Source organism: Salvelinus namaycush, chromosome 6 (assembly GCF_016432855.1).
Source record: "Salvelinus namaycush isolate Seneca chromosome 6, SaNama_1.0, whole genome shotgun sequence".
Taxonomy (NCBI): Eukaryota; Metazoa; Chordata; class Actinopteri; order Salmoniformes; family Salmonidae; genus Salvelinus; species Salvelinus namaycush.
The window spans coordinates 670,332-725,917 of record NC_052312.1 but is presented as its reverse complement, the minus strand read 5'-3'; the positions used below and the strand labels follow the sequence as shown (position 1 = coordinate 725,917).

The 55,586-nt window shown below is 43.9% G+C and overlaps 2 protein-coding genes across 4 annotated transcripts; one reads left to right on the top strand and one right to left on the bottom strand.

Moving 5' to 3' along the window:
• Nucleotides 1-6,271: 6,271 nt before the first annotated feature.
• Nucleotides 6,272-20,718, top strand: LOC120049540 (L-rhamnose-binding lectin CSL1-like). 3 transcript variants are annotated; one of them, XM_038995792.1, is made up of 13 exons: nucleotides 6,278-6,466; nucleotides 6,734-6,757; nucleotides 6,881-6,943; nucleotides 7,713-7,824; nucleotides 9,236-9,351; nucleotides 11,400-11,447; nucleotides 11,536-11,671; nucleotides 12,467-12,576; nucleotides 19,225-19,269; nucleotides 19,378-19,507; nucleotides 19,648-19,754; nucleotides 20,305-20,363; nucleotides 20,470-20,707. In XM_038995792.1, exons 1-12 carry the CDS (start codon nucleotides 6,436-6,438, stop codon nucleotides 20,316-20,318), a joined length of 936 nt encoding a protein of 311 aa, XP_038851720.1. In that variant the 5' UTR covers nucleotides 6,278-6,435; the 3' UTR covers nucleotides 20,319-20,363; nucleotides 20,470-20,707. The 3 variants fall into 3 exon arrangements, with proteins under 3 accessions (XP_038851721.1, XP_038851720.1, XP_038851722.1); XM_038995793.1 differs by lacking the exon at nucleotides 19,378-19,507 and having other exon boundaries at nucleotides 6,272-6,466; nucleotides 20,470-20,718; XM_038995794.1 differs by lacking the exons at nucleotides 6,278-6,466; nucleotides 6,734-6,757; nucleotides 6,881-6,943 and adding an exon at nucleotides 7,536-7,551 and having other exon boundaries at nucleotides 7,698-7,824.
• Nucleotides 20,719-42,297: 21,579 nt separating this feature from the next.
• LOC120049443 (butyrophilin subfamily 1 member A1-like) lies at nucleotides 42,298-47,883 on the bottom strand. Its single transcript, XM_038995709.1, has 9 exons — nucleotides 47,652-47,883; nucleotides 47,363-47,420; nucleotides 44,977-45,342; nucleotides 44,486-44,779; nucleotides 44,258-44,350; nucleotides 43,991-44,020; nucleotides 43,619-43,654; nucleotides 43,308-43,352; nucleotides 42,298-43,203 (listed from the first exon to the last, which is right to left on the bottom strand). Exons 1-9 carry the CDS (start codon nucleotides 47,697-47,699, stop codon nucleotides 42,536-42,538), a joined length of 1,638 nt encoding a protein of 545 aa, XP_038851637.1. The 5' UTR covers nucleotides 47,700-47,883; the 3' UTR covers nucleotides 42,298-42,535.
• Between the last annotated feature and the right edge of the window lie 7,703 nt (nucleotides 47,884-55,586).

Sequence of the window (55,586 nt, the reverse complement as noted above, 5' to 3'; positions counted from 1 at the left end):
TACTAGCAAGTTTAGACAGCTGGCTAGACTAACTTAACAATAATAAAAAATGTTAGCTGACATGGGCTAATTGAGTGACTGTCAGTGACTGACATCACAAGAGAAAAAACAGCTGATTCACATCCAAGTTTCGATATTGCACCTGGTATATTCTACTATTCTAACTCTCAACAGTAAGTTGAGACCCCAACTGAAATTGATCCGTGGGCCTAAAAAAGGGGACGCCAGTTGCCCATCCCTGGTCTGGAGGGTTAGCAGCATCCCACAGAGCCACACACACTGTAGTTACTGACTTTGACCACTTGAGGGAGACCAGATACTGAGTCGTGTCTAAAAACTCCAGAAATAAGCCCCGCCCCCAAAATACAGCACATAGCATAAGCCTACAACAACACATATCTGAGACACCAGGTGGGGGAGGGGGGACAGGTGGACAGGTAGTGGAGGGGGGACAGGGGGGGCAAGTAAGAGTCTTGGTGGTCGAAGGGAGGGGGACAGGTAAGAGTCTTTGTGGTGGAAGGGAAGGGGGACAGGTAAGAGTCTTTGTGGTGGAAGGGGGGGGGGGGGCAGGTGGATAGGTGGTGGAGGGGGGACAGTTGGTGGTGGGGGGACAGGTGGACATGTATGGAGGGGGGACAGGTGGACAGGTGGTGGAGGGGGGACAGGTAAGAGTCTTGGTAGTGGAAGGGAAGGGGACAGGTAAGAGTCTTGGTGTCCTTAGTTGTGTGTATGTAGGCCTATATGTGTATTCAAATGTATCAAAATACACTAAGTCCTCTCTTTATGCTGTTCAGATCTGATCAGAGTTACAGACCAACCACTACAGTTCAAAACGTCACCATCAGAGTTTATATTGTGACAGTATATATGAGTTGTTTTGTTAAAGAAGAATTTCAATCAAAATCCCAAAATATTGTCTGGAACATTGCTCCTCCCCTGAGGGACTGTTGACTCCTCCCCTGAGGGACTGTTGACTCCTCCCCTGAGGGACTGTTGACTCCTCCCCTGAGGGACTATTGACTCCTCCCCTGAGGGACTGTTGACTCCTCCCCGGAGGGACTGTTGACTCCTCCCCTGAGGGACTATTGACTCCTCCCCTGAGGGACTATTGACTCCTCCCCTGAGGGACTATTGACTCCTCCCCTGAGGGACTATTGACTCCTCCCCTGTGGGACTATTGACTCCTCCCCTGAGGGACTATTGACTCCTCCCATGAGGGACTAGTGACTCCTCCCCTGAGGGACTGTTGACTCTTCCCCTGAGGGACTGTTGACTCTTCCCCTGAGGGACTATTGACTCTTCCCCTGAGGGACTGTTGACTCTTCCCCTGAGGGACTGTTGACTCCTCCCCTGAGGGACTATTGACTCCTCCCCTGAGGGACTGTTGACTCCTCCCCTGAGCGACTGTTAACTCCTCCCCTGAGGGACTATTGACTCCTCCCCTGAGGGACTATTGACTCCTCCCCTGTGGGACTATTGACTCCTCCCCTGAGGGACTATTGACTCCTCCCCTGAGGGACTGTTGACTCCTCCCCTGAGGGACTATTGACTCCTCCCCTGAGGGACTGTTGACTCCTCCCCTGAGGGACTGTTGACTCCTCCCCTGAGGGACTGTTGACTCCTCCCCTGAGGGACTGTTGACTCCTCCCCTGAGGGACTATTGACTCCTCCCCTGTGGGACTATTGACTCCTCCCCTGAGGGACTATTGACTCCTCCCCTGAGGTTGTATTAATTAATTATTAAGTGTATTTCACAAACAATGCTTCAACCCACACAACAGAAAAATAACATACTGTAACTCATACTGTAAGTTTGGCACAGGGTTACTTACCTCCCCTCCCAACCTGGTCTTAGAGCTTGTCTTATTATTCTCTATGTAAATTGGGGACACTCCATGTAGTATGATATGTTACGTTTTGTACACAAGACATGGTTACTTGTCGAAAGGAGAAAGGAGGAAAGGAGGGTAGTCGGTAGGGGTTGACGGGAAGGTGTATAACGTCTAGCAACATTTTTCTAATTTTCAACTTTTCAACAACTTCCTACTTTTTTGTTATTTTGCAGCTACTTAGCATGTTAGCTAATCCTTCCCCTATTCATAACCTTAACTCTTTTAGCTAAACCTTCACCTAACCTTAACCCCTCGCCCCTAGCCTAGCTAACGCTAGCGAGCTAGCTAACATTAGCCACCGAGCCATCTAGCTAGAAATCGTAACATATTGTACATTTTGCAAATCGTAACATATAATACTAATTGTAATTCGTAACGTATCATACAAAATGGGTGATGGATGTCAACAAATGAATACATACAGTACCATACAAAATGTAACATAACATACTAAATGGAGGTTTCCGGATTTACATACAGTATAATTTTGCAGGGTGAATACGTGGTCTGACGTACGGAGATTTGGTTAAAAGCCAATTTGACATTAGCTCAATACATTGTTTTCACTGAGGAAATGTACAAGTCTGCTGTTAATGATAATGCAGAGGATTTTCCCAAGGTTGCTGTTGACGTTTATGCCATGGTAGTTATTGGGGTCAAATTTGTCTCCACTTTTGTGGATTAGAGTGATCAGTCCTTGGTCAATCTCTCTCTCTCTCTCTCTCTCTCCTCTCTTTCTGCCCTTCATATACAGTCACAAAATAAACCTTATCGCCACTTTGTTTCCTCATAGTTTCGTCTAAAAGCGAGTGGAAATAAGGTCTAGATGTTGTTGTTTTTTACAGTGGAGATTATATTAATGAAATGCCTGGCTGGGCTGATGGGACAGTGGAGATTATATTAATGAATGGCTGGGCTGATGGGACAGGAGAGATTATATTAATGAATGGCTGGGCTGATGGGACAGTGGAGATTATATTAATGAATGGCTGGGCTGATGGGACAGTGGAGATTATATTTATGAATGGCTGGGCTGATGGGACAGTGGAGATTATATTAATGAATGGCTGGGCTGATGGGACAGTAGAGATTATATTAATGAATGGCTGGGCTGATGGGACAGTGGAGATTATATTAATGAATGGCTGGGCTGATGGGACAGGAGAGATTATATTTATGAATGGCTGGGCTGATGGGACAGTGGAGATTATATTTATGAATGGCTGGGCTGATGGGACAGTGGAGATTATATTTATGCCTGGCTGGGCTGATGGGACAGTAGAGATTATATTTATGAATGGCTGGGCTGATGGGACAGTGGAGATTATATTTATGAATGGCTGGGCTGATGGGACAGGAGAGATTATATTTATGAGTGGCTTGGCTGATGGGACAGTGGAGATTATATTACTGAATGGCTGGGCTGATGGGACAGTATAGATTATATTAATGCCTGGCTGGGCTGATGGGACAGTGGAGATTATATTTATGAATGGCTGGGCTGATGGGACAGGAGAGATTATATTAAAGAATGGCTGGGCTGATGGGACAGTAGAGATTATATTTATGAATGGCTGGGCTGATGGGACAGTGGAGATTATATTAATGAATGGCTGGGCTGATGGGACAGTGGAGATTATATTTATGAATGGCTGGGCTGATGGGACAGTGGAGATTATATTAATGAATGGCTGGGCTGATGGGACAGTAGAGATTATATTAATGAATGGCTGGGCTGATGGGACAGGAGAGATTATATTAATGAATGGCTGGGCTGATGGGACAGTGGAGATTATATTAATGAATGGCTGGGCTGATGGGACAGTGGAGATTATATTAATGCCTGGCTGGGCTGATGTGACAGTGGAGATTATATTTATGAATGTCTGGGCTGATGGGACAGTAGAGATTATATTTATGAGTGGCTGGGCTGATGTGACAGTGGAGATTATATTAATGAATGGCTGGGCTGATGGGACAGGAGAGATTATATTAATGAATGGCTGGGCTGATGGGACAGTGGAGATTATATTAATGAATGGCTGGGCTGATGGGACAGTGGAGATTATATTTATGAATGGCTGGGCTGATGGGACAGTGGAGATTATATTAATGAATGGCTGGGCTGATGGGACAGTAGAGATTATATTAATGAATGGCTGGGCTGATGGGACAGTGGAGATTATATTAATGAATGGCTGGGCTGATGGGACAGGAGAGATTATATTAATGAATGGCTGGGCTGATGGGACAGTGGATATTATATTTATGAATGGCTGGGCTGATGGGACAGTGGAGATTATATTAATGCCTGGCTGGGCTGATGGGACAGTGGAGATTATATTTATGAATGGCTGGGCTGATGGGACAGTAGAGATTATATTAATGAATGGCTGGGCTGATGGGACAGTAGAGATTATATTTATGAATGGCTGGGCTGATGGGACAGTAGAGATTATATTAATGAATGGCTGGGCTGATTGGACAGTAGAGATTATATTTATGAATGGCTGGGCTGATGGGACAGTGGAGATTATATTAATGAATGGCTGGGCTGATGGGACAGTGGAGATTATATTTATGAATGGCTGGGCTGATGGGACAGTGGAGATTATATTTATGAATGGCTGGGCTGATGGGACAGTGGAGATTATATTTATGAATGGCTGGGCTGATGGGACAGTGGAGATTATATTTATGAATGGCTGGGCTGATGGGACAGTAGAGATTATATTAATGAATGGCTGGGCTGATGGGACAGGAGAGATTATATTAATGAATGGCTGGGCTGATGGGACAGTGGAGATTATATTAATGAATGGCTGGGCTGATGGGACAGTGGAGATTATATTAATGAATGGCTGGGCTGATGGGACAGTAGAGATTATATTTATGAATGGCTGGGCTGATGGGACAGTAGAGATTATATTTATGAGTGGCTTGGCTGATGGGACAGTGGAGATTATATTAATAAATGGCTGGGCTGATGGGACAGTAGAGATTATATTTATGAATGGCTGGGCTGATTGGACAGTAGAGATTATATTTATGAAATGCCTGGCTGGGCTGATGGGACAGGAGATTGTAACGGCTGTCATATTCCTCCTCCTCGGACGAGGAGAGGCGAGAAGGATCGGACCAATACGCGGAGTGGTTAGTGCTCATGATGATTTAATAAAACGAAACTGAACACTGAAAATACAAAAACAAATAAACGAAGAGCAGAAAACCGATACAGTACCGTGTGGTGAAAAACACAAACACGGAAACAAACACCCACAAAACACACGTGAAACCCAGGCTGCCTAAGTATGATTCTCAATCAGGGACAACGATTGACAGCTGCCTCTGATTGAGAATCATACCAGGCCGAACACAAAAATCCCAACATAGAAAATCAACCATAGACAAACCCACCCAACTCACGCCCTGACCAACTAAAATAAATACAAAACAAAGGAAAACAGGTCAGGAACGTGACAGAGAGATTATATTTATGCCTGGCTGGGCTGATGGGACAGTGGAGATTATATTAATGCCTGGCTGGGCTGATGGGACAGTGGAGATTATATTTATGAATGGCTGGGCTGATGGGACAGTGGAGATTATATTTATGAATGGCTGGGCTGATGGGACAGTAGAGATTATATTTATGAATGGCTGGGCTGATGGGACAGTGGAGATTATATTAATGAATGGCTGGGCTGATGGGACAGTGGAGATTATATTTATGAATGGCTGGGCTGATGGGACAGTAGAGATTATATTTATGAATGGCTGGGCTGATGGGACAGTGGAGATTATATTAATGAATGGCTGGGTTGATGGGACAGTAGAGATTATATTTATGAATGGCTGGGCTGATGGGACAGTGGAGATTATATTAATGAATGGCTGGGCTGATGGGACAGTAGAGATTATATTTATGAATGGCTGGGCTGATGGGACAGTAGAGATTATATTTATGAATGGCTGGGCTGATGGGACAGTAGAGATTATATTAATGAATGGCTGGTCTGATGGGACAGTGGAGATTATATTTATGAATGGCTGGGCTGATGGGACAGTAGAGATTATATTAATGAATGGCTGGGCTGATGGGACAGTGGAGATTATATTTATGAATGGCTGGGCTGATGGGACAGTGGAGATTATATTTATGAATGGCTGGGCTGATGGGACAGTGGATGCACAGTGATTCCTCAGATAGAACAGTAAATAGGTATTTGGATTGGGGTACAGCCGTGGGTAGTTGTGAAATAGATAACATCTGACATACTCTTTCAACCAATCGGCATCCAGGATTAGACCCGCCTGTTTTATATTCATTTGTACTTTCTTTCATGCTCACGCTATATTGACTGAAGGTGTGTGTTTATGTGTGTGTGGGGGATTGGTCAACAGAGTAAAGAGGGAATATGTTCCAGTAATAGCTCATGTGTTCAACTGTTATTCGTATCTCACTACGTGGGCAAAGCCATTCAATACAGTCAGACACTCAGAAGCTGTCTCTCCTATAGAGATCCCTGATAAAGTAGACAGAATGCTCCTTGGACAATCAATTTTAATCGCCGGTAAGTCTCTACTCTTCTAATTTCTCTTCGTTTTTTCATCTTTTTCCTCTCTTCTCTAACGTGCTCCAGGGGGTGCTGCTCCAGGGGGTGCTGCTCCAGGGGCGCTGCTCCTGGGGGTGCTGCTCCAGGGGGTGCTGCTCCTGGGGGTGCTGCTCCTGGGGGTGCTGCTCCAGGGGGCGCTGCTCCTCCTATGTGTTGTGTATGTCGTATTTTTATCAGCAAAAGGAGACATTTATAAAGAGTATATTCTCTTGTCTGTTCTTCCAGCGCTGCAGGCCAGCCTCTTTCTGGGTAAGTCGAATCATCTTACAGTGATTACGGATGCTATGTGTAGCTCGAGGCTGAAAACACTCATCGAGGTGTCAGAGAATAATTTATTTTTATTTTTATTATTATTATTTTTTCCTGTTCCAGGTTATGGAATGTCAGAGATTCGACACAGGTTCCTGACGTGTGGTGATCCCAGCCTCCAGTGTGGTAAAGTAACTCCAGTGTGGTAAAGTAACTCCAGTGCGGTAAAGTAACTCCAGTGCGGTAAAGTAACTCCAGTGCGGTAAAGTAACTCCAGTGCGGTAAAGTAACACCAGTGCGGTAAAGTAACTCCAGTGCGGTAAAGTAACTCCAGTGCGGTAAAGTAACTCCAGTGCGGTAAAGTAACACCAGTGCGGTAAAGTAACTCCAGTGCGGTAAAGTAACTCCAGTGCGGTAAAGTAACTCCAGTGCGGTAAAGTAACTCCAGTGCGGTAAAGTAACTCCAGTGCGGTAAAGTAACTCCAGTGCGGTAAAGTAACTCCAGTGCGGTAAAGTAACACCAGTGCGGTAAAGTAACTCCAGTGCGGTAAAGTAACTCCAGTGCGGTAAAGTAACTCCAGTGCGGTAAAGTAACTCCAGTGTGGTAAAGTAACTCCAGTTTTCCATCAGAACCTTCAGCTCCTAGTATATCTACACCTGTGCACTGAGTTTCTTTTACAGGGCAGTTTCCCGGACACAAAAGTCCTGGACTAAAAAGCACTTTCAATGGAGATAATGTTCTTTTTAGTTGAGGAAACTGGCCTCATATGGTTTAGCAAGTGTTAAACCCACTATGTGTGTGTGTGTGTGTGTGTGTGTGTGTGTGTGTGTGTGTGTGTGTGTGTGTGTGTGTGTGTGTGTGTGTGTGTGTGTGTGTGTGTGTGTGTGTGTGTGTGTGTGTGTGTGTGTGTGTGTGTGTGTGTGTGTGTGTGTGTGTGTGTGTGTGTGTGTGTAGATGACGGTGTGATCATAGTGTATGGGGTCAAATTCAGCACTATTGAGAAGTCATCAAACGAGAGCCCTAAAGCCTGCTCCGATACAGAGGCCTTCAACGGTGTGTCTAAGAGGTATGTACACACACGCATGTGCACACACACACACGGAAAGTACACGGAAAGTACACAACTTCAGTCAATAGCAAGCTCACTGAGTCTATAATGTTTGCAATGTTCTGCTTACAACATCGTTTATTTCCCAACTTCAGTGTCCTGTTGGCATGTTTCCAGCAATTTGACAGTAATCGGGCCATATCCACAAAGCGTCTCAGAGTAGAAAATGTGTCGTAAGTGCTGAGAATAGATACAATATCCTCCTACTCTTATGGGTAGAAATAAAAGCTATGCATGAAACCTCTTTAGTCATAAGATTCCTACGTAGTCGACAGATACTGAGGAGACATCATGAGCTATCCTAACCAGTTCAGAGTTACCAGCAGGTGTGTTGATATAGAAAAAAGTAGCCAGTGGCTCAGAGAAAAAATTGCTTTGGAGATATTAAAATAATGTTTAGATACTCTCAGACCATGAGAAACACAATTCTCTGGTCTGATGAAACCTAGATTGAACTCTTTGGCCTGAATGCCGAGCATCATCCCTACAGTGAAGCATGGTGGTGGCAGCAACATGCTGTGGGGATGTTTTTCAGAGGCAGGGACTGGGAGACTAGTCATGATCGAGGGAAAGATGAATGTAGCAAAGTACAGAGAGATCCTTGATGAAAACCTGCTCCAGAGCTGGGGCGAAGGTTCACCTTCCAACAGGACAACGACTCTAAGCACAAAGCCAAGACAATGCAGGAGTGGCTTTGGGACAACTCTCTGAATGTCCTTGGGTGGCCCAGCAAGAGCCTGGACTTGAACCCCATCGAACATCTCTGGAGAGACCTGAAAATAGCTGTGCAGCGACACTCCCCATCCAACCTGACAGAGCTTGAGAGGATCTGCAGGGAAGAATGTGAGAAACTCCCCAAATACAGATGTGCCAAGCTTGTAGCGTCATACCCAAAAATACGAGGCTGTAATCACTGCCAAAGGTGCTTCAACAAAGTACTGAGTAAAGGGCCTGAATACTTATGTAAATGTGATATTTCCGTGATTTTCTCCTTATAAATTTGAAAAAATATGAAAAATCTGTTTTGCTTTGTCATTATGGGGTATTGTGTGTAGATTAAAGGAGACAAAATACAATTTAATACATTAGAATAAGGCCGAAGCGTAACAAAATGTGGAAAAAGTCAAGGGGTCTGAATCCCTTCCGAATGCCCTGTATGTAACCACTCCCTGTATTAGTTCAGACAGATGGGAATCTTATCAAGAACAGCTTCACAGCAAAACTGAGCTGCCCTGAAACAGGAAGTGGTCATAACACTGACAGCACAGAGAGGGGAAATGGAGAGAAATAACATCATGTTTTTTAAAAACCTAAGTAAGGACAGTGTCCGTGGTGTTTTAGGTGTGTGACATTACTACTAATCATCCAGGTGTGATGGAAATGGGAAGTGTGATGTGGCGACCTCCGGCAGTGTGTGTGACCTCTGTAACTCCGCATACCAGAATAATATCTTCCTGGACGTTACCTATGGCTGCCTGGAGAGCAGTGAGTAACCTACACACACACACACACACACACAGACACACACACACACACACAGACACAGACACACAGACACACAGACAGACACAGACAGACACAGACAGACAGACAGACAGACACAGACAGACAGACAGACAGACAGACAGACAGACAGACAGACAGACAGACAGACAGACAGACAGACAGACAGACTCACACACACACACACACACACACAGACATACACACTCACACACACAGACATACACACTCACACACACAGACATACACACTCACACACACACACACACACACACACACACACAGACATACACACTCACACACACACACTCACACACACATACAGTTGAAGCCGGAAGTTTACATACACCTGAGCCAAATACATTTAAACTCAGTTTTTCACAATTCCTGACATTTAATCCTAGTAAAAATTCCCTGTTTTAGGTCAGTTAGGATCGCCACTTTATTTTAAGAATGGGAAATGTCAGAATAATAGTAGAGAGAATGATTTATTTCAGCTTTTATTTATTTCGTCACATTCCCAGTGGGTCAGAAGTTTACATACACTCAATTAGTATTTGGTAGCATTGCCTTTAAATTGTTTAACTTGGGTCAAATGTTTCGGGTAGCCTTCCACAAGCTTCCCACAATATGTTGGGTGAATTTTGGCCCATTCCTCTTAACAGAGCTGGTGTAACTGAGTCAGGTTTGTAGGCCTCCTTGCTCGCACATGCTTTTTCAGTTCTGCCAACACATTTTCTATAGGATTGAGGTCAGGGCTTTGTGATGGCCACTCCAATACCTTGACTTTGTTGTACATAAGCCATTTTGCCACAACTTTGGAAGTATGCTTGGGGTCATTGTCCATTTGGAAGACCCATTTGCGACCAAGCTTTAACGTCCTGACTTATGTCTTGAGATGTTGCTTCAATATATCCACATAATTTTCCTCCCTCATGATGCCATCTATTTTGTGAAGTGCACCAGTCCCTCCTGCAGCAAAGCACCCCCACAACATGTTGCTACCATCCCCGTGTTTCACGGTTGGGATGGTGTTCTTCGGCTTGCAAGCCTCCCCATTTTTGTTTCATCAGACCAGAGGACATTTCTCTAAAAAGTATGATCTTTGTCCCCATGTGCAGTTGCAATCTGTAGTCTGGCTTTTTTTATGGCGGTTTTGGAGCAGTGGCTTCTTCCCTACTGAGCGGCATTTCAGGTTATGTCGATATAGGACTCGTTTTACTGTGGATATAGATACTTTTGTACCTGTTTCCTCCAGCATCTTCACAAGGTCCTTTGCTGTTGTTTTGGGATTGATTTGCACTTTTCGAACCAAAGTACGTTCATCTCTAGGAGACAGAACGCGTCTCCTTCCTGAGCGGTATGACAGCTGCGTGATCCCATGGTGCTTATACTTGCATACTATTGTTTGTACAGATGAACGCGGTACCTTCAGGCGTTTGGAAATTGCTCCCAAGGATGAACCAGACTTGTGGAGGTCTACAATTTTTTCTGAGGTCTTGGCTGATGTCTTTTGATTTTCCCATGATGTCAAGCAAAGAGGCACTGAGTTTGAAGGTAGGCCTTGAAATACATCCACAGGTACACCTCCAATTGACTCAAATGATGTCAATTAGCCTATCAGAAGCTTCTAAAGCCATGATATCATTTTCTGGAATTTTCCAAGCTGTTTAAAGGCACAGTCAACTTAGTGTATGTAAACTTCTGACCCACTGGAATTGTGATACAGTGAATTATAAGTGAAATAATCTGTCTGTAAACAATTGTTGGAAAAATTACTTGTCATGCACAAAGTAGATGTCCTAACCGACTTGCCAAAACTATAGTTTGTTAACAAGAAATTTGTGGAGTGGTTGAAAAACTAGTTTTAATGACTCCAACCTAAGTGTACGTAAACTTCCGACTTCAACTGTACATACATGCTCACACACACACTCTCACACACACACACGCAGGAAATTGCTGAATCCTTTTCTCTATATGATGTATGTGTGATGTGTTTGTATCAATCAGATTTTTGTCGTCCACAGAGAAGGTGACTACCTGTGAGGGTGCCGGTGTGGTGCATTTGGAATGTGGTAAGGAACAACACACTGTGTGTCAATCGGTTACTTAGTTGAGTTGACTCGTGAGTCTCTCATGCTCCCTCTTCTCTCTCTCTCATAGGAGACGGGGTGGTCTTTCTCCAGAAAGCACTGTATGGACGCACAGACAGCCAGACCTGCAGTCAGGGACGACCTCAGAGTCAGCTGACTAACACAAAGTGTTCCCAAGAAGGAACTCTGGCACTCTGGTCACAGAGGTACAAACACACAGACACACAAACACACACACACACACGCACACACACGCACACACACGCACACACACGCACACACGCACACACACACACACCCCCCCCCCCCCCCCCCCCTATAGTGTGCAGAGCCAAGTCAAATCCAGGGAGATCCCTCCAGATCCATGTAAAATCCAGGTAGATCCCTCCAGATATAAGTGAAATCCAGGTAGATCCCTCCAGATCCAAGTTGGAATTTGACATTTTTGAACGTTCTCAGGAGGTCAGGAGGCTCCGTCAAATCCGTCCACTAGGGTGCGAACAAAACAAGTACCTGGAGCTAGAACCCAGGTCTATATGACAGACTGCTGCTGTTCAGGCCACAGCACCATCCATCCTCATTTAGTTATCAAGTCTTAATACATCGCAAAACTTAACAGTGTAGTCATTTTTCTGTTTTTAACCTTAATGTAACCAATCAGAATGAATGCCTGAAGTTAATCTTAGAGTTGTTTATGTCTCTAAACCCTGATATGCCTAAACCCTTAACTTAGGCCACATCGCCACTAGGGGGCAACGCTATTACCATCAAGTAGGCTTCCATTTAAAGCAACTTCAAAATTTGACGTTTGGAGACAAACATCTAATTTTGCAGTGAGACTGTGAGAGCTTGTTGATCAAATCAGCATCAAGTACAGGGGCTCAGAGGGCTCGGAGGCCAACCACTCAGACAAGCTCCAGATATCCGTTTTTACAGGTTATGTTGGAGTTGTGTTGTGGCTTTGTTATGGTTCTACTGGTGTTGCTCTGTGGTTGTACCAGGTGTGACGGGAAGCAGATGTGTGAGGTGAACATGGGAGTGAATCAAATCTCAGACCCTTGTTTTGGAACCTACAAATATCTGGACGTCACCTACATCTGCCTGCCTGCTAGTCAGTATTCTCCCTCTGGCGCTCTCCCTCTCCTGTCCAATGGGCTTGTCGTTCACTTGATACCCCACACAGGTTGTTGTCCACTGCCATTCCACTTCTGACACCTGTAACGTACTTGAACAATGGACAACAACCTGTGTGTGGTGTCAAGTGAACAACTAGTCAATTGAAATGTGCTTGTGCATGATACAAAGTAGTCAAGACTTTTTCATGAATGGAGCCCCACACTGTGTTGTCACAATCTCTCCTTCCCTCCCACCTCTCTTTGATTACTCCTCCCACCTCTCTTTGATTACTCCTCCCACCTCTCTTTGATTACTCCTCCCACCTCTCTTTGATTACTCCTCCCACCTCTCTTTGATTACTCCTCCCACCTCTCTTTGATTACTCCTCCCACCTCTCTTTGATTACTCCTCCCACCTCTCTTTTATTTATTTATTTTTATTATTTTTATTATTTTTATATTTTTTTTTATTTTTATATTTGTTTAAAAAAAAAAAAAAAAATCCTCTTTTTAGGGGTGGATCAGCTTAATATTGCGGAAAGAATGTTGCTTCCAATGTAATTGTCTGCATCATTTCCAATCCCCCATATTTTTTGGGGTAAATATATATATCCATACACGTATGCATACATATACACCTATATACATACACATACCTATATAGACATACATACTTTTTTAAAGAGTATACCTTTATTATTATTCCCCGCAAACCCTACCACCGATCCCCCAATTGGAGTAAACTGATAAACATTTCTGTTTTTACCTTCAATTTATACATCTTATACACATTTTACAGACACAGTCTACTTTATAATAGTTCTCTCTTGTTTGTTCTTAGTCCTTCCTCTATTTCTGTTGTCCATCCAGTTTGATTTCCACTTGTAACTGTGCTATTTCACAAAGGCTCCGCACCTATACACATTTCACAGATCCCGTATGCCCTACATTGTTTATCTTGTTATTAGTCCCACCCTTCAGCTCCACTCAACCCTTCCCATCTATCTTCCAACATCATCCATTTCGGATTTTTATTTGCCATATATTTTTCAACTGTGCTGTGATGCTTCACAAAAGATTTGAATCTTCCTATTCTCATAGCTTCCACGGATTGTAAATTAAAAATAAACATTTTTGCTAAAATAATTATTATATTATTGATTGATTGACTATGGCTTTTCAAATCCCCCAGTATTGCTATCTGTAGCGTTAGTTCTACGCAAATGTTGCAATTCTTCAACCATTCCTGGACCTGTGACCAAAAACGAGCTACATACGGACAATACCAAAATAAATGATCTAATGACTCTGCCTCCTCACAGCAGAATCTGCAGAGCTGGGAAGATTGTATCCCCCATATATATAACATTCTATTAGTTGCAAGAATTTTGTACAATAATTTAAATTGAAAAATTCGAAGTTTTGAATCCGGCGTTGTTTTGCGTATCAATTCATAAACCATGTGCCATGGAATGGGTACATCGAAAATCTCTTCCCAACTATTTTGCAATTTATATGGCACAGCTGTCAGTTTTTTGGTCCTTAAATTAAATTGGTATATGTTTTTATTTATCACACTTTTCTTTAACCATTTATGTTCTTTAATATAGGGCCGACATACAAGTTCCTTACTTTTTTCCCCTTCTACTTGCCTCTTCCATTTTTGTGGTAATGCTGCAATTAATTGGTTGTAATTTTGGGTAGAGCAGACATTTCCATATGTCTGTGTTAGCTGCATGTGTGACATTACTCCACCAGTCCTATTTATGATATCATTCACAAAAATTATACCTTTTTTAAACATTTCTTCAATAAATACAGTTTTTTTATCAATTACTATATTTGAATTTAACCACAATATTTGTTGTACTATTTGTTCCGTCCTTTCAGGTGGATTAAACTGAAATTGCAACCAACTTTCTAAGGCTTGTTTAAAAAATAAAGATATTTTGGAGATTATTTCCTTTTCAAACAACCGAAAGTGAGCAGGTGTAATCTGAATAAAGGGAAAAAGGCCCTTCTTGAACATAGGATGAGACATTCGTACCAATCTACTAGAGAACCAGTTTGGATTTAAGTATAACTTTTGTATGACTGATGCCTTTAGTGAGAGGTCTAATGCTTTAATATTTAATAATTTCTGCCCTCCGAATTCATATTCGTTATATAAATAGGCCCTTTTAATTTTATCTGGCTTGCCGTTCCAAATAAAATTGAATATTTTTTGTTCATATAATTTAAAAAGCAGGTCACTAGGTATAGGCAAAACCATAAGCAAATAGGTAAACTGTGATATGATTAAAGAGTTAATCAGGGTGATTTTCCCACAAATAGACAGGTATTTTCCTTTCCATGGTAGCAAGATCTTATCTATTTTTGCTAACTTTCTATAAAAATTTATTGGAGTGAGATCATTTCTTTCTTTTGGGATTTGTATACCGAGTATGTCCACATCTCCGTCAGACCATTTAATTGGTAAACTACATGGCAATGTAAAATGTGTATTTTTTAGTGATCCAATACGTAATATGGTACATTTATCATAATTTGGTTTTAATCCAGAGAGGATAGCAAATGTATCTAGATCCTCTAAGAGGCCGTGGAGAGACTCTAGTTGTGATTTTAAAAGAAAACATGAATCATCAGCGTACAATGACACCTTAGTTTTTAGGCCCTGGATTTCTAATCCCTTAATATTAATGTTTGATCTAATTTTAACAGCTAACATTTCGATGGCAATAATAAATAGATATGCCGATAGTGGACAACCTTGTTTTACTCCTCTAGATAGTTTAAAACTTTCTGAGATGTAGCCATTATTTACTATTTTACACCTAGGGTTACTATACATAATTTTAACCCATTTTATAAGAGATTCCCCAAAATTGAAATATTCTAGGCATTTATATATAAACTCCAGTCGTACTTTATCAAAAGCCTTTTCAAAATCAGCTATGAAAACCAGGCCTGGTGTCCCGGATATTTCATAGTGTTCTATTGTTTCCAGTACTTGCCTTATATTATCTCCAATGTATCGTCCATGTAAAAAACCTGTCTGATTAGGATGAATAATATCTGACAAAACTTTTTTTATTCTATGCGCCAAGCATTTTGCTAGGATTTTTGCATCACAACACTGAAGTGTAAGAGGTCTCCAATTTTTTAAATGGACTGGATCTTTATATATACCACTTGGGTCCTGTTTCAGTAATAATGATATCACACCTTCTTGTTGCGTGTCTGATAATCTATCATTTATATAGGAGTGGTTAAAACAAGCTAATAATGGTCCTTTGAGTATATAAAAAAAAAAAATGTATACTTCCACTGGTATGCCATCCAGTCCTGGAGTTTTCCCATCCTTAAAGGCCCCAATTGCCTCAAGTAGTTCCTCCTCTGTAATTAGGCCTTTACATGAGTCTTTCTGTACAGATGTTAATTTTACATTATTATTAGGGAAAAAATCCATACAATTAGTTTCAGTTAGTGGAGATGGAGGAGCCTGAAACGAAAACATATTCTTAAAGTACTTTACTTCCTCTTTCAAAATATCATTTGGTGAATCATGCGTGACTCCATCATTTGTAACAAGTTTTAATACGTTTTTTTTGGTAGCATTTCTATATTGAAGATTGAAAAAGAATTTGGTGCATTTTTCCCCATATTCCATCCAGTTCGCTTTATTTTTATAATATATTACACTGGATCTTTCTTGAATAAGTTCCTCCATTTCTTTTTGTTTTTCCTCTAACTTATTCTGTGCCTCTATGGTACCGTTTTTATTGTTATCTAACTGTACTGTTAGTCCTTCAATTTCCTTTGTTAATATGGACTCTTTTGATCTAAATTGCTTTTGTTTTATAGATGAGTACTGAATTGCATGGCCTCTAAAGGCACACTTAAAAGTGTCCCATACAATATGGGGATCTGCTGTACCTATGTTATGTCTAAAAAAGTCAGTTATAAATTCTTCTGTCCTAGTTCTAAACAATTTATCATCTAGTAGGCTTTGATTAAATTTCCAATATCCTCGCCCACGTGGAAATTCTGTAAGAGTAATATATATGCCAATTATGTGATGGTCCGACCGCATTCTGTCCCCTATCAAACACTTTTTAACTTTTGGTGCCAGAGAGAATGATATAAGAAAGTAGTCAAGGCGACTAGCTTGATTAAGCCTCCGCCATGTATATCTCACTAGGTCAGGGTATTTAAGTCTCCATATATCCACTAATTCCAATATATCCATGACATTCCTGATTTCCTTAAGTGCCTGAGGGTGATAGTTTGTAGTGTGATTTCCTTTCCGGTCCATAGAGGTATTTAAGACCGTATTAAAATCTCCCACTATAATAATAGAGTCTAGTGTTGCTTGTAGAGTTGATACATTCTTATATATATTGTCAAAGAAGCTTGGATCATCATTATTCGGACCGTATAGGTTAATAAGCCATATATGTTTATTGTCCAATAACATATTTAAAATAATCCATCTACCTTGAGGATCTGTTTGGACAAGTTGCACATTTGGATCAAAGTTATTATTAATTAAAACCATCACCCCTTTTGAATTTCTTTGCCCATGGGAGAAATATATTTCGCCCCCCCAGTTCTTTTTCCACAAAACTTCATCTAAAACTGTCGAATGGGTTTCCTGTAAACAATAGATATTATATCCCACCTCTCTTTGATTACTCCTCCCACCTCTCTTTGATTACTCCTCCCACCTCTCTTTGATTACTCCTCCCACCTCTCTTTGATTACTCCTCCCATCTCTCTTTGATTACTCCTCCCACCTCTCTTTGATTACTCCTCCCACCTCTCTTTGATTACTCCTCCCACCTCTCTTTGATTACTCCTCCCACCTCTCTTTGATTACTCCTCCCACCTCTCTTTGATTACTCCTCCCATCTCTCTTTGATTACTCCTCCCACCTTTCTTTGATTGCTCCTCCCACCCTCCCTTTCTTGCTCTTCATCCTTTTCCTTACCCCCCATTATCTCAGCAGCAGGGCTGATGTTGTGTCTTAGCAGCAGGGCTGATGTTGTGTCTCAGCAGCAGGGCTGATGTTGTGTCTCAGCAGCAGGGCTGATGTTGTGTCTCAGCAGCAGGGCTGATGTTCTGTCTCAGCAGCAGGGCTGATGTTGTGTCTTAGCAGCAGGGCTGATGTTGTGTCTCAGCAGCAGGGCTGATGTTCTGTCTCAGCAGCAGGGCTGATGTTGTGTCTTAGCAGCAGGGCTGATGTTGTGTCTCAGCAGCAGGGCTGATGTTGTGTCTCAGCAGCAGGGCTGATGTTGTGTCTCAGCAGCAGGGCTGATGTTGTGTCTTAGCAGCAGGGCTGATGTTGTGTCTTAGCAGCAGGGCTGATGTTGTGTCTCAGCAGCAGGGCTGATGTTGTGTCTTAGCAGCAGGGCTGATGTTGTGTCTCAGCAGCAGGGCTGATGTTGTGTCTTAGCAGCAGGGCTGATGTTGTGTCTCAGCAGCAGGGCTGATGTTGTGTCTCAGCAGCAGGGCTGATGTTGTGTCTTAGCAGCAGGGCTGATGTTGTGTCTTAGCAGCAGGGCTGATGTTGTGTCTCAGCAGCAGGGCTGATGTTGTGTCTTAGCAGCAGGGCTGATGTTGTGTCTTAGCAGCAGGGCTGATGTTGTGTCTTAGCAGCAGGGCTGATGTTCTGTCTCAGCAGCAGGGCTGATGTTGTGTCTCAGCAGCAGGGCTGATGTTGTGTCTTAGCAGCAGGGCTGATGTTGTGTCTCAGCAGCAGGGCTGATGTTGTGTCTCAGCAGCAGGGCTGATGTTGTGTCTCAGCAGCAGGGCTGATGTTGTGTCTCAGCAGCAGGGCTGATGTTGTGTCTCAGCAGCAGGGCTGATGTTGTGTCTCAGCAGCAGGGCTGATGTTGTGTCTCAGCAGCAGGGCTGATGTTGTGTCTCAGCAGCAGGGCTGATGTTGTGTCTCAGCAGCAGGGCTGATGTTGTGTCTCAGCAGCAGGGCTGATGTTGTGTCTCAGCAGCAGGGCTGATGTTGTGTCTCAGCAGCAGGGCTGATGTTGTGTCTCAGCAGCAGGGCTGATGTTGTGTCTTAGCAGCAGGGCTGATGTTGTGTCTCAGCAGCAGGGCTGATGTTGTGTCTTAGCAGCAGGGCTGATGTTGTGTCTCAGCAGCAGGGCTGATGTTGTGTCTCAGCAACAGGGCTGATGTTGTGTCTTAGCAGCAGGGCTGATGTTGTGTCTCAGCAGCAGGGCTGATGTTGTGTCTCAGCAGCAGGGCTGATGTTCTGTCTCAGCAGCAGGGCTGATGTTGTGTCTCAGCAGCAGGGCTGATGTTGTGTCTTAGCAGCAGGGCTGATGTTGTGTCTTAGCAGCAGGGCTGATGTTGTGTCTTAGCAGCAGGGCTGATGTTGTGTCTCAGCAGCAGGGCTGATGTTGTGTCTCAGCAGCAGGGCTGATGTTGTGTCTTAGCAGCAGGGCTGATGTTGTGTCTTAGCAGCAGGGCTGATGTTCTGTCTCAGCAGCAGGGCTGATGTTGTGTCTTAGCAGCAGGGCTGATGTTGTGTCTTAGCAGCAGGGCTGATGTTGTGTCTTAGCAGCAGGGCTGATGTTGTGTCTCAGCAGCAGGGCTGATGTTCTGTGTGTGCTTTGTGTTTTCAGAGACCAGTATCACCTGCGAAGGCTCAACCAGCTCCCTGGACTGTGGTGAGCACACGATTACACCCACAAACACCCTCACCTAACACCCCCCTCAGCCCTCCTCCTGTGTAGGTAAGGGTGCAATTCAATGATTGTGTGTGTGTGTGTGTGTAGGTAAGGGTGTGATAAATGTGTTTCATGCTAACTACGGCCGTAGAGACGGCTCTACCTGTTCTGCTGGACGCCACGAGCTCAGCAACCAGAACTGTCTGCAACCCAAAACCCTGGACGTTGTCAAACAATGGTACACTCTCCCTCTCTATCCATCTCCCCATCTCTCCTCTCTGGTTTGGGGATGTCAGTGGTGTTGAAAAGTGGTATACAAATATCCCCCCTGTGTGTGCATGTGTGTTACAACTGTGTTATAAATGTGTAACTCTGCAGGTGTGAGGGAAAGAGTCAGTGCACTGTGGGGCTTGATCCGGTCTTCGGGGACCCCTGCTACGGAACCTACAAATACCTGGAGGTTTCCTACACCTGTCTGGGAGGCTGTAAGTACAAAACAGCTATCAGCTAAGTGCAGAATAAGGAGAAGAGAGGAGGGAAGGGGAGGGGAGGAGATGAGTAAGGGGATTAGATGAGGAAAGGAAAGAGAAGAGGAGGATGGAGAGGAGGAGAGGAGGGGAAGGTGAGGAAAGAGGAAACCAGGAGAGGAAGAAGAGAAGATGAGGAGTGGAAGAAGATGAGATGAGGAAGGAGATGAGGAGATAAGGAGGGGAAGGTAAAGAGAGGAGACCAGGAGAGGAGATGAGGAGAGGGAGATGGGGAGATGAAACAAGAATACGAAGGAGATGAGGAGATGAGGAAACAAGAATAGGAAGGAGATGAGAGAAGATGAGGAAGCTACTGTAGACTATTGAGATGGTAGAGAGGAGAGTAAGTTACTGTACTGTTAACATGATACAGAGGAGGAGATGAAGAGGATGGGGGAGATGAAAGAGAGGAGACGTGGAGAGGAGGAAGGCTTTAGACTATGGAGATAATAGAGAGGTAGCCACTGTAGACTATGGAGACACACCCTCTGACTGTAACCTACCTCAGCCCCTACAGTGTAATGATGGCCTGGCTCGGCTGCTGCCACTTCCTGTCCTCCTCCATCGGTGAGTCCTGTCTCCTCTACTGCTGGTCTACATATGAACCCACATTAAGTGATGTGATAAACGCATGACTGAATCTTTTTATTTGTCTTTTTCTTTCATTCAACAGAAGAACTCCGACTGGATGCCCTTTTTACTCTGGATTTACTCCATAATCAAACACGATGAATCACTGATAAATCAACTAAGCAACCAATCAATAAGTCAATGTGCAAACTAGTGACTGTATGTTGTTGTGTAGCCAGCTCATGTTCAGACCAGTGTTTTTAGAGAACACAACCCTACTTATGTTAATGATTTGGATGTTAACAAATATGTTACATTTAAAATAAAATGAATGTGAGGCAGCTGAGAAATTGACTTTTTCTTCTGAAACAGAGAACATTTTCCTTTATGTTTTACCATGTTAGTAGTGCCTGACTCTAGCCTGGAAGACTATTTACACAAGATAGACACTTTTCATTGGTATTACACACTTCAATACTCTGGAAGTGATTATAGCCTTAGCTACTAAAAAGGTGTGATTAGCGAATAAAAATAAATATATACAGTTGAAGTCAGAAGTCTACATACACTTAGGTTGGAGTCATTAAAACTCATTTTTCAACCACTCCACAAATTTGTTGTCACGGTCGTCGTATGAAAGAAGGTGTGGACCAAAGCGCAGCGTGGTAAGTGTTCATGCTTTTTTTATTAAAACAGAACACTGAGACAAAATAACCAAAATTAGACCACGAAAACAGTTCTGTCTGGTGCAGACACAAAACAGAAAACAACTACCCACAAAAACCATGTGGGAAAAAGCTACCTAAGTATGGTTCTCAATCAGAGACAACGATAGACAGCTGCCTCTGATTGAGAACCATACCCGGCCAAAACATAGAAAATAAAACATAGAATGCCCACCCAAATCACACCCTGACCAAACCAAAATAGAGACATAAAAAGCTCTCTACGGTCAGGGCGTAACATTTGTGCATGACACAAATAATTGTTCCAACAATTGTTTACAGACAGATTATTTCACTTATAATTCACTGAATCACAATTCCAGTCGGTCAGAAGTTTACATACACTAAGTTGACTGTGCCTTTAACCAGCTTGGAAAATTCCAGAAAATGATGTCATGGCTTTAGAAGCTTCTGATAGGCTAATTGACATCATTTGAGTCAATTGGAGGTGTACCTGTGGATGTATTTCAAGGCCTACCTTCAAACTCAGTGCCTCTTTGCTTGACATCATGGGAAAATCAAAAGAAATCAGCAAGACCTCAGAAAAAAAATTGTAGACCTCCACAAGTCTGGTTCATCCTGCGACAAAACTAGAGACTTGTTGATAGTGCTGTTAAGGTAGAGCAGCACTTTATTATGGACAGACTTCTCCCCCATCTTAGCTACTGTTGTATCAATATGTTTTGACCGTGACAGTTTACAATCCAGGGTTACTACAAGCAGTTTAGTCACCTCAACTTGCTCAATTTCCACATTATTTACTACAAGATTTAGTTGAGGTTTAGTGAATGATTTGAAATATTTAGGACTAACTTATTCCTTGCCACCCACTCTGAAACTAACTGCAGCTCTTTGTTAGGTGTTGCAGTCATTTCAGTTGCTGTGCTGTAGTAGCTGACGTGTATAGTGTTGAGTCATCCGCATACATAGACAGGCTGGCTTTACTCAAAGCCAGTGGCATGTCCTTAGTAAAGATTGAAAAAAAGTAATGGGCCTAGACAGCTGCCCTGGGGAATTCCTGATTGTACCTGGATTATGTTTGAGATGCTTCCATTAAAGAACACCCTCTGTGTTCTGTTGGACAGGTAACTCTTTATCCACAATATAGCAGGGGATGTAAAGCTATAACACGTACGTTTTTCCATCAGCGGACTATGATCGATAATGTCATAAACAGCATCATCAATTTCTCTCAGCCAATCATTCATTTGTGCTGTGCTGTGCTTGTTGAATGTCCTTCTCTATAAGCATGCTGAAAGTCGGTTGTCAATTTGTTTACTGTGTCATGACGTTGGCAGTGGGGGTAGGTTTATGACAGTCATAAATACCTCTTTCCCCCTTTTTCTCTTCCCTACTGATGTGACATAAGAAAACCCCTTGGTTAACATAGAGATTCTGGGGACATCAGAAGGTGGGGTGGAATGAACTATATTCTGGTAATCCGACCAACTGAACATATGCGGTGGTACTTAAGGTATATCATGTCAGTTTGGTTGCCCTCTGACACATTCTCATCAATGATAGAATGACATAAACTCTACTGTGGAAAGTCTAAACCTCAGAGGTATCTGATTCACATGGAATTGTTGTTTAATTCAAATGTTTGAATATGAAATTATTTGTGAAGAGATTAAATTTAATTTTAGCTTCCAAATGAGAGATTTGTGTTTTCATAAGCTTGGCTTCTGCTCAACCAGGGGCCCGCCCCTGTGAAGAGACATGGGTTATAAACTTTTCAGACACACCCCTCTCCCTCCACTATAAAAGCCATTGACAAAAATATAACTTCCTGTTCCGGGTACATTTAGGATGACGATCCGATGTCAGAATGGTTCAGATAATAACTACAGAACTAAGCCAACATCAGCATGGACTTTGGTTGTGAATGGTATGAACTTTGAACTCGTATTCATTACAGAAGTGATACCCCCTAGCCGTTGAGTTAGCAACAGCTGCTACAAACGCAGGTTAGGAAGGACAGTCAGAGTATCCCGTCTACTACACATCGACGCTACTCCAACGTATCCAGTGACCACCAGAGACATTCTTCAAAGGACAGAGTACTCGGTTTGGCAAGACGGTCTTCCATCTACCACCAACCTACTGAAGCGCAGCTCAGAATAAATATTTATTGCATTTTCCTTTTCAAATGGGCGGTAATTTAGAATGCATAAGATACTGTATTTACGATAGCACAGCTTCGCCTCTGTTCCAGTCTCCCGCTCTTTCACTAAAATCCAGCCCTTTCCCCTTTGTGTAACAAGCTGTCATATCTGTTCCGCCCGCTAGGGACGTTTTTCTTTATGACGGCACTTTGTGATCAAGTTATGATTTAATTGTGTATGTGTGATTCTTTGTGATTAGTTAGGTATTTAATTATTTATTTACTAAACCCAATTTTGTATTGCTGATTCAACTTGTTAGCCAAGAGTATACTCTGTAATCTAAGAATTTACCATTGTTCGATGATCCGGAAAGGATTTGAACGATTATGGAACTAGGCCGCACGTCTGGGTTAATATAAACATAATGATGCCCCGTTGTGAGGAGTCTAAGATAGAATGAGGTTTTCATTTTGATTCAGCCTGTATAAAATTGAAAAGCAGATTACATAATATACCAAATTTATTATACACATTTTTGGAGTGATAGACAAGCATTGTTGGGTGTGTGTGCGCGGAGATTCCCCGCCCGTTGTTCTCTGACGTAGTCAGTGGGTAATGTAAGCGAATACATTTCTTGTATGAGGCTGAGAAAGCTAATTATAGAAATCTGAGAAATAGAGCGTTTGGCCAAACGCAGGGCTATTTCTGCCTCGCGCCTCTAGACGCGGGTAGGGCAGGTCATTATTAATTTCTCGAGCGAGGACAAAGAGCCAGCCGATCGAAATTCAGGAGATATAGCTTGACCAGCGAAAATTATCTCTCTCTCTCGCGATTCCACGCGAGGAGACCACGGTGCATTTCGTTGTTTGCCGCGTGTTCCGGTTAAAACATCGTCAGAAAACGCCGTAAATGGTTTGAACATAATACGTTATAAGTAAAACCTTTCCCTGACCAAGGGAATCCTAAGTGCTACATTTTCAGGCACAAAGGAGGGTTAGCTGGCACGAGGTGCTAAAGCTAACAAGGGAAAATAGCAATTTTTTTCTGGTGCCACATTGAAATTCCCCGGGTATTTCCGTTTTATTTCAGCGTGTGAAATCAGTGACCGCTGAAGTGTGCCCAGTATATTGTCACGTTCCTGGCCTGTTTTCTGTTGTTTTGTATGTGTTTGATGGTCAGGGCGTGAGTTTTGGGTGGGCAGTCTATGTTTTCTGTTTCTATGTTGGTTTTGGGTTGCCTGGTATGGCTCTCAATTAGAGGCAGGTGTTTGACGTTTCCTCTGATTGAGAGTCATATTAAGGTAGGTTGTTCTCACTGTTTGTTTGTGGGTGATTGTCTCCTGTGTCTGTGTTATGTTACGCCACATGGGACTGTTTCGGTTTTGTTTGTTCGTTCGTTTTATGTAGTCAGTTTTCCTGTTCATGCGTTCTTCGTGTTTCATGTGAGTTCGTCGTTCAGGTCTGTCTACGTCGTTTATTGTTTTGTAACTATTCAAGTGTTCGTTCGTGTTTTCCTGTTTTGTTTATTAAACATTATGAATTCACACCCCGCTGCACTTTGGTCTAATCCTTGTTACTCCTCTTCGGATGAAGAGAAGGAGGAAGCCCGTTACAGAATCACCCACCAAACCCAGATCAAGCAGCGGGTTAACGGACAGCGCAAGAAGGAGGAATGGACATGGGAGGATGTTTTGGACGGTAAGGGTTGCTACACATGGGAGGAGATCCTGGCTGGAAAGGATCGCCTCCCATGGGAACAGCTGGAGGCAGCTCGGAGAGCGGAGGAAACCGGAGAGAGGAACCGGCGTTATGAGGGGACCCGTCTAGCACGGAAGCCCGAAAAGCCCGTGAGTACTACCCAAAAATTTCTTGGGGGGGGGGGCTAAGATGTAGTGGGCCGAGGGCAGGTAGGAGACCTGCGCCCACTTCCCGGGCTTACCGTGGAGAGCGAGAGTACGGGCAGACACCGTGTTACGCAGTAGAGCGCACGGTGTCTCCTGTACGTGTGCATAGCCCGGTGCGGGTTATTCCACCTCCCCGCACTGGTAGGGCTAGATTGAGTGTTGAGCCGGATGTCATGAAGCCGGCCCTACATATCTGGCCACCAGTACGTCTCCTTGGGCCGGCTTACATGGCACCAGCCTTACGCATGGTGTCCCCGGTTCGCCTACATAGCCCGGTGCGGGTTATTCCACCTCCCCGCATTGGTCAGGCGACGGGGAGCATACAACCAGGTAAGGTTGGGCAGGTTCAGTGCTCAAGGGAGCCAGTACGCCTACACGGTCCGGTATATCCGGCGCCACCTTCCCGCCCCAGCTCAGTACCACCAGTGCCTACACCACGCACCAGGCTTCCAGTGCGTCTCCAGAGCCCTGTTCCTCCTCCACGCACTCTCCCTATGGTGCGTGTCTCCAGCCCAGTGCCTCCAGTTCCGGCACCACGCACTAAGCCACCTGTGCGTCTCCAGAGCCCTGTACGCACTGTTCCTTCTCCCCGCACTCGCCCTGAGGTGCGTGCCCTCAGCCCGGTACCTCCAGTTCCGGTACCACGCACCAGGCCTATAGTGCGCTTCGAGAGGTCAGTGTGCCCTGTCCCTGCTCCCCGCACTAGCCTTGAAGTGCGTGCCGTCATCCCGGTACCTCCAGTTCCGGCACCACGCACCAGGCCTACTGTGCGCCTCAGCAGGGCAGAGTCGGCCGTCTGCCCAACGCCTTCTGCACTGCCTGTCTGCCCAGCTCCGTCTGAGCCATCTGTCTGCCCAGCGCCGTCTGAGCCATCCGTCTGCCCAGCGCCTTCTGAGCCATCCGTCTGCCCAGCGCCTTCTGAGCCATCCGTCTGCCCAGCGCCTTCTGAGCCATCCGTCTGCCCAGCGCCTTCTGAGCCATCCGTCTGCCACGAGCCATTAGAGCCGCCCGTCTGTCCCGAGCCATTAGAGCCGTCCGTCAGTCAGGAGCCGCCAGAGCCGCCAGCCAGTCAGGAGCCGCCAGAGCCGCCAGCCAGTCAGGAGCCGCCAGAGCCGCCAGCCAGTCAGGAGCTGCCAGAGCCGCCAGCCAGTCAGGAGCTGCCAGAGCCGCCAGCCAGTCAGGAGCTGCCAGAGCCGCCAGCCAGTCAGGAGCTGCCAGAGCCGCCAGCCAGTCAGGAGCTGCCAGAGCCGCCAGCCAGTCAGGAGCTGCCAGAGCCGCCAGCCAGTCAGGAGCTGCCAGAGCCGCCAGCCAGTCAGGAGCTGCCAGAGCCGCCAGCCAGTCAGGAGCTGCCAGAGCCGCCAGCCAGTCAGGAGCTGCCAGAGCCGCCAGCCAGTCAGGAGCTGCCAGAGCCGCCAGCCAGTCAGGAGCTGCCAGAGCCGCCAGCCAGTCAGGAGCTGCCAGAGCTGCCCTACAGTCATGAGCTGCCCTACAGTCATGAGCTGCCCTACAGTCATGAGCTGCCCTACAGTCATGAGCTGCCCTTCAGTCATGAGCTGCCCTTCAGTCATGAGCTGCCCTCCAGTCATGAGCTGCCCTCCAGTCATGAGCTGCCCTCCAGTCATGAGCTGCCCTCCAGTCATGAGCTGCCCTCCAGTCATGAGCTGCCCTCCAGTCATGAGCTGCCCTCCAGTCATGAGCTGCCACTCAGTCCGGAGCTGCCACTCAGTCCGGAGCTGCCACTCAGTCCGGAGCTGCCACTCAGTCCGGAGCTGCCACTCAGTCCGGAGCTGCCACTCAGTCCGGAGCTGCCACTCAGTCCGGAGCTGCCACCCAGTCCGGAGCTGCCACTCAGTCCGGAGCTGCCATTAGTACAGAGTTGTCCCTCTGTCCTAAGCTACCTCTCTGTCCGGAGCTACCTCTCTGTCCGGAGCTACCTCTCTGTCCTGAGCTACCTCTCTGTCCGGAGCTACCTCTCTGTCCTGAGCTACCTCTCTGTCCTGAGCTACCTCTCTGTCCTGAGCTGTCTCCTCTATGTAGGAGGGGCCTTAGTGAAGGTTCCTGGACCATGGTCGGGGGCGAGGGTCGCCACTCAAAGGACGCTAAGGAGGGGGACAAAGACAGTGGTGGAGTGGTGTCCTCGTCCACCACCGGAGCCGCCACCGCGGACAGATGCCCACCCAGACCCTCCCCTTGAGTTTTAGGGGTGCGCCCGGAGTTCGCACCTTGAGGGGGGGGTTCTGTCACGTTCCTGACCTGTTTTCTGTTGTTTTGTATGTGTTTGATGGTCAGGGCGTGAGTTTTGGGTGGGCAGTCTATGTTTTCTGTTTCTATGTTGGTTTTGGGTTGCCTGGTATGGCTCTCAATTAGAGGCAGGTGTTTTACGTTTCCTCTGATTGAGAGTCATATTAAGGTAGGTTGTTCTCACTGTTTGTTTGTGGGTGATTGTCTCCTGTGTCTGTGTTATGTTACGCCACATGGGACTGTTTCGGTTTTGTTTGTTCGTTCGTTTTATGTAGTCAGTTTTCCTGTTCATGCGTTCTTCGTGTTTCATGTGAGTTCGTCGTTCAGGTCTGTCTACGTCATTTATTGTTTTGTAACTATTCAAGTGTTCGTTCGTGTTTTCCTGTTTTGTTTATTAAACATTATGAATTCACACCCCGCTGCACTTTGGTCTAATCCTTGTTACTCCTCTTCGGATGAAGAGAAGGAGGAAGCCCGTTACATATATTCGTTCATGAAGAATTATTCAGGTCACACTCAAGTCATTACTTATGATATCCAGACGAATATCAATGTCTTATCCAATTGAACTAATAAGTGTAAATCTGGCCATTTACATTCTGAAATAGATATTTTAAATAATATCCAAATTGTTGAGTTCTCTAAATAAGACATTGCAAACTTTTTCCAAACTAATCTAGATGAAGCAACTTCTCAGGTTAATTCAAGTTTAATTCACAAATTGCCTATACAGGTTTGATTTATCATTAAATTGATCAATCAGTAAAATTTGGGTTTTTCAAAACCCATTCAGTAAACCAGTACTGACAGAAGCCCCGCCCCAGCGGGAATCCCATGTGGTTTCGGCCTTAGGGAGAAGTGCCACAGTGTTGAATGTGCCCAACATTTGGTCTACTGTTTACACTTATGATATCCAATCAACAGAGATTTTATGGATTATCGTCTCATTCAATTTAATAAGTTAAATTGTTGAACATAATTTAATGTTCTTCCAATCAAATGAGACACTTTTAAACTTCTCATATTAACCTAGATGAAGCCACATCTCATGTTAATTAAAGTTTAATACCCAGATAGCCTACCCAGGTAGGATTAATCATTGGCATTGATTAATTCAATTTGCTTTTGTAAATTCATTCACGTCCAACTTCCACATTACTGGTACAGTACTGGTAGTTCGTCAACATCTATAAATAGATTAAACTTGTCTTTGCAGCTTCCAATTAATTCCAAACCCAAACTTTGAATAAATGTAGGGAAAATTTTTCCTCTAAACTTTTCTAATAATGTGCAAGCTATCAAAGGAGGTGGTCACCACTCCTCCGCTAAGTAGTGAACCTCCGCCCATAAAAGGATTGATCTCTGACCTCAGCAGCGATACCAACCCTAATTATGCCATTAGCGAAAAAACAGCCGAAATTGCGAACGCTCTCCAAAATCAACCATCAAACACAGGCTTTGTGACGGTTCTCCCCACTTTTGCACTGATGTATCGCCATGAAAATGTGGCATCGGTCCAATACCACCGTGCACAGCTAAAGCACGATAGCTCACTGGCTAACATGAGGGGACAGGTGGAGAGAACTGAGCAACTATTGACAAAAGCAGGAAATGAAAACATTCTGCTAGTCGAGGAACTGCGTTTGAAATCTGAACAATTGAAAGTAATTGCAAATACTTATGACGATGAACGAGCACAAACTCTTCAACAAAATCGTTGTCTCCAGGAACAACTCGAATTAGCCAAAACTAAATACGAGGTAGTCCACTCCAAACTAGATAAATCTGTTGAGTTATCTACAAATAGGAGCGCGCAATTTGATAACATGCAGGCAGTTTTGTTGAACGTTACTCAGAGTAACACGGTTCTACTCAAAATTCTGCAGACCAAAGACGATCAGTTGATGAACACAATGACGAAGTTGGATGACAAATCAGCAGAACTCATTGAAGTCGCTGACCAAATGAATGATGAGAGAACTCGGGTGATGAAGATGGAAATCTTGATTTCTAAGTAAGCGGAAGAAATCTCATCACTGAATCTCTCGCTCCGTACTCAAGACATCTATCTGCAAGCCATGACAGATAAGTTTGAGACTGAAAAGAGCAAGTGCGACACTCACGTGTCCAAAATCAGTACTCTAAGCGCTCAAGTGGACTCTGCAATGCAGCAGAATACCACCCTTAGGTACCATCTGGAGGAAGTCCAGAAGGGTCACACTCTACAGCGTGACTATCCATCCAAGCAACCGGAGCCCGGTACTCAAAGGAGTGAAGACGATAGGTTTCAGACATTGCCTCCGTCAGGTGTCCCCCAGTCTTCTCCGCTTGGCCATTCGGCACTGAGTAATATGGCGCCTCTTGGCCAACAAAGCCAAAGCTTGGCTTCTCCTCTTGGCCTTTTGGCCCCACTTTCCCCACAGGATAAAGCCCACCCTCTCCGCCCGCTTGACGCGGAATACCTTGACAAACTCGTCAAGTATTTCCCCACCTTTGACCCCGTTCCAGGTCAGCCAAACGATACTGAGACGTTCCTAGCTGACATAGAGGACGCGTTGGATGGCTACCCGAACGCTACGGGTTCTGACAGGGTTTACCTGTTGAAGCGAACGTCGAATAGACACGTGACAAGGTTCATTCGCCTACAAGAGCAACACGTGCTAAATGACTACGCTAAACTTGCCACAGCTTTGAAATTAGAATTCAGTGGTTCTGCAACTCGCAAACACGATAGCTCACTGGCTAACACGGTCAAACAAGCTCGGAATGAACACCCACAAGCTTACTATCATAGGCTTCGTTCAGCTTACTTTGGCCTACTCACTGAAACAGGTATGGAAGACCTGTTACCATTTAAACAAATGTTCCTGTCGAACATGTATCCCACCTTCATTACCTACTTGGGCCCTGCAGCCCACATTGGCTTGCCTATCTTACAACTCAGAGAGCTTGCAAGCACAGCTTTTGAGGCATCAAAAGCTCGCAATGCCAAGAGCCCTGACCACTCGGTTTTGAAGTTTGACCAGGAGCACTCACTCCAGTCAGAGGGTGCATTATCAGGTATTGGAGCGTTAAGAGACGACGCACAACAACAGTTTCTACCACGAAACCATGATTCCAATAACCTCCGCGGTCGAAATAACTGTAAAGCACGTCGCCATCAAAACGACTACCGCTACAATCGACCTGTTCACTACGTTCCTGCACCCAACCCACGCAAAGTGTCAGAGCACAAGGGTAACAAAGGGTTGAAGGATGATCAAAACGTAGACCAATGTTCTCCAGACGTTCCACTACGTGAAGAACTAAAGCGAGAAACATTTGAGAAAAGGGTAAAAGAGAAGTCACAAGGACTAGACGGGGAATTACCGGACACCAGGTCCGCAGGAATTAACACCCATAGCAAGGACGTTAAAATTCAAATCCCTACCGCTCTCACTTGAGACCCTATCCAGGGCCCGATTGATCAAGAAACAAGCCCACGGGCTTTGTTTATAGACTCTGATACAAAGGTTGCGAAGAAAAAGGTCAAACGCTTCGTCAAAGCCAAGCCCACTCAAAATCGGAAAAGTCGATCTGCTTCCACCTTGAACAGAATTGACACATCACGTTGTTGCGAAAGACCACTCCACTTTGTGGGGAATATGTCCACTAAACACGAATCGAAACGACCATACCTGGAAACAGTCCTGGAGGACTGCTTAACTTGTCATGCGCTAATTGATTCGGGTGCGACAATATCACTCATCTCTCAAACATTGTTTGATGATCTAAAAAGGGCTTTGAAGCCAACTAAACGTTGGTTAAAAGTGGAACGATGCGATACTACACTTCGAGGGGTCACTCAGACTACCTCGCCTCTCACATTGAGAGTCATGCTGAAACTACACTTCAAGGACATATCGCTCGTCCACCCTGTGTATGTTACTAGCCTCGAAACTGTACCCCTGCTACTTGGAGCAGACTTGATGGATCGGTTACTCCCATTGATGGATTGGAAAACCAACCAGGTATGGTCACAGGCTACCGTGCCTTCTCCACCGACCACACTGTCTTTCCCTAACGCTAGCTGCAACGCAGTCATTCACGAGGGGTATCTGTCGAAAGCACCCCTTGGGAAAAAGACGTTTAAAAAACACTTGGTGCAGAATCCGATCCAAGGAGATATTACGATATCCCAACACATTCCATCAGCCAATCTGATTGACAATTCTTTTCATGTTTTCGAGCCAGCTGTCTCTGTGAATGAGCTACTTCCCTCCTCCTTGCAGTCATGCAATACGGTAGTTGAGATGAACTTCTCCTGCCCTTCGGACACTTCCGCAAGCACTGCGGCCGTCTCAGCAAGAAAAACATTGATGCGCAGAGTATACTCTGCTTCCGATGACACACCTTCCGCTTGTGGGGGACTGTCAACCCTTACATTGACACTAATGGCGTCAGTCCAGCAACTGACCCGATGACTCCCACTGGTGAAACACTTTGCGATATCACAGACCGATATCCTCGTCTCAGTTCGCAGGTACTGAAGAGGTTGCCACACGCGGACGCGGTGGTGACTGACAGACCTCGACAGCCACTGAGGGTGTTGAAGCACAAACACCAGGAGATTTGGTTGAAAGGTTACAGCCATTCTCATAACGCGGCCACTGACAACTCGTACATAGGGTCCGAACCTTTCGTTTGCGCCTCGGATACCAACACCACATGCTGGTGGGGAGGTCCCGAGACGCAAAGGGGGGGAATAGTAGCCCAGACCCATGATGAGCCTTATCGAGGCCGGTGGGGGGGTCGAGACTACGGACAACACCGTACGAGGCCGCCAGAGCATAAATCAAATCTAGTTGTAAACTCCCATTTGAGAACAGTGAGGAGCAGACAGGCCCCTAGACGGGGATTATCTTAGAACACATCTAAGATATTACTGAGGTGTACCACACTGGTCGTAAAGGAAGTACAGTGGACTTGTCCACCTCCAAAACAAATGGCAACAATAATCATTCCTTGCCATGTGTAGTAGTCACTACAAGACAACTAGTAAAATGCTCTAATCATGTATTCCTGTAGGATAACATTTCAGAATAAATCGGTAGGACGACTGGACCCCTTGAGTACCAGTACCAATACCACAGTCAGCCCAGCAACACTCAGTAGGAGGATTAGTAACCTCACTTAAATTGCTTTTGATAACAGTGACTGAGTCTGAGTCACTCGGGGTGCAACACGGGGAAGGGAATCTCCATTGCACTCATCCAATGGTTACACACGCCACTAATAAATAGAACCCTCCATTCAGGAGAAAAGTTATTAGAAGTCAGGAACCACGATCACACCATGTACGACTGGTCTAATACTTAGTACTTCCGTCATGAGGTTAGCTCCTCCGTGAATAACATAGCTATGAAGTATACTTCTTCATACCTACTGCCACTACAATAGTGGAAGACAGTGACTGGTAGTAAAACCACTACAGACTCCCTCGACACCAATTCTGACTGACCTCCAGGCATTGACCTGAAAATTACCTGACTACGTCAGACTCATTCTGAACAAGTTGTAATCTGCCACGATACTTGGTTTCCTTCCCTTGACATGTGTGCTTGCGTACGCATAAACGCACATGTACAACGGAACATCCAATTAGGATTTATGCTAGGATCACTTAAGGGTCCGAGCAAAATACCAGCCTTAGTAAAGTTGAACATTTATTTTGAGGCCTTTAACTCTACAGCTACAGCACTCACCAGTTTTCTTCTCAGAAGTCCATAGGTCATCCCTGTAGACTGCCCAAAACTAGTGCCTTACAGCTGTAGACGTATCATATAGTTATCAACTTAGGATAGTACCCTAACCAACACCCCGCAAATTAGAAGAGCCCTAGATATGACATTAGACAATGCCATGATAGGGTCATTTTGCCAAGACCATGGACGTAGATAGAATACAGTCCAATTTAGATGGTTACGGTGGCATAACTATATTTTGTTTTGTTTATGCTTTCATTTCATTTTGTTTCATTTTCTTCGGCATGTAGAAAGTGATAGAGCCATAAACAACTTCCCCAAACAACCATCAGTTAGTGCCACAACGCCGCTCATTTGGGAGGAAATGTAATGATATATTTCATGAGTGTGTGTGCGTTGTTAACATCTGCCTAAGTTACTGCCCAGATCTTCCAGTCTGGACGACCAGACGACAGGTCCGGAACGACGATCCCAATCCGGACCCCCGCTGCCCAGCCATGGAGCAGACTTCTTCATTTGCAGACACCCTACCCGGGTCGACCACACCAGAGGGGGGACTGCAACAGCGATCACCAACTGGACATCTGCTGTCCAGCCATGGAGCAGACTTCTTCATTTGCAGAAACCCTACCCGGTTCGACCACCAGATGGGGACCACAACGATGGTCCACAACCAGGACAACCCACGGTCATTTTTATGTTGGTTTGCAACATGCAGGTTAATCGCAAGATTGAACCCAACATGGGGGGACTGTCATGACGTTGGCAGTGGGGGTAGGTTTATGACAGTCATAAATACCTCTTTCCCCCTTTTTCTCTTCCCTACTGATGTGACATAAGAAAACCCCTTGGTTAACATAGAGATTCTGGGGACATCAGAAGGTGGGGGGGAATGAACTATATTCTGGTAATCCGACCAACTGAACATATGCGGTGGTACTTAAGGTATATCATGTCAGTTTGGTTGCCCTCTGACACATTCTCATCAATGATAGAATGACATAAACTCTACTGTGGAAAGTCTAAACCTCAGAGGTATCTGATTCACATGGAATTGTTGTTTAATTCAAATGTTTGAATATGAAATTATTTGTGAAGAGATGAAATTTAATTTTAGCTTCCAAATGAGAGATTTGTGTTTTCATAAGCTTGGCTTCTGCTCAACCAGGGGCCCGCCCCTGTGAAGAGACATGGGTTATAAACTTTTCAGACACACCCCTCTCCCTCCACTATAAAAGCCATTGACAAAAATATAACTTCCTGTTCCGGGTACATTTAGGATGACGATCCGATGTCAGAATGGTTCAGATAATAACTACAGAACTAAGCCAACATCAGCATGGACTTTGGTTGTGAATGGTATGAACTTTGAACTCGTATTCACTACAGAAGTGATACCCCCTAGCCGTTGAGTTAGCAACAGCTGCTACAAACGCAGGTTAGGAAGGACAGTCAGAGTATCCCGTCTACTACACATCGACGTTACTCCAACGTATCCAGTGAACACCAGAGACATTCTTCAAAGGACAGAGGACTCGGTTTGGCAAGACGGTCTTCCATCTACCACCATTTTCCTTTTCTGAATGGGCGGTAATTTAGAATGCATAAGATACTGTATTTACGATAGTACAGCTTCACCTCTGTCCCAGTCTCCCGCGCTTTCACTAAAACTCAGCCCCTTTTCTTTGTGTAACAAGCTGTCATATCTGTTCCGCCCGCTAGGGACGTTTTCCTTTATGATGGCAGTTTGTGATCCAGTTATGATTTAATTGTGTATGTGTGATTCTGTGTGATTAGTTAGGTATTTAGTAAATAAATAATTAAACCCAATTTTGTATTGCTGATTCAACTTGTTAGCCAGGATTCTTGCAGATAACCAAGGATTTACAACTTTCAGATGAGACTGAATAAAATGACGATTAATGTGACTGCTATGGAGGTAAAATATTACTAAATCTTTAAGAGTTTATTCGGAAGATAACAGCTCTATAAATATTATTTCGTGGTGTCCCTCTCTAGTTAATTACATTTACATGATTAGTTCAATCAGGTAATATTAATTACGGAGAAATTATTTTATAGAATAGCATTTCATAGCAATTAATCTGGCATAGCCAAAGACACGACAACTGTGAAATAGCATTGTATCTGGTCAAACACCATTTTTTCCAAAACTCTACCAAGGTTTGGTAACAGGCTGATTGGTCGGCTATTTGAGCCAGTAAAGGGGGCTTTACTATTCTTAGGTAGCGGAATGACTTTTGCTTCCCTCCAGGCCTGAGGGCACACGCTCTCTAGTAGGCTTAAATTGAAGATATGACAATATCGTTCGCTATTATCTTCAGTAATTTTCCGTCCAAGTTGTCAGACCTCGGTGGCTTGTCATTGTTGATAGACAACAATCATTTTTTTAATCTCATCCACACTCTCTAATTATGGTTTAAAATGGTTTCACTGTCCAGATCCATCTACACTTGTAAGATATCCAGACACAATGTGTGCCTGATTACCTCACTCTACCTCTACCGCTGTCTCAGTCAAACTACTATGAAACAAGGCATACCTACTTGAATTTGTTTATGATGCCAGTTTTTTTTATTCATTTTTTTTGTCATTTACAATATTACATTGGCACAGTGTACATCATTACTAATCAACAATAAAAATTAGACAGCTTATTAAGTTGGTATTATTGTGTTGCATTAAATATACTCCCCTTTTCAAGGGAACTTCTGAAGTGTTTTCCCCATTAATGTGATACAGCAGGAAAAACATTAGCATTACCGCAACATTACTGAAAAATAATCCATTGTAAAAAAAAATATGTAATAATAAATACATTTTTACGAGAAACACATTCTTAAACTGACACGTTACATTTTCTTGACGTTATACAAATGTAGCAAATACATGGAATTAGAAATTATGTCAATACAAAAAAAAATCACTAAATATATATTTGGAAACATCCTATCAAAAATTAAAACATCCTAACTCGTGTAAAAACATTCCTAACGTGAAAATGTTCCCAGACGTTCAGATTGTGTTCTCAGTTCCCTCCTGTACTCCCTTTTCACTCATGACTGCACGGCCAGGCATGACTCCAACACCAACATTAAGTTTGCCGATGACACAACAGTGGTTGGCCTGATCACCAACAATGACGAGACAGCCTATAGGGAGGAGGTCAGAGACCTGACCGTGTGGTGCCAGGACAACAACCTCTCCCTCAACGTGATCAAGGCTAAGGAGATGATTATGGACTACAGGAAAAGGAGGACCAAGCAGGCCCCCATTCTCATCGACGGGGCTGTAGTGGAGCAGGTTGAGAGCTTTAAGTTCCTTGGTGTCCACATCACCAACAAACTAACATGGTCCAAGCACACCAAGACAGTTGTGAAGAGGGCACGACAAAACCTATTCCCCCTCAGGAGACTAAAAAGATTGGGCATGGGTACTCAGATCCTCAAAAGGTTTTACAGCTGCACCATCGAGGGCATCCTGATTGGTTGCATCACTGCCTGGTAAGGCAACTGCTCGGCCTCCGACCGCAAGGCACTACAGAGGGTAGTGTGTACGGCACAGTACATCACTGGGGTCAAGCTTCCTGCCATCCAGGACCACTATACCAGGCAGTGTCAAAGAAAGGCCCTAAAAATTGTCATAGACTGTTGTCTCACGGCAAGCGGTACCGGAGCGCCAAGTCTAGGTTCAAGAGGCTTCTAAACAGCTTCTACCCCCTGCTACTCTCTGTTATTATCTATGCATAAGTCACTTTAATAACTCTACCTACATGTACATATTACCTCAATTACCTCGACTAACCAGTGCCCCGCACATTGACTCTGTACCGGTACCCCCTGTATATAGCCTCGCTATTGTTATTTACTGCTGCTCTTAATTATTTGTTACTTATATTTCTTATATTTTGTTACTTTTGTTACTTATATTTTGTTGGTTAAGGGCTTGTAAGTAAGCATTTCACTATAAGGTTTTCACCTGTTGTATTCGGCGAATGTGACTAATACAATTTGATTTGATTGTGACATGTGGTAAAATTTCTCACAGCGTGAACACTTAATTTTTTTAATATATTTTTTATTTCACCTTTATTTAACCAGGTAGGCTAGTTGAGAACAAGTTCTCATTTACAACTGCGATCTGGCCAAGATGAAGCAACGTTCAATAATTGCATGCGTGTCTCTTTATGTGGATTGCTGAGCTCGTGCGGATGTCTCTCTCCCACACCTTTCCTCTCCCTTGAATTAGCTAGCTAGCATAATTAGCTGTCAGCTGGTCGAGATGGGTTGTTCTCAGGGGTGTGCAGTTTTAGCTTGGTTTTCATAGATAAATAGACAGAGGTAAAAGAACTGATGGGTAACGATATGGAAAATCTATATCGATATCAGTCGCACTTTTTAAAAATTATATTGCTTTATGAAAAGCAATGCAATTGAGTGAATGCTTGTCTTGGCTGTGTGGCTGAAATTAGACAAATAAAATCAAATTTTATTGGCCACATACACATGGTTAGCAGATGTTATTGTGTGTGTAGCGAAATGCTTGTGCTTCTAGTTCCGACAGTGCAGTAATATCTAACAACTAATCTAACAATTCCACAACAACTACCTAATACACACAAATTTAAGTAAAGGAATATGGACATATGGATGAGCAATGTGTCACGTTCGTCGTAGTGAGGAGACCAAGGCGCAGCGTACATTCTATTTATTAAAACGAATGAACACTGAACAAACTAAACAAAATAACAAAACGAACGTGAAGCTATATAATACGAGTGCTGACAGGCAACTACACAGACAAGAACCCACGAAACCAAAAGGGAAAATGGCAACCTAAATACGATAAACAGCTGCCTCTGATTGGGAACCAATTCAGGCCACCATAGACCTACAATTACCTAGACTTACAAAAACCCCATAGATCTACAAAAACCCTAGACAAGACAAAACACGCATACCCACCCACATCACACCCTGACCTGACCAAAATAATAAAGAAAACATAGATAACTAAGGTCATGGCGTGACAGTACCCCCCCCCGAAGGTGCGGACTCCTGACCGCAAACCTGAACTTATAGGGGAGGGTCCGGGTGGGCATCTACCCTCGGTGGCGGCTCTGGTTCTGGACGCCGCCCCCCCATATTTACACTGGTCCCTCCGCCTTTGTAGAGTTGAACCGTGGCTCATCCCCGGAGGCTCCGGACTGTGGATCGTCGCCGGAGGTTCCGGACTGTGGATCGTCGCCGGAGGTTCCGGACTGTGGATCGTCGCCGGAGGTTCCGGACTGGGTACTGTCGCCGGAAGCTCCGGACCGGGTACTGTCGCCGGAAGCTCCGGACTGGGTACTGTCGCCGGAAGCTCCGGACTGGGGATCGTCGCCGGAGGTTCCGGACTGTGGCCCGTCGCCGGAGGTTCCGGACTGTGAAATGTCGCCGGAAGCTCCGGACTGGGGATCGTCGCCGGAAGCTCCGGACTGTGGCCCGTCGCCGGAGGTTTCGGACTGTGGCCCGTCGCTGGAGGTTTCAGACTGTGGCCCGTCGCCGGAGGTTCCGGACTGTGGATCGTCGCCGGAAGCTCCGGACTGGGTACTGTCGCCGGAAGCTCCGGACTGGGTACTGTCGCCGGAAGCTCCGGACTGGGTACTGTCGCCGGAAGCTCCGGACTGGGTACTGTCGCCGGAAGCTCCGGACTGGGTACTGTCGCCGGAAGCTCCGGACTGGGTACTGTCGCCGGAAGCTCCGGACTGTGGAAGCGCACTGGAAGCCTGATGCGTGGTGCCGGAACTGGTGGTACCAGGCTGAGGACATGCACCTCAGGGCGAGTGCGGGGAGGAGGAACAGGACGTACTGAACTGTGGAGGGGCACTGGAGATCTGCAGTGTAGAGCTGACACAATGCGTCCTGGCTGGATGCTCACTTGAGCCCGGCAAGTGCGGGGCGCTAACACAGGACGCACTGGGCTCTGCAGACGCACCTTAGACACAGTACGCAGAGCCGGCGCAGGATATCATGGTCCAAGGAGGTATACTGGAGACCAGGAGCGCTGAACCGGCACCATCCGTCCTGGCTGGAGGCCCATTCTAGCCCGGCAACTGCGAGGAGCTGGAATAGAGCGCACCGGGCTAAGAATGCGAACTGGAGACACTGTGCGCATCTCTGCATAACATGGTGCCTGACCAGTCACACGCTCCACACAGTAAGCACGAGGAGTTAGCTCAGGTCTCAAACCTGACTCAGCCAATCTCCTCGTGTGCCACCCCCCCCAATTTTTTTTATTGGGGCTGCCTCTCTGGCCTCCGTGCTAGCCGTGTCCCCTCATATCTTTGCCGTCCCTCCTGCGCTGTTTCTACCTGCTTCCATGGCAGAGTCTTGTCCCCTGCCATTACCTCCTCCCAGGTCCAGGATGTCCTCCACTCATCTCTCTCCCGGGTCCATGATGTCCGCTCCTCATTCACACGCTGCTTGGTCCTTTTATGGTGGGTTCTTCTGTCACGTTCGTCGTAGTGAGGAGACCAAGGCGCAGCGTGGTATGCGTACATTCTATTTATTAAAACGAATGAACACTGAACAAACTAAACAAAATAACAAAACGAACGTGAAGCTATATAATACGAGTGCTGACAGGCAACTACACAGACAAGAACCCACGAAACCAAAAGGGAAAATGGCAACCTAAATAGGATCCCCAATCAGAGACAACGATAAACAGCTGCCTCTGATTGGGAACCAATTCAGGCCACCATAGACCTACAATTACCTAGACTTACAAAAACCCCATAGATCTACAAAAACCCTAGACAAGTCAAAACACACATACCCACTTTCGTCACACCCTGACCTGACCAAAATAATACAGAAAACATAGATTTACATTTACATTTTAGTCATTTAGCAGACGCTCTTATCCAGAGCGACTTACAGTAGAGTGCATACATTTTATTACATTTTTTTTACATACTGAGACAAGGATATCCCTACCGGCCAAACCCTCCCTAACCCGGATGACGCTATGCCAATTGTGCGTCGCCCCACGGACCTCCCGGTTGCGGCCGGCTGCGACAGAGCCTGGGCGCGAACCCAGCCCAGCCTGGGCGCGAACCCAGAGACTCTGGTGGCGCAGCTAGCACTGCGATGCAGTGCCCTTGACCACTGCGCCACCCGGGAGGCTAGATAACTAAGGTCATGGCGTGACACAATGACCGAGCGGCATAGGCAAGATGCAATAAATGGTATTAAGATATGGTAAATAGGAGTGGCAATATTGTCCGCTATTATCCTCAGTAATTCATATTTTTCCCACTAATTGGTATTTTGACCAATTACATCAGATCTTTTCTCATCAGATCTTTTCAGACCTGGTCTGATTGGTCAAAAGACCAAATAGTGAAAAAATATATAAAAATTGGGCTGCCTGTGTAAACGCAGGCTAAGAAGTCCCGTAAACTGTTTCTGTTTGCCCATTGGGCCAGGTGAGACTCCCACAACCAGAAACCATATTCCCTGCCGAGATCAACTGCTCAGATTTTTTCTTTTAAACACGATTTGCAGATTTTTACATTCAAATAATAAACACAGTTCTGTAGGAATTAGGGTTTACAGGAGGCCTAATACATTATCACAGGATATTGGCTATAGGCCTAGACTGCCAATATTGTTCTCAGACAATATTATATTTCAAATCTCAAACTTTGATTAATAAAACAGATCAGTTGGTGTAGCACTTGCGATGCACAGCTGAGCATAAATTTAAATAATTCGCTTTTTTATTTTACTTGAACTGATGGTACCTGCATGTGATGGTCATGTTGCTTTCAAGACAACTGAGAACTTGGGAAAAAAACGAGGTCAAATCATGAAGTCAGTGAACTTCAGGTCGGAAAGATGGAGCTCTAGAAAGATGGCCAAGTTTTCAAGTTGGATGTTGAAAATGATTTTTCCCAATAGGATTTGTGTTGTTTTTAAATGCACATACTCAGTATAATCTGATATTTTCTAGTGAGCAGTACATTGCTCTATATTACAAACTGTAACAGGGGAAAATCTACGGTTTCAAATGAAATGTCACCAGATGGCTCTACCATTAAAATAATAATAGTGAACACTATAGAGAGTGACTCTATTGAAGGAGCTTCTCAACTGTCTCCTGTTCTCTGCACTGCTGTGAAAAACAGAGGATGGTCAAACCAAACACCAAGTAGACATCCATCAACTACATCCATCCATCCATCCACCTACTACATCTATCCATCCATCCAACTACTACATCCATCCATCAACTCCATCCATCCATCTACTACATCTATCCATCCATCCACCTACTACATCTATCCATCCATCCATCTACTATATCCATCCATCTACTATATCCATCCATCAACTACATCTATCCATCCATCCACCTACTACATCCATCCATCTACTATATCCATCCACCTACTACATCTATCCATCCATCCACCTACTACATCCATCCATCCATCAACTCCATCCATCCATCTACTACATCCATCCGTCCATCTACTACATCCATCTATATCCATCTACACTTCCATCCATCTGCTATATCCATCCATCTGCTATATCCATCCATCTACTATATCCATCCATCCATCTATATCCATCTGCTATATCCATCCATCTGCTATATCCATCCATCTACTATATCCATCTACACTTCCATCCATCTGCTATATCCATCCATCTGCTATATCCATCCATCTACTATATCCATCCATCTACACTTACATCCATCTGCTATATCCATCCATCTACTATATCCATCGATCTGCTATATCCATCCATCTACTATATCATCCATCTACTATATCCATCCATCCATCTGCTATATCCATCCATCTACTATATCCATCCATCTACTATATCCATCTACACTTCCATCCATCTGCTATATCCATCCATCCATCTATATCCATCTACACTTCCATCCATCTACTACATCCATCCACTACATCCATCCATCCATCTACTACATCCATCCATCCATCCATCTACTACATCCATTCATCTACTACATCCATCCATGCATCCATCCACTATATCCATCCATCTACTACATCCATCCATCCATTCATCTACTACATCCATCCATCTACAATATCCATCCATCTACTACATCCATCCATCCATCCATCCATCTTACATCCATCCATCTACTACATCCATCCATCCATCTACTACATCCATCCATCCATCCACTACATCCATCCACTATACTGCTTTCACCAATCATGTTTCCATGGTAGTCAAATCAAATCAAATTCACTGCAGACAAAGGAGAAGAGGAAGGAGATGATGATGAATTGGACCAGTACAGAATAATACTGTACTCACCCTAATATGAAGTGCACTTGATACACAAAACAATGTGTTAATATATAGTGCTGTAGTTTTCATTGTGTTACAGTCATTTAAAGACTCTCTTTGGATTCAGAAGTCTGATGATTGTGACTTTGGTTAGAAGCTAGAAGGGCATCAGTCTCAGCCTCTTCAGCAGGTGGAGAGACATTACCCTCTCTTTCAGAAACCGTCACTTGTACAGGTTCTGTTTTATAGTGGCTGACATCTAATATCGTCATAGGGGCTCTGTCACCTTTACCTGGGTTAAAAAGAGGAAACACCTCCCCTGTGAACATAGCTCCCACGGTGACAATCAGTTTATTGTCTTTTACGTTGATAAAAGAGAGTACTCCTTTGTCATAGTCCAAATACACACCTAGTGTCTGAGGTCTAGGATTGGCAGGAAGTAGGATGTTGGGGGTCATATTAAGCCGTAAGCCTTTCTCTTTGTCTGAGGACAGGAACCAGAAACCATTGGAAGGTGTGGCTGGTATATCGCCTTGTCTTTTAACAGACCCACTTGCCAGTCCAACCCACCAGGATTCTTTAACGCCTACCTGCTCCTTATCCAGTCTAACCTCCCAGTAAGCACGTCTGCCCGAGGTAAAACCATGTGTTCCAAGTATATAAGCATGCTCACCCGGAGGACATACATTATCTTTACTGTCTCTCACAACTTTACCTGATGAACTAACTGTCAGATAAGGAGGAGCTGTCTTGGGATCCAATGTGACATCCACTGTTGAAGACAAACACAGAATTAGGAGATGACAATGAACTGTAACAACAACAACAATAATGATAATAATCAGAATGTATCAGAAATAAATCTAAATATTTTACCTCCAGCTAGTCTCATAGTCTCTATAGTCTCTATATCCACGAAATCTACACAAAAACAGGAACAGTGGGTAAATGTTAAATGTATTCTGTACAGTAAGTATTCTGTATTAGGGATCAATATTTGCTATACACTCTTAGAAAATAGGGTTCTTCAGCTGTCTCCATAGGAGAACCCTTTTGGGTTACATGTAGAAACAAAAAAGGTTCTTAAAAGGGTACCCTTTTAGGTTCTAGATAGCACCTTGCTAGATAAAGAAAGGCAATATCAAAATAAATTCAGATTCTCTCTGGAAAATGTCTAAATAGATTACCTTCAGCTTGTCTCATAGTCTCTATGTCCACTATATCTACACAAAAACAGGGACAGTGGGAAAATGTTAAATGTATCCTGTACAGTAAGTATTCTGGATCAATATTTGCCATATGATAAAGAAATGTCTTACATTGCAGTGATTGAATGCACTGAATATGGTCCATAGGTAGTGTTTATAATTTAGTGTCCATTGACTTGATTTAGTACTAATTTAAAGTTTTAATTGTATTCTCTTACAGGATCAATGTAGGCCTAGTTACAGTATAATATACCACAACATTTAGGACACATGGTTATAAAGTTAAGCATTGGAAATCAAATCATGAACACTGACATTGAAAAGTGTGATGTGGTTAAATAGATTCCTTACCTCCATTAGGCACATGTGTTGATTTGTTTCCTGAAAAGCAGAACACACATGAGTTTTCAATCCAATCATAGGAGGGATAAAGGTGGGCTTAGGAGATGACTTGATGACTTGCCTAATGTTTTCTCGTGTAGGAAATCCAAATATGGTGGAAAGAGGATTCCATACCCTCTTAGGCTAAAGTTCAAATTTGACCTAGTCTAACATTTTCATGGCATTGTATGCTTATCAATATATAGTATAACTATCAAACCAAAACACAGCCCTGACCTCTCTTTTTGTAGAGCACACCGACGAAGACAACGGACAGGAGCAGAAGCAGAGATAAAATGATGACAGCTGTTTGCAGTCCTGATGAAGTCTCTGGAAGTGGAAAGAAGGTATCCCTTATTTCATTCAACAAACTGGTGGACACACACACACTCACACACCTTGTGATTGGTTCCAGATCAGGATATGCTCATAGCAGAAAGAAACACGGTTATTATCCTTATTTACCTGGTACAGAGCCAAGGTTCCGTAGGTCCACTCTTCCCTCCAACTCCTCCCCTTCAGACAGAACCAGAGAACAGGATACCCAGGGAGCACTGGATGGGGAAGAGAGGACCCAGCTGTGGGCAGACACCAGACCATGGGCACCACTGCTGTATTCCAGCTTCTCAGGTTTCAGAGTCTGCCTCCCATCTGACCACTGTAGCCTGGGCCTTGGCTTCCATCCATGGGAAACACAGCTCACATTCACAGAGTCAGCATCTGTTCTGACTGCTGAGAGGAGAGGAGGGCTGCCCATCACTGGGAAGGAGATTAAGTGCACATTAAGGAGGAGGGGATTAAACGAAATAATGTCAAGTCTCCGAGAGTATCAAATAAAAATGATATTACATTTTTGGTACCTCAGCAAATTCAACAAACTATTTGTGAAACAATGATGGAGATCATTTCATTTCTGTAGCATCCTTCCTGGATATGTTTTGCTTGAATGAACTCACCAGTTACGTTGAGAAAGACACTGGCAGTCTCATAGTCCTGGTTACTGCTGACGTAGCACACATACTCCCCTTGGTCTCTCAGAGTGACATTAACCAGCTTCAAGGTCACATCCCCTCCCTTCAGCCCTACTGACGTAACCTCCCGGAGCCCTAGGGAGGTGCGGCCCACGTATTGGGACTGCTGTGAGGCTTCCTGGATCTTTCTCTCGCTGTAGAGCAAGACCGGGTTGTCGAAATCTTTGGGCCGGTACCAACGCACCTCCAGGCCCTCTGCGTTCATGGAAGGGGTGAGCCAGCATGGCATGGTGGCAACATGTCCCAACCGCACCGAGACCGGATCCTCGGGTACCGAACATGTGAACATGTCTGATACAGGAAGAAGAAGGTGTTCAAACTATCACCATCTTCTGATTACACTGTTTTACTTTGTTTTAACTTGGTGAGTTTAAAATGTCATAAGTGATATAAAAAGTTATTAATATTATTACTAAAAGTATAAGCCTCAGAAATGTGTTTGTTTTTTGTAAAATACATCTCAAGGCAACTCCAAAATATAGCCTACAAGGCATTTGTGGTCTGGTATCCAAAGATTCGATATCTTTAAATTTGTAACATCCAATAGAAAACTGGTAGCCTCGTAAATACCAGACTGATTCATGCTGCAGATACAACATCAATATAAGCTTCCGGGATCAGGCGGCTTCGCAAAGCAAGAAAACTGTCACTAGATACCGCAGCCACAAAGTTATAAACCCTGCCTTTGCCTTCGCAAATAACAACTCAATGTTTATATCCCAGGACAAATTAGCTAGTAAGTGCAAGCTAGCTAAATAGGACAAATTAGCTAGCAACTGCAAGCTAGCTAGCTAAATTGCCATACATGTTTAATGCTTTTCGAACCTGTCCCCAAATTAATATAATTGGTTCAGAGTTTGTTTTGATATTTTAACCTGCGTGTCGGGATCGTGTTTGGCGTGAGGGGACAAAATAAATGTATGCATGATGGCGCACGCGCGCAGCCGGTTTATGTTCTGTGTAACACTGTACCCAAACCGGCCGCGCACCATCGTGAACAAACTGATTTTGTCCCTAGGATATAAACATTGAGTTGTTATTTTACCTGAAATGCACAAGGTCCTCTATTCCGACAATTAATCCACACATAAACCGGTCAACAGAATCGTTTCTAGTCATCTCTCCTCCTTTCAGGCTTTTTCTTCTTTGGACTTAGATGGCAATTGGCAACTAACTTTATTTTTTCTTATATATATATATATATTTTATTCATAATACAGATCGACAACTTACATTGCTACATAATGCAAAACAAAACGCAGGTACTAACAAGAAAACACTAAAACATACAAAAAATATCAATGAAATAATAAAAATAAACAATTCTAGTGCAATTGTAATCACTCTGAAAAAATCTCATTGGCAACTAACTTTCATAAAAGGTTTATTACCACCACTAACGTCTTTCAGTCACAAACGTGGGTATAACCAATGAGGAGATGGCACATGGGTATCTGCTTCTATAAACCAATGAGGAGAAGGGACATGGGTATCTGCTTCTATAAACCAATGAGGAGATGGGACATGGGTATCTGCTTCTATAAACCAATGAGGAGAAGGGACATGGGTATCTGCTTCTATAAACCAATGAGGAGATGGGACCTGGGTATCTGCTTCTATAAACCAATGAGGAGAAGGGACATGGGTATCTGCTTCTATAAACCAATGAGGAGAAGGGACATGGGTATCTGCTTCTATAAACCAATGAGGAGAAGGGACATGGGTATCTGCTTCTATAAACCAATGAGGAGATGGGACATGGGTATCTGCTTCTATAAACCAATGAGGAGAAGGGACATGGGTATCTGCTTCTATAGACCAATGAGGAGAAGGGACATGGGTATCTGCTTCTATAAACCAATGAGGAGAAGGGACATGGGTATTTGCTTCTATAAACCAATGAGGAGAAGGGACATGGGTATCTGCTTCTATAAACCAATGAGGAGATGGGACATGGGTATCTGCTTCTATAAACCAATGAGGAGATGGGACTTGGGTATCTGCTTCTATAAACCAATGAGGAGATGGGAGAGGCAGGACTTGCAGCGAGATCAGCGTCACAAATAGAACCGACTACTATTTTATCCCTTGGCAACGCAGACACTCGTTGGCGCGAGCAAGCAGTGTGGGTGCAATAATTGAATTAATTATTGTATGTCGGTGTAGGTGTGACGGGAAGGAATTGCGCCGGCAAAAGATTCTAAATAGGCCTATACAAATATAGTAATTAGTATATTACAGTTCCTTTATTGAATCACTGTCATAATTCAGTAAAGATGTTAAACCGACACTACTAGTCTTGGCTACTCACCAGAAGTGGCAGTGGAGAGAGACACACACCAAGCTGCCAATATGCACAGCCACATAACCTGAAGAGAATGAAAAATTATTAATTTCACTATATGGAAATCTTGCCTATCGTTCGTGGGCACATAATACTTTCACCTTCAAATAGCAATCTAAAATATATTGATTAGCCTATGGTCGATCGTCGCAAAAAATCATTTCAATACTGTATTTCCGCAATAGCTTCTTACAAATGAGACAAAGGTGAAGCACATTACGCCATGAGGTACCTATAGAAGCGAAGGTCGACTTACTGTATACAGGGCCCTGGAGCTGTCTTTTTCAATAACGCAAGGTGGCATGTCGTGCGTAAAATCTCTGAAAAATCACGACATCCAAATAAAGTCGGGAAATATTAGTTCAGAAAATAATGCTAATAATACTTTATAATATAATATCTCAATCACACTTGTGCGAATAACTAGACCTGATCTTCCCCCGACAAGACCGTCGAACAATAAATGTGCTGTGACTATTTGTCGCAGTTTACTTTCACTTTCGAATTCGTTTCAAATGTAACGTAGACTTTTATAACTAAACCAAGATAAGATATGGAACGCCGTTTGGGTCTTTGAGTGTCAAAAAACATATACACGTCAAATAACACTATTTGACATGTCAAATAAGCTTTAAATTTCAAATAACACCATTTTATTATAGAATGTTGTATGTAACGCCGTTTGGGTGTTTGCGTGTCAAAAAAAGATACACGCGTCAAATGAATGTGTTTTAAAAAAGCACATTCAAATAATCTGAAAAAATAAACTTTTATTGTAACACTATGTACATATTGTTGTACAGTTGAATGGTGAGGTATAGACCATTTCTATCTACAGTAGGTATTAAATTATGAACATCTATTTTACAGTCGGAAGGATCACGCAGAAAGACTAACTGGTGTGAAATATCCCCTTCAATTCAATTAGTTTTTTAAAAATCAGAGTGAAATGCAACTCATGATACACAGTGGTGAAAACAAGTATCCAATTGTCATACTTGAGTAAAAATAAAGATACCTTAATAGAAAATGACTCAAGCAAAAGTGAAAATCAGCCAGTAAAATCCTACTTGAGTAAAAGTCTAAAAGTATTTGGTTTTAAATATATTTAAGTATCAAAAGTAAATGTACTTGCTAAAATACTTGCTAAATAAAATTCCTTAAATGAAGCAAACCAGACTGCACAATTGTCTTGTTTTTTTAAATGTACATATAGCCAGGGGCACACTCCAACACGCAGACAATTGAGGCACAAGGCGAGACCCAGATTCAGGCACAGGAGGCAGATGGTTGGACTCTTACAATGTTTAATAATCCAAAGGGGTAGGCAAGAGAATGGTCGTGGACAGGCAAAAAGGTCAAAACCAGAACAGGAGGTACAGGTACAGAGGTACAGAGTGGCAGACAGGCTCATGATCAAGGCAGGCAGAATCGTCAGGCAGGCAGGTACAGAGTGGCAGACAGACTCATGATCAAGGCAGGCAGAATCGTCAGGCAGGCAGGTACAGAGTGGCAGACAGACTCATGATCAAGGCAGGCAGAATCGTCAGGCAGGCAGGTACAGAGTGGCAGACAGACTCATGATCAAGGCAGGCAGAATCATCAGGCAGGCAGGTACAGAGTGGCAGACAGGCTCATGATCAAGGCAGGCAGAATCGTCAGGCAGGCAGGTACAGAGTGGCAGACAGGCTCATGATCAAGGCAGGCAGAATCGTCAGGCAGGCAGGTACAGAGTGGCAGACAGGCTCATGATCAAGGCAGGCAGAATCGTCAGGCAGGCAGGTACAGAGTGGCAGACAGGCTCATGATCAAGGCAGGCAGAATCGTCAGGCAGGCAGGTACAGAGGTACAGAGTGGCAGACAGGCTCATGATCAAGGCAGGCAGAATCGTCAGGCAGGCAGGTACAGAGTCCAGAAACAGGCAAAGGTCTAAACCGGGAGAGAACATGAAAAAGGAGAATCGCAAAAGAGTACAGGAAAAAAACACAATGATTGACTTGACTAAACATACAAGACGAACTGGCACAGAGAGACAGGAAACACAGGGATAAATACACTGGGGAAAATAAGCGACACCTGGAGGGAGTGCAGACAATCACAGGAACAAGTGAAACAGATCAGGGCGTGACACAGACATAATGTACAAACAAAGCATTTGCATTTAGTGAGTCCGCCAGATCAGAGGCAGTAGGGATGACATCTTGACAAGTGCCTGGGTGGACCATTTTCCTGTCCTGCTAAGCATTCAAATGTAACGAGTAGTTTTGGCTGTCAGGGAAAATGTATGGAGTAAAAAGTACATTATTTTCTTTACAAAAATAGTGAAGTAAAAGTAAAAGTTGTCAATAATATAAATATTAAAGTGAAGTACAGATACTCCAAAAAATGACTTAAGTAGTACTTTAAAATATTTTTACTTAAGTACATTACACCATTGTAAATAATATATATATTGCCTATTGAGCTCAAGCTAAACAATGCCAAACCACAGATTTTACATGCAGTACAGGTAATGATACTAGCATATCGTATTGTGAGGTCCCTGTGATGTCCCTGGTGATTCAATACATATCGTATTGTGAGGTCCCTGGTGATTCAATACATATCATATTGTCAGGTCCCTGGTGATTCAATACATATCGTATTGTGAGGTCCCTGGTGATTCAATACATATCGTATTGTGAGGTCCCTGGTGATTCAATACATATCGTATTGTGAGGTCCCTGGTGATACAATACATATCGTATTGTGAGGTCCCTGTGAGGTCCCTGGTGATTTTCTTTCTTTCTGGTTTGTCAAACTTTATTCCCACAAACACATTTGTAGAATGCTCCACCCCTCTGGCTTTGAATGACAGCAGCATGATCAATGAGCTGCCGGGTGTATTGCTCTGGAACTCCAGGATCTCTTGAGCCCGCCTCTTCTGGCTCTGTGCCGTTCAGACGCACAAACCTGAAAACTGTCCTCCCTGAGTGGGACCTCCAGCAGAGTGAGGAAGTGTGTGAACAGAGACAACCAGACTCTTGATGTTGTTGTCCTCACTGCGCAGTCTGAGCAGGCTAGACAGAGCCTCCATCTTGGAGCGGCTCCGACAGGTCTCTGAGAGGTTACTCTCCTCTTCTTCCTGAAGAAACTCCACCAGCTCACTAGCCTCTGCAGTAGACGTGTGCACAGTGTGTGATGACGGGCAGACGGACAGTCCAGACACATAGCACACTCTTGCCCATCACCAGCCTCAGCCTCTCTGTGACGTCCACTGCCTAGCACCAGCTTCAGCCTCTCTGTGACGTCCACTACCCAGCACCAGCCTCAGCCTCTCTGTGACGTCCACTGCCTAGCACCAGCCTCAGCCTCTCTGTGACGTCCACTGCCCAGCACGTCTCAGCCTCTCTATGACGTCCATAGCCCAGCCTCAGCCTCTCTGTGACGTCCACTGCCCAGCACCAGCCTCAGCCTCTCTGTGACGACGTCCACTGCCCAGCACCAGCCTCAGCCTCTCTGTTACGTCCACTGCCCAGCACCAGCCTCAGCGTCACTCTCTCTATGACATCTACTGCCCAGCACCAGCCTACAACATACATCTTCGATCAAATACCTAAAATCATGCCTGAGAAGACCAATGAAATCATAATGGTATCCTAATATAGTGTGGATACAGGAGTAGCCTGTTCTACAATAATGAAATCATAACGGTATCCTAATATAGTGTGGATACAGGAGTAGCCTATTCTACAATAATGAAATCATAACGGTATCCTAATAGTATGGATACAGGAGTAGCCTATTCTACAATAATGAAATCATAACGGTATCCTAATATAGTGTGGATACAGGACTAGCCTATTCTACAATAATGAAATCATAACGGTATCCTAATATAGTGTGGATACAGGACTAGCCTATTCTACAATAATGTAACTGTATGTGCTACTACTATGTATCTAATTGATACATTACATTGTAAATGTGGATGGGTACGCTACGTCATTCAATGATTACGGTATTGTATAAGGTAGATACAGGAGTAGCCTATAGTCTACAATGTGTTTATTTTTCTTTACCATATATGTTGTCTTTATATTACAAAATATTGTTAAATAGGAATAAATAATTTAAGCTGTTTTTGGATTAAAATTGCTAGCTACTGTACGTTACTTATTTACTTACATCAGACTGCCTAGTCAGCTAGCTAGCTAACCAGACAGTTTGTTTTAGCTAACGTTAGCTAGCTAGCTAACCAGACAGTTTGTTTTAGCTAACGTTAGCTAGCTAGCTAACCAGACAGTTTTGTTTAGCTAACGTTAGCTAGCTAGCTAACCAGACAGTTTGTTTTAGCTAACGTTAGCTAGCTAGCTAACCAGACACTGTTTTTTTCGCTAACGTTAGCTAGCTAGCTAACCAGACACTGTTTTTTTCGCTAACGTTAGCTAGCTAGCTAACCAGACACTGTTTTTTTTTCACTAACGTTAGCTAGCTAGCTAACCAGACAGTTTGTTTTAGCTAACGTTAGCTAGCTAGCTAACCAGACAGTTTGTTTTAGCTGACGTTAGCTAGCTAGCTAACCAGATAGTTTGTTTTCGCTAACGTTAGCTAGCTAGCTAACCAGAAAGTTTGTTTTAGCTAACGTTAGCTAGCTAGCTAACCAGACAGTTTTTTTCGCTAACGTTAGCTAGCTAGCTAACCAGACAGTTTGTTTTAGCTGACGTTAGCTAGCTAGCTAACCAGACAGTTTGTTTTCGCTAACGTTAGCTAGCTAGCTAACCAGAAAGTTTGTTTTAGCTAACGTTAGCTAGCTAGCTAACCAGACAGTTTGTTTTAGCTAACGTTAGCTAGCTAGCTAACCAGACAGTTTGTTTTAGCTAACGTTAGCTAGCTAGCTAACCAGACAGTTTGTTTTAGCTAACGTTAGCTAGCTAGCTAACCAGACAGTTTGTTTTCGCTGACGTTAGCTAGCTAGCTAACCAGAAAGTTTGTTTTAGCTAACGTTAGCTAGCTAGCTAACCAGACAGTTTGTTTTAGCTAACGTTAGCTAGCTAGCTAACCAGACAGTTTTTTTCGCTAATGTTAGCTAGCTAGCTAACCAGACACTGTTTTTTTCGCTAACGTTAGCTAGCTAGCTAACCAGACACTGTTTTTTTCGCTAACGTTAGCTAGCTAGCTAACCAGACAGTTTGTTTTAGCTAACGTTAGCTAGCTAGCTAACCAGACAGTTTGTTTTAGCTAACGTTAGCTAGCTAGCTAACCAGACAGTTTTGTTTAGCTAACGTTAGCTAGCTAGCTAACCAGACAGTTTTGTTTAGCTAACGTTAGCTAGCTAGCTAACCAGACAGTTTGTTTTAGCTAACGTTAACTAGCTAGCTAACCAGACAGTTTGTTTTAGCTAACGTTAGCTAGCTAGCTAACCAGACAGTTTGTTTTAGCTAACGTTAGCTAGCTAGCTAACCAGACAGTTTGTTTTAGCTAACGTTAACTAGCTAGCTAACCAGACAGTTTGTTTTAGCTAACGTTAGCTAGCTAGCTAACTGTTTTTGTAGCTTTCTGTTTGTACGTAGCTTGCACTTCAATGTCATCCCTCGAGGAGATGCTATTTTTTTCTTTCCAACCAGACGAAATACTACGAAGGCACCGCTGATCTCGACAAGAGGAGCAACATTCGTAGGGGACAGAAATTCACTATTCAGGGTAACGTTAGGCATTTAACTTCTATTACATAACTGGAAGGATTTAGCTATGAACAACCATTTTCCATCTAGGTAGTTGGTCATCTAGAAGTGGCTAGTTATACAGTTAGTTATATATCTGTCATATTGAGTTATCTAGCTATAAGTTAACCCTGATCAATCAAATGGATAGGTCTAAGCAATTATGGTCATTCCAACAGCCCTTAACTAGGTGTCTTTGCTAGAAAGACACACAGACAGGGGGGGGGGGGGGGGGGGGGGGTGAAAGTGAAAGAGAGAGGGGGGAAGAGAGTGAAAGACAGAGAGAGAGATGGGGGGGGGGGAGAAACATAGAAAGACAGTGGTGGAAAATTACTTAGACAAGAGTATTTCCACAACTCTTGTCTTCGAACTTGTTAGGCAATCACATGTACCTACGGGGGAAGGATGGCCAGCCTCACAGGAGGGTGATTTTTAACTGAGGAGAAGGAGGCCATGCTGACCGAGATGCAAGCTGACCATTTCAGAGTGAAGCGCGTGATTGCCAACATCAACATACTCTTGTTTTGGCATTTGGCATTTGACATGGGATTGTCAAGAATGTGGACAGCTGAGCAAGTGAAATAACCTTATGTTTATCGATCACATTCTATTATATCTGAAATTATTATGATTTCATATCAGAGAACATAATATTTCAATTTGTCACCTTGTGCTTAAAAGTCAGTACCCTGTCTAGCCTGACAGAAGTTTGATAGGGTGAAGACTTTGAGAGGGTGAAGGAGTTGAAGCCCATCAGTTGTTTCACCATTGCACATGATCGGTAAGTATCACAGTTCAAATTTTGCCCTGATACGTTGTTTTGTTATGGTCGCTTTATTTGAGTACTCACCATATCGCCTGCTGTATGGACGGGAGCTGCAGCTGTTGACTGAGGTGAACAAAGCAATTGTAAATACAATTATTGTACATTCTGTAGTATTTCAAATTTGTCATTGACTTTGTGTTGTTTGTCTATTGCTATTTTTGTATGACATACTTTCAGATCACTGAAACTCCACGTGATGTGATGGAAGTTGTCGAACCAGATCAGAACGCCTTCGAGGACAACCTTCAGGCACAGCATGAGAAGGATGTGGAGGTTGTCCGCTGTTAATTCATTTATTTTCTGTCCCTCCAAGAAATATGTGAGAGATGTATTTGTGATAATATGACACATAAATTGCATTGATTTCTATTATCAATCAAGGTGAGATTGAACAAGGAGAAACAGAAGGACAGCTACCAGAGGAGAATCAAGGAGGGGACCAAGAGCTTCGACAAGAGCTTCAAATGACTTGGTTTGGAAGAAGGGCGAAAGGAAGGCAAGGCCTGGAAAACCTTGTTGCTCTTTCGTTCTTAGCTGGGGTCACCATCCGTTAAGGTGAATATAAAAATCTCAAGATAACTATTTGCATTTGCCTCCTCGCGGTGGGTGGCATCGTCACTGGCCCGGAGGTTTTTCCAAATAGTAAATCTCAAGGGTCACGTTAAGTAACCTCCGCTGCCAGGTAGGTAGTGTATGACTCCAGTGGTCATGACACCTCCCTTAAGTTTTTCACCTCGCTCACCTTTTCCAGGGACCACCCCTCATCAACCCCACTGACATAAAGAAATTACAGACAGGTATCCTTTCTTTTCTGTCTGCCATTAACAATATTGCATGTCTAATCAAACATTTAAATTAAATCATTCAATAACTGTATTTTTACATACCTGATCAACCTGTAACCTGTGTGTTTGCTTGTTTACGTCTCTGTCTCCTACCCTGTTTGCTTTAACTCTGCTCCTGTTCTCCAGGACCTAGGGGTTCTGCCCAAAACCCGGATGTGGATCCACCTGATGTCCTCCATTACCAACCACCCTTCAACTTTTCATTACATTCTCTACAGCTACTGTTATTATCATGTCATTATCTGATAAGATATTAAATATCATTCATCTCAATGGTTAGCCTATGCAAATGAATAGGAAAACATTAAAAGCTCATTAATAGGACTACATTTAGCCTAATTGGGAACAAATATAACATGGGGGAAATTGAAAGGTTCCAGGTCAATCTATTGTTTGTCAAATCCAGAGTAAATATAGGCCTTCCTGTGTATCAAATCTGTAGGCGATTGTGGGTTAAATCAATTACAAATTAGTCTGAAATGTTCTGTCATCAAAACAGGCAGGGGTGTTTTCAGTTCAGTTTAGATTAAGGTTCCTTCCACTCTGTATGGAAGGAAAATAGCATTTGTATCTATTTATGCTCACCTAATTAGGTGATTTGTTTCTTCACTGGGATCATGGGTGGTAGTTGCACGCTTCCCATAGCGGAGCTAAGAGGTAGTAAAGCTGATTTAGACCAGTTGATCTTGTAACCAGACCGTGTGCTGAATGCTGTGAAAATAGACATTGAATGGAGGGATTTCTGAGCGTTCGCGACTTAGAACAGTATGTCAGGAGAGCAGAACTAGTCTATCCATGCCAGCCTATGGGGTCCTCTG

Bases quoted from the DNA above. Each gene is read 5' to 3' on its own strand.
- LOC120049540 (XM_038995792.1), top strand. From the start codon at position 6,436: ATGCTCCTTGGACAATCAATTTTAATCGCCG. The intron at 6,758-6,880 runs GTAAGTCGAATC...TTCCTGTTCCAG, and splicing joins GCAGGCCAGCCTCTTTCTGG to GTTATGGAATGTCAGAGATT. The intron at 6,944-7,712 runs GTAAAGTAACTC...GTGTGTGTGTAG, and splicing joins TGATCCCAGCCTCCAGTGTG to ATGACGGTGTGATCATAGTG.
- LOC120049443 (XM_038995709.1), bottom strand. From the start codon at position 47,699: ATGCCACCTTGCGTTATTGAAAAAGACAGCTCCAGGGCCCTGTATACA. The intron at 47,421-47,651 runs GTAAGTCGACCT...CATTCTCTTCAG, and splicing joins GCTCCAGGGCCCTGTATACA to GTTATGTGGCTGTGCATATT. The intron at 44,780-44,976 runs GTGAGTTCATTC...TCTCCTTCCCAG, and splicing joins TGTCTTTCTCAACGTAACTG to TGATGGGCAGCCCTCCTCTC.